The sequence below is a fragment of the Stegostoma tigrinum genome, chromosome 5 (genome assembly GCF_030684315.1).
Source record: "Stegostoma tigrinum isolate sSteTig4 chromosome 5, sSteTig4.hap1, whole genome shotgun sequence".
NCBI classification, from domain to species: domain Eukaryota; kingdom Metazoa; phylum Chordata; class Chondrichthyes; order Orectolobiformes; family Stegostomatidae; genus Stegostoma; species Stegostoma tigrinum.
Window position 1 is genome coordinate 101094513 of NC_081358.1, and position 72089 is coordinate 101166601.

Consider the following 72089-nt stretch of genomic DNA (forward strand, 5'->3'; position numbering starts at 1 on the left):
GCATTTCTTGCCCATCCCTAGTTGCCCTGAAGAAGGTGGTGGTGAGCTGCCTTCTTGAACTGCAGTCGTTGGTGTATAATTGTGGACACAGAGATGGCTTGAGGTGTGTATACTTCAATGCTAGGAGTATCAGGAATAAGGTGGGTGACCTTAGAGCATGGGTTGGCACTTGGAACTACGATGCTGTGGCCATTACAGAAACTTGGGTAACTCAGGGACAGGAATGGTTGTTGGGAGTTCCAGGATTTAGATGCTTTAAAAGAAATAGGGAAGGTGGAAAAAGAGGCAAGGGAGTGGCATTGCTAATCAGGGCCAGTATAGCAGCTACTGAAAGGCAGTTCGATAATGATATGTCTACAGAGTCAGTTTGGGTTGAGGTCCAGAACAAGAAAGGAGCAGTCACTTTGTTGGGTAACAAAGTGTGGAGTTGGATGAACACAGCAGGCCAAGCAGCATCTCAGGAGCACAAAAGCTGACGTTTCGGGCCTAGACCCTTCATTAGATAGGGCTCTCTGATGCAGGGTCTAGGCCCGAAATGTCAGCTTTTGTGCTCCTGAGATGCTGCTTGGCCTGCTGTGTTCATCCAACTCCACACTTTGTTATCTTGGATTCTCCAGCATCTGCAGTTCCCATTATCACAGTCACTTTGTTGGGGGTCTTTTACAGACCCCCTAATAGTTGCAGAGAAGTGGACGAGCAGATTGGGAGGCAGATACCAGAAAGGTGCAGAAGTCACAGGGTTGTAGTCATGGGTGACTTCAACTTTCCAAATATTGATTGGAAACATTTTAGTTGTAATAGTTTAGATGGAGTGGATTTTGTCCAGTGCATTCAAGAAGGATGCCTGACTCAGTATATGGATAAACAAACATGATGAGAGGCCACTTTTGGATTTGGTGCTTGGCAATGAACCAGGCCAAGCGTTAGACCTGTTGGTAGGAGAGCATTTTGGCAGTAGTGATCATAACTCTGTTACTTTTACGATAGTCGTGGAAAAGGATAGGTACATACAACAGGATAGGGTTTATAATTGGGGGAAAGGTAATTATAATTCTGTCAGGCAAGAACTGGGTAACATAAACTGGGAACAGATGCTGTCAGGGAAGAGCACTATTGAAATGTGGAGATTGTTTAAGATATGCATACTGTCTGTGCTTGATATGTTTGTCCCTAGCAGGCAGAGAAGATGCGGTTGAGGGAGGGAGTTATGGTTCTCGGGAGAGGTCGAACAACTGGTTAAGAGGAAGAAGGATGTTTACGTAAAGTTTAGGAAAAGAGGAATAGAAAAAGCTCTAGAGGGATACAAGTTATCCAGGAAGGAGCTGAAGAAAGGGCTTTGGAGAGCTATAAAGGGGCATGAGAAAACCTTGGCAGATAGGATCAAGCAAAACTCCAAGGTTTTTTACATGTACGTGAGGAGTAAAAGAATGACCAGAGAAATGTTAGAGCCGATCAAGGATTGTAAAGAGAATTTTTGCACTGCGCCTAAACAGATAGGAGAGGTCCTTAATGAATACTTTTCCTCAGGATTCACAACTGAGAGGGACCAAGCTGTAAAGGAGGACAGTGTGAAACAGGCTGGTAGGCTAGAGGAGGTTGAGGTTAGTAAGGAAGATGTACTAGGAATTTTGAGGAATTTGAAGATAGGTAAGTCCCCTGGGCCTGATAGGATTTATCCAAGGATTCTATGGGAAGCGAGGGAAGAGATCGCAGGGCCTTTGGCGATGACATTTTCGCCCTCACTGCCTACGGGTCTTGTGCCGGAAGATTGGAGAGAGAGGCAAGCATCATTCCCTTGTTCAAAAAAGGGAATAGGGACAAACCTGAAATTACAGGCCAGTTAGTCTTACGTCAGTGGTGGGAAAATTATTGGAAAGGGCTCTGAGAGATCAAATTTACGATCACTTGGAAAGGCACAGTTTGATTCATGATAGTCAGCATGGATTTGCGAGGGGTAGATCATGCCTCACAAACCTTATTGAATTCTTTGAAGAGGTTACCAAACACATGAATGAAGGTACAGCAGTGGATGTGGTATACATGGATTTAAGTAAGGAGTTTGATAAGCTTCCCCATAGTATGCTCATGCAGAAGGTAAGGAGGCATGAGATAGGGGGAAATGTGGCAGATTGGATTCAGAATTGGCTGACCCTTAGAAGACAAAGGGTGATAGTGGGCAGAAAGTATTCAACATGGTGCTCAGTTACAAGTGGTGTACCACTCTTCTATTTGTGATTTTTGTAAATGAGTGGAAGGGTGGATTAGTATGTTTGCGGGTGATATGAAGGTGGGTTGCATTGTGGACAGTGCGGAGAGCTGTTATAGGTTACATAGGGAATTTGATAGGATGCAGATCTGTGTTGAGAAGTAGCTAATGGAGTTTAACCGTGAAAACTGTGAGGTGATTCATTTTGGAACGACAAACTTGAAAGCAGAATACAGGGTTAATGTAAAGATTCTTGTCAGGGCGGAGGAGCAGAGGGATCTTGGGGTTCATGTCCACAGATCCCTGAAAGCTGCTACCCAAGTGGATAGAGTTGTTAAGAAGGCATATGGTGTGTTAGCTTTCATTAATAGAGGGATTGAGTTCAAGTGCCGTGAACTTATGATCCAGCTGTACAAAAGCCTGGTTCGGCCATATCTGGAGTAGTTGCTTCATTGCAGGAAAGATATGGAAGCGTTGGAAAAGGTGTAGAGGAGATTTACCAGGATGTTGCCTGGAATGGACGCAAGTTCTTACAGGGAAAGGTTGAGAGAGCTAGGGATTTTCTCTTTGGAATGACAAAGGATGAGAGGTGACTTGATAGATGTGTACAAAATTATCAGAGGTATACATAGAGTAGACAGCCAGAGACTTTTTCCAAGGGTGGAGGTAACTATTATGAGGGGACATAGTTTTAAAGTGAGTGGAGGTAGATATCGGGAAGACGTCAGAGGTAGGTTCTTTACTCAGAGAGTGGTAAGGGCGTGGAATGCATTGCCGGAGAGGGTAGTGGAGTCAGCCTCATTAGGGGCATTTAGGTAGCTATTAGATAGGTAGATGGATGATAGTTTAAGGTAAGCGTGGGGGTTAGATAGACCTTAGGTTTAGGGGAAAAGTTCAGCCCAACATTGTAGGCTGAAGGGCCTGTACTGTGTCGTACTGTTCTATGTTCAATGTTCCATGTTCAATGTTCTATGTTCTATGCTCTTCAAATGGCTATTACAATAAATAGCTGCTGCCTTTCAAATTTGGAAAAATCAATGTGTAGCTTCTGCTAGATTCTAGCTGCCATTTCCATGGCACCAATGAAGCCCTGTCTACAGCTTGAGATACTCAGCATTCTATTTCATTGTGTCTTCTATGTCCTTATCTAATCCTAACCGCCAAATATAGCTTCTCACTAGAATCTATCAAACTCTTCCCTCAGAGTTAATTATGAAGATCTCATAGCATCAGTGGTTTGTGCCTTTCTGGAATCACAGTTCTGGCCTCCCACATAACATAACGTTTATCAACAAACAACTCATATTTACAGATTTTAAAAAGAAAACGGTGAACTCAAAATCCAATATGTGCACCTTTCACCCATTTGCCATGACAACAATGTAGCCTCTGTGAATTGTTCTGCCGATGTCATCTGCTGTGAGTGGCAACTTACCTATGTGTGGAAACAAACATACATTTTCCCTGGTGCATTCTGTGTTGGATGGCTGCAGTAATCAAAACATTGCATTGAAATTTCAATGATATTTTGATCATCTGTACTTCATGTCACATTTACAAGCAGACAAATTCAAAGTAGGTTGCAGCTAAAATAGGCCCGAAGCTGGTGGATTCAAAAATAGCTGTAAGTGGCTCATGATCAGTTTTGATTGTTAAACTATCCGTTTATTAGTATTGATAACATCACCTTACCATATGGCAACTTATGATACTGAACAGACCTGTGCGTAGGTATTAATATTCAAATATGAATTTGACTCATCATCTCATTCAGTTTGCAGATAACATTTGTCAGATCTAATTTTGAAAAAATCTCCCTCCTGACAACATAGTGATTGATCCTTAATAGCAAGATGTGGAGCTGGATGAACACAGCAGGCCAAGCAGCATCAGAGGAGCAGGAAAGCTGACGTTTCAGGCCTAGACCCTTCTTCAGAAATGGGGGAGGGGAAGGGGGTTCAGAAATAAATAGGGAGAGAGGGGGAGGCAGATAGAAGATGGATAGAGGAGAAAATAGGTGGAGAGGAGACAGACAGGTCAAAGAAGCGGGGCTGGAGTCAGTAAAGGTGAGTGTAGCTGGGGAGATAGGGAGGGGATAGGTCAGTCCAGGGAGGACAGACAGGTCAAGGGGACGGGATGAGGCTAGTAGGTAGGAGATGGGGGTTGGGGCTTGAGGAGGGAGGAGGGGATAGGTGGAAGGACATGTTTATTTATCTTTTTATCTATCCAGGGAGGTCCGTGCTGTGTTCATCCAGCTCTACACCTTGTTATCTCAGATTCTCCAGTATCTGCAGTTCCTACTAACTCTGATTTATCCTCGATGTTTAGCAAGTTATCTGATGGCTTATATTATGGTTCCTGATTAACAATGGCTTTATAATTCCCACATAGCCTTATACTGAATTTGCCTTTTCATATTATCACTATGGGAGGAGCTCAATTACTGTATTCAATTTCTTTAATAATGATTTCCATTTCCACTCTTTTCACCTCTTGCTTTATTTTTTCCACTTTGATCAGAAACATAAACCATTTTCTTTCCACACGGCCTGATTAACAGCTAGATTTTCAGGAAAATCCATGATATTCTTAGCAGTGAAAGACAGCTGACAAGATGATCAGTAGAAAGGTGCTAACGAGTTTTGAGAAGATTTGTAGCTCAGGTTGAGGTTCTGGATGTGAGTTTGCTTGCTGAGCTGGAAGGTTCGTTTTCAGACGTTTCGTCACCATTCCAGGTAACATCATTAGTGAGCCTCCGACGAAGCGCTGGTGTTATGTCCCAATAAATAGAAAGCGGGACATAACACCAGCGCTTTATCAGAGGCTCACCGATGATGTTACCTAGAATGGTGACAAAAATTCTAAAAACGAACCTTCCAGCTCAGCGAGCAAACTCACATCCAGTAGAAAGGTGTAAATGTGAGGAAAACACCAAAAGAGTGAATCGGAAGCAAGTCAAGCATAGGGAAACATGTTGTAACTGGAAGAAGCTTCGCACATATGTTTTTTTTTCTGGAAAGTAGCACAAAAGCCTCTACAGATGCTTCCTGGAGAGATATCAGTTAATATTCTGACATATAGCTCTGCACCATAAAACATGTCATCAGCCTTCAGAGCCATTTTGCAGTGTTTCACATTATACCAACACACTGACTGATGAACAGACGCTGACGGACAAGCATCTTATTCAGATCTAGCAAACGACAAAATGAGGTGCAACTCCTCAAGTGCTGCAGGATGTTGTGCTGAAAGGATATCCTGAAGTGATGAAGGGCATCTACTGTTGTGAGAGAATACTGGGCATACAGAGATGCTATCTTGTCTAAAGGGACTGGATCAATTATCCCTAAGAAGATGGGAACAGTGATGTAGAGGTGCATCTCTGGAAACCCATAAGGAATAAAGTCCAATCTGAGGACGGTAAGAAAAGTGCTCTACTGGTCAGCAATGAGCAATGGGAATAAGTGCTACATCAGACTGTCAAGTGCTTGCAACAAATATCTAAGTTAAGCAAGTTAATGAACCATTCACATCTAAAACATTCCAGCCAGATCATGGATTAAGTTTAGAGAAGACCTATTCAATGAAACTGATTATCTTGCCATAATCAACTAACATTCAGACCACTGAAATTTAGACCAACTGTCGTTGCAGGCTTTGAGGGCCTGTTCCCGTGTTCTTATTTTCTTTGTTCTTTGACATCAATGACTGCTAGCAGAACAGCAAAAAAAATTTTTCAATCATTGTGACACTCCCAACATTGTGAAGGGCAACAATGAGTCTCGGTATCTTGCGTGAAGAATTTTGACTTTTTTCTGTGATAGTGAAATTCCCGACTCAATCCTACACCCCGTTTATGCAATGTAGTTTACCATAGTTATATGCACTCTAATGTCATGATATTTATTAAAGCTTTAGGTCATATGAGACACTGCCAACTGAAGGGCCAGACTGTCAACTGTGGAGCCAAAATGGCCCTTTAAGTTTGAGCGGACAGAACAGATCATCTCATTTTCAGACTTCCAGGCTATGCATGTGTCCAAGGCTGATGAACTGAAGATTCCTGTGCATGAGAAGAGATAAGGCAAATGAGCGGGCACAATGCTGGAGAGAAGGATTGCATAGAATCCCTACCAACATTGTGTCTTTTCAGAAATAAATTAGGCTCCTACAGAAGCAAATGAGAATTTGGATCTGTTTCCCAAGAGCTGAACAGAACATAGAGCTTAAAGGTAACTATTTTTAATAGGATAGATAAATAAATAGATAATGTTACACAGACTTCATGCTTAAGACACTTTTCTAATGATTTCTTTTCTGACAGATTGTCAGTGGTTTCTAGACAGTTCTCAGGCACCAAAATGAATGTGATGCATCTTTTTTCCATTCTGTTCATGGCTATCTGAACTCTTCAGGGGATACACATTGATGAAATGAATTAGCTTTCTGCCTGGCTACTTTCACAACTGATGTATGTTTGGCACTTTCACTGAAGGTAGTCTACTTTACGGGTGGCACAGTGGTTCAGTGGTTAGCACTGCAGCCTCACAGCACCAGGGACCTGGGCTCGAATCCAGCCTCAGGCGACTGTCTGTGTGGAGTTTGCACATTCTGTCCGTGTCTGCATGGGTTTCCCCGGGTGCTCTGGTTTCCTCCCACAGTCAAAAGATGTGCAGGCTAGGTGGATTGGCCGTGCTAAATTGCCCGTAATGTTCAGGGGTGTGTGGGTTCTAGGGGGATGGATCTAGGTGGGATGCTCCAAGGGGTGGTGTGGACTTGGTGGGCCGAAGGGCCTGTTTCCACACTGTAGGGAATCTAACAACGTGAGAAGGCACAACAGTAGACATAGAAACATATAGTGGAATGTTCCCCTCCTAAACAATGTTGGCTATTGTGAGTAATTTGAGAAAATCAGCTGAGATGTTGAGCCAGGCCAAAGCTATAACCAAAAAGGTGCATTTTCCGAATGAAGTCCCAGATATCATGATAAGATTCTCGCTACTGAACTTTGAGAGTCCAAATAATGGGGATTTTTGTTCTTTATCACCTAATTATTACCTAATTGTCCATTATTAATATGTAGGCACCCATTCTTCCACTCACTGGATGTAAACTTGATGCCAAGAATTTCTGAGATGGAGGTCTGAAGATACCCGACAGTCATGTGCCACCCACATAACTCGAAAGATGTTGTATGTGCTCTAAGCAAACAGCCATGTCTCAAGGTCAAAGTGGAGTAGTCATGGAGTATTCAGTCAAGTCCAGGGATACACCCTTAGGTTTTGGGATTCAGCAACATTAAGTCACGGATAGCCTCTGTTCTCAGACCAGTGACCTGGATATGGTCAGGTAGCCTGTTGGAGCCATCAGGATCTTAGGGTCTCTATCTCTTTAGTTCATGGAGGGTATGTCACGATCAGCCCTGTGGGTTCAGTGCAACCAGTCCAGGGGGATCAAAGCAACGCAGTTCAGAGCTGTACAGATATCAGTCAGATATTAAGCCTCTCAAAGGTCACTCATTGTTTGGGGCAGCTCAGTTAAGTCGCTCAAGGGAGTGGGCCATGATCATTCTGCAAGTCCCTCTGCTAAAGGCCCTTGGGTGGGGCTGGAGGCGTTGTTATCTGGACCAGTTGTGTGGGAGGGAGGCTGGAAAACTTAATCTTGGGGGAGGTGGGTGAGGGTGCAAACTAATACATAAGAGGGGAGGGTAAATCATGGAAGGTGAAAGGGCTAATGTGCGAGTGAGGATCGTCTAATGTAAGCAGCACCTTGGCATTCACGAGGGGATGGAAACAATGCACTACTCAATCCAACAGGTTTACTTGATATGCCTGGGGCTAGGGAGGTGTAAAGAGTGCAGGTAAAGGCTTAGATAGGCATGTATAGCGGGGATTTAGGGAAGTTTAAAGTCTATGAGGTTACGAGGAGGGCTAGCAGGAAGTGAATGTTTATGGTGAGGGGTTACAGAAATAAGGGGCTAATTCACTGTTGCCCTCTAGCATTCTGCAAATAACAAGTGTACAATGGAGATGACAATGGCTGCTATCTCAGCTGGAGATACTGGGATAATTGTTTCATCCTGAGAGAGAAGAGAACAGCTTGAGTTTCAAGTGATGTAAGACCCTTCATAGGGCAACATCATTACACAGATACCCACTGCCTGCCCCTGGTCCAGGAGCTATTCACAACACACTTTGTACTATGTAACATCATGTAGTGCTAAGGATGGGTGGGCTCTATACCTTCAAATTTGCAAAATGCTTGTAGCTATGCTAGACAAAACCTTGCACAGTAGCTTATGGTGAAAACATATGTTCACAAATATGCAGAGTTGTTTACATTGACTTATCACCCATGCCACCCATGTGCCCTCAGAAAGCCTTTTTCTTCCTTTTCCTCCCACTAAATCTCAGTGCAGTCCCAGGGTCCCCTGTACGGCGAAGGGATCCTTCCCTCCCATTTTCCTTAAAGGTTGAATCGGATAACCCAGGAGCTGTTTGCGCCAAGAGGGCCCAGTCATAATGAAAATAACATAGGTGAAACTGAGAGGGGTAGAGCCTGAGCCTTGGTGGGAAGTGGGTGCAGTAGTAATACTGAGATGGCAGAGAGTTGATTTAATTTGATTGGATTGGATTTGATTTGAGTTGGTTTATTGCAGTCCCATGTACCTATGTACAGTGGAATGCTTTATTCTGTGAGTAGTACAAGCAGCCTACAGCAAACAATGACATTCAGATCATAGGGTGCTTTGATTAAGTGACGCACACAGGTTACACTGCACAGCAAGTGCACAAAGCAAGATCAACAATAACAAGATCAACTTTATTTGAAGCTAGAGAGTCCATTCATCAGTCTAATAATGGCACAGAGGATGCCACTTACCCTAATGAAGTGGAATAGGTAACTGTTCTTTTTCTTACACTGATGAATGTTTCTCCAGATCATGGAGATCAAAGTGACTGGGTGGCAACTCTGGAACAGACTAGGAAGTTGTGGTGTCATGTTCTCCTCTGCCAGTCCTGGAGGAAGAGGACATCTGCAACATCTCACCCACCAGAACCACCAGCTCCTAGCCCACTCAGTGGAGTACTAACTTCGCCTTGCCTGGCATGTTTAGGGCTAATGTTTGCAACTACGTGGGCAGCTCTGTACTGTCAAAGTTTGACCAGGTACACAACAGCCTTTCATATGTGATCCTGATGGCAGGAATCCCTGGAATATCCCAGGAATGGCAAATAATTGTGGCTATGGCCAGTGAGAAAATCAGGCTAGTATTAGCCAAGAGGGGCACCATTGGGATGTGATATCTCGTTCATAAGGTGAGTTTGGGATGATTGCATGAGAAAATTCATTAAGCTGCAGTGAGAGAAACCATCCATAAAATACCATAAAACTGATAATTAGCTGTTTGATTTCAGGTAAGAGCCAGCCCATCAAAGTGGAAATTAGGAGCAGAAGTAGGCCATTCAACCCATTGATCCTTATCTGCTATTCACCACAATCATCTATCCTAACCCAATGCCCTCACCTTCTCACCATACCGCTTGACACTTTTGGTTTCTAGAAATCCATCTATTTCTTTCTTAAACATATTCAGTGACTTTGCCTGCACAGCCTTCTGTGCAAGAGAATTCACCACATTTACACCTCTAAGTGAAGGCATTTCTCCTCATCTCAGCCTGAAATGACTGACGCATGTCCTGAGAATGTGTCCACTTGTTCTGGTACCCCCAACCAGAGCAAATACCATCCTGCATCCAGTCTGACCACTCCTGTCAGAATTATATAATATTTAAACTCTAGTGAACACAGGCCCAGTCAAACCAATCTCTCCTCCTACGACAAAATTAGCATTTGAGGAATCAGTCTGGTGAACATTCATTGTACTTACCTTATGGCAGATATATCTGTACTTCAGTAAGGAGAGCAAAACAGTACATAATCCCTTGTGGCCTCACCAAGGCCCTGTAGAGTTGCAGTTAGACGTCCTTGTCTTGCACAGAAACCTTTTGCAGTGAAGGCCAACATATATCTACCTTCCTAACACTTTGCTGCACCTGCATACCAGTGTAGAAGGTCAATCAGATATCTTTGTACGTCAATCTTTCCCAATCTGTCACCATTTAAATAATACTCTGCTATTCTGTTCTTCCTGCCAAAACAGATACCTTCACAGTTATCCATCTTGTATACTGCATCTGCCATGTATTTGCCCACTCACCCTGAAACCAAACTATGTCCTTTTCACCGTTCACAATCCCACTTCATTTTGTGTTATCAGTCAATTTTGAAAAATGATACTAGAGTACTAATTTCAATAACCTCTTATATTGCATTTCATCAAGTGCTTTCTGAAAATCTAAATGGACCACATCTACTGGTTCTCCCTCATCTGTGCTACTAGTTACATCCTCAAAGAATCCATTTGTTGGGGATAAAAGGATGTGTATTGTCACAACTTTGATAATTGGGCTCACTGTCACAAATGATTTAATCAGTATGTTGCGTAATCCCTGGTTGAGGTCTTGGTGAGGGAAGTGAGGACAGTGAGTAAGGTGGACAGATGGGTTCAAGAGATTAGGGAAGTGACCATAGGGTGGGGAGCAGACAATGTCCAACGAGCCTAAGGGACCTCCAAAAGGAGGCCATCCACTACCTACCTAACATTATCCAGTAAATCTAAAGTTGCTGGGCTTCCTGAATGGCTTGGGCCTCCCCTGATACATGGAAAATAATGGCAGCTGTGAGGTGTAGCTCTAAAAACTTCAACACTTCACTCAAGAGCTTCACAGGATCCAAGGTAAGTGGACTAATCAATGCGTCCCATAACCCTCTTAAAATTACAGACAGCTTGGAATGGGTGGGTAGGAGTCAGAGAAACTAGCCGTGGAATTTATGTCTTCAAACCAGGGCAATGTAAGTTCCAGCCCAGTATTCCCAGACTATTATGAATAGACTTGAACAAAAAAACAGAAGTTGCTGGAAGCTCAGCGGGTCTGGCAGCATCTGTGAAGAAAAAAAAACCAGAGTTAACGTCTGGTGACCCTTCCTTGGAACAGATTAGATTGACATAGTCCTTCAATGGAGTTTGTAATCTCATAAATTAAAAGATAGAGATATTTTATTACATTAAAGGCATTATAAAAGTGATTATTCTTGTCCTTGAGGTGATAAGAAGTGGACAAGAAACCTGGGGAAAAATATTGGAAATCTGTCTTTGAAGCATTTGGTACCAATTCAGGACAGCACATCACCTGAGCATATTGTTATTATTATGGAAAGATTTGTGTTTGTGAATCCCAAATATTTTACAGGCAATAAAGTAATTTTTATAATAAAGTCTGTGATGTAATGAAGAGTTAAATGCAGCAGCTAATTTACACGCAGCAAGGCCCGACAACAGTGATATGATAATGGCCAAATAATCTGTCTGAATGATGTGGTTTGATTGATGAACATTGATCAGGATACCACTGAGTCACATTTCATACCTTCATAGAAAGGGACCAAGTAGTAGATCAGGAAGGAATTTAGAATATTATGGAATTAAATTGATAATCTGACTCAGATTTTTGATCTACAAAGGAATCAATGGTTATTGGTGAACATACAGTAGAATAGAATTAAGGCCACAATCAGATTATCTATGATCTTATTTTAATAGCTGAGCAAGCTCAAGGTACCAAATAAATTATCCTGCTTCTATTCATGCCTTTATAGACAGATTTCCCTTTCTTATGACCTCAAAGGTTGTACTTTTGTTTTAAAAGAAATCCTCTCAAACAGAATTCCTCACAGCACATTACCTAAATGCATGTTGTACAAAGAAATGATACAAAAATGAAGAGTTATGGATGCAAATCTACATATTTTGTAGCATTTCAGTCTCATTGCTTTCCAGTGCAGGTCTGCATGAAAAAATAATTTCTCTTCAGCGCATTAAGATTAAATTAATTTTTGAAGATGGACGTCAATATGGCTGAAATGTTTAACACTAAATTAACACAGAGTTTCTTGGTAATATTACTTCAAATGCATCAACTGAGAATTTTAAAAATTCAAACACTAACTTTCTCAATTGAAATATTCCCTAACACAGGAGCATGAACGAGCCTTTCAGCCCCTTAAGATTGTTCTGTCATATAAGCAAATGATGACTGATCCACACGTTCAATTTTTATATTCTAGCTCAATATCACTTGATACAGTTACCCAGTAAAAAATCTACTGATCTCAGTCTTGAAAGCTTCAGTTAACCAATATTAATAGCTTTAGCAGGAGAGACTTTGAGATTTCAACCATAAATGATTTCACTCCTCAATGGCCAAATCTGTGTATTAAGATTCTGTTCTGTTACTCTTGAGGGAACATTTTCTCTGATAGCCGCCCTATTGAATCTTTTACTTGTTCCAGAGAATTTCTATCGATCACCTGATAGCAAGGGAATGTAACAAACGTTTTGCTAAGATTTTGTTCTTATAACCATTTTTTCCTGTGTTGATAGCGTGTAATTTTATGTAAAGGCATGTCTTTGTGCACACTTTCCTCACAGACAATGTAATCTCGCTCCCTATTATAGTGGCCTGGATAAAGCATAGGCAACTAGTACCGTTATACTAACAGTGTAATCACAACTGAGACCTCGGGCCATTACTTTTCCCTTGATGTTGGCAATCCTCAACCTACCGCTGCCACATTAAACTACTATTATTCACCCTAGAACTATCCCCTTGACCATCCCAGCATCCCAGTTCATGGAAATTCTCACCTGTTACATTTGACCTGCCATCCATCATCTGTAACATTTCCTCTGTCATTCTTGGCCTATCCTCTGTTGCACTCTACTCTTAGGACCTCACCATGGATATTCTCCGTGAAACACTTGATCTTCCCATGATAATGTTTGAGTAAACATTGATACTCCTTGTATAGTTCAATTTATTCCCCCAGTTCCCCTCAGTCTGCCCGCTCTCTCCTTTGATTGACCAGGCTCCTTATCCCTTTGACAGCTGTCATCTGATGTCAACAACAATCAATAGCTTTCTGTCCTGGTTCAATACTGTTCCCAATGAATGAAAAACAGCCTTGATTCGGTCCAAATCTGCCAGGAAGAGTACATTGTCTGCTACATTCAATCTTTAATGAGTCATAAATCTGAAGATATATTTTTTATTTGCCAAGTGCTTAATTCCAAAGTTACCATTTAATCTGTTGAATTATTAAAAAGATGTTCCCACCTCATGTTCGGAAGCACAATCTGCCTTTAATCTGTCACTGACATAATTACTAATCTGCATCCCATTGTTGAGAAGCTGACATTTGCCTCCTGCTCAATTAAGTATCCCTGGCAGTCTTAGTTGCTGCTTGAAGCAACTTGATTTTTCCACCTATTAGTTCTCCTCTATCTTTCTACTCTCTTGCTGCTATATCAGGCTTTCTGCCCTCTGAGATACACTGACAACTTTTCTTTATACCTCTGGGTATTGTCCAAAAGTAAATTTATATACTCTTTGTGGCATTGCCTTCTTTTGTGCAACAGTCCCTAACAATCTCCTCACTGGGAATTAATCTTTGTAATCTTCTCCCTGTTTAATTCACTCCTCCCATTCCTGACCCTATAATTTCCCCCAGTGAATCACGTCTTGCTCTGTTCCCTTTGGCAGGATCTGCTTCTTTGAGCATTTCCACATCTCTTACCATTGTTTAAGATCTTTGTTACTTACTGTCCAGCCAAGTAACACAAACCATTTCACCAAGCTATCTTAGATAATGGGAACTGCAGATGCTGGAGAATTCCAAGATAATAAAATGTGAGGCTGGATGAACACAGCAGGCCAAGCAGCATCTCAGGAGCACAAAAGCTGAAGTTTCGGGCCTAGACCCTTCATCAGAGAGGGGGATGGGGAGAGGGAACTGGAATAAATAGGGAGAGAGGGGGAGAGATTCCCTGAGGTTGGTCCGGAGGGCAACTTCTTCAGGTTAGGCATCCCTGGAAGAGGCTTCGCAGTCAGGTTAAAATAGTATCAGAGATAATGGGAACTGCAGATGCTGGAGAATTCCAAGATAATAAAATGTGAGGCTGGATGAACACAGCAGGCCAAGCAGCAACTCAGGAGCACAAAAGCTGACGTTTCGGGCCTAGACCCTTCATCAGAGAGGGGGATGGGGAGAGGGAACTGGAATAAATAGGGAGAGAGGGGGAGAGATTCCCTGAGGTTGGTCCGGAGGGTAACTTCTTCAGGTTAGGCATCCCTGGAAGAGGCTTCGCAGTCAGGTTAAAATAGTATCAGAGATAATGGGAACTGCAGATGCTGGAGAATTCCAAGATAATAAAATGTGAGGCTGGATGCAGCCTCACATTTTATTATCTTGGAATTCTCCAGCATCTGCAGTTCCCATTATCTCTGATACTATTTTAACCTGACTGCGAAGCCTCTTCCAGGGATGCCTAACCTGAAGAAGTTACCCTCCTCCCTCCGGACCAACCTCAGGGAATCTCTCCCCCTCTCTCCCTATTTATTCCAGTTCCCTCTCCCCATCCCCCTCTCTGATGAAGGGTCTAGGCCCGAAACGTTAGCTTTTGTGCTCCTGAGATGCTGCTTGGCCTGCTGTGTTCATCCAGCCTCACATTTTATTATCTTGGAATTCTCCAGCATCTGCAGTTCCCATTATCTCTGATACTATTTTAACCTCACTGCGAAGCCTCTTCCAGGGATGCCTAACCTGAAGAAGTTACCCTCCTCCCTCCAGACCAACCTCAGGGAATCTCTCCCCCTCTCTCCCTATTTATTCCAGTTCCCTCTCCCCATCCCCCTCTCTGATGAAGGGTCTAGGCCCGAAACGTCAGCTTTTGTGCTCCTGAGATGCTGATAGGCCTGCTGTGTTCATCCAGCCTCACATTTTATTACCAAGCTATCTTCATTTCTTTCCCCCTCCAGGCTCTGCTATGAGCAGCTTCTCTTCCTTGGTGATTTTGACCATCATCTGATTTCAATACATTCTCTGCTAACTTATAGAGTCATAGACATTTATAGCACAGAAAAATGCCCTTGGCCCATGGCATCTGCACCAATCAAAACAACCAGCTAACTATTCTAATTCCAATTTCCAGCATTTGGCCCATTGACTTATATGCCTTGGCGTTGCAAGTGCATATCTAAATACTTTTAAATGTTACGCCATTTTCTGACTCTACCAACTTTACAGGCAGTAAGTTGTATATTACTACAACCCTCTGAGTGAAAAAGCTTTTCCTCACATTTCTTCTAAACTTTCTACCTCTTACCTTATGCCCTCTGGTGATTGATCCCTTCATCAAGGGGAAAAATCTCTATCTATGCCCCTCATAAATTTATACTCCCAATCATCTCCTCTCTCAATCTCTTCTGTTCTAAGGAAAACAACTCCAATCTAACCAATCTCTCTTTATAACAGAAACTTTCTAACCCAGGCAACATCCTGACAAATCTCCTCTGCATCCGCCCCAGTGCAATCATATCCCTAATGCAATATGGAGTCCAGAACTGCATACAACACTCCAGCTATGGCCTAACCAATGTTTCATACAGTTCCAGTATAACCTCCCGCAATTGAACGTTATCCCTCAGCTAATGAAAGCACTATTGAAGTTCTTGTCCTTGCCATCTCTGAAAGCCTCACTCCTTTTATTGTATTAATCTCATATAAGAATATGCCTGATCACATATGTCATTCGCAAACTACATTCCCCTTTCCACATTGAACCCTAATTCATCTGTGCATACCCCTGGAAGGCACTCACTTTCAATTAAGTTACCATTTCTCTTTCAAAATGCCATCTTTCTAGCCATTGGTCAGTTCACCCAATCATTTTAGCTGCTGCTAACCTGCTTAAACAGATTTTCACTTCATTCTTTGATACTGGAGCCCTATTAAAAACATTATTCTCTCTCAAGATGGCTGTTTACCCGATAGCAGTTGTCATTTCTGATCTGCGAAAGTCCCACTTCTGGCTTAATTGCACAAAGCAATATTATGTCCTGCTCTTCATGTCTGAAGCTAAAGGCCCAGTATCATTTTGGGCTGCAAATTTAGCCCTGACTTAATTTCACTACTATGAACTGTCTCCTTAGCCCCTCTCCCTAGCTCCTCCATCTGTACTTCAACAATAGGGATTTCATGGACTTCATTGTCACTAAGAAAACTAGCAAGCTTGCTGCATTCTATAATCTATATTCTCCCCTTGTCTCCTGCCTCTTTGACTGTCTCATCAAAAAACAGCTAATGACTAAATTTTATTCCTTGCTTCTCATCTTAAACAATATTGCTAATGGTTCCCTTTCCCCAGGTATTGAATTTATTACCACTCTCTTCAAATAAAAACCCTGCTCTTGAAAAATATCTCCCATTTCAATCTCCCTTTCTTCTCCAAATTTATTGGACATGTTGGTGCTTTTCAAATCTATGCTTAACTTTCCTGGGATTCCATGCTTGAATCAGCCCAATCTTGTTTCCATAAGACCATAAGACATAGAAGTGGAAGTAAGGCCATTCGGCCCATCAAGTCCACACCGCTATTTAAATCATGGCTGATGGGCATTTCAACACCACTTCCCTGCACTCTCTGCGTAGCCCTTGATTCCTTTTGAGATCAAGAATTTATTGATCTCTGCCTTGAAGGCATCCAACGTCCCGGCCTCCACTGGACTCTGTGGCAATGAATTCCACAAGCCCACCACTCTGTGGCTGAAGAAATGTCATCTCATTTCAGTTTTAAATTTACACCCTCTAATTTTAAGTCTGTGCCTACGGGTCCTAGTCTCCTCGCCTAACGGAAACAACTTCCTAGCGTCCACCCCTTCTAAACCATACATTATCTTGTAAGTTTCTATTAGATCTCCCCTCAACCTTCTAAACTCTAATGAGTACAATCCCAGGATCCTTAGCTGTTCATCATACATTAAGTCTACCAGTCCAGGGATCATCCATGTGAATCTCCGCTGGACACGCTCCACGGCTAGTATCTCCTTCCTGAGGTGTGGGGCCCAAAATTGGACAGTATATTCTAAATGGGGCCTAACTAGAGATTTATAAAGCCTCAGAAGCACATCGCTACTTTTATATTCCAACCCTCTTGAGATAAACAACAACATTACATTCACTTTCTTAATTACGGACTCTACCTGCAAGTTAACCTTTAGAGAATCCTGGACCAACACTCCCAGATCCCTTTGCACTTCTGATTTGCGGATTTTCTCACCGTTTAGAAAATAGTCCATGCCTGTATTCCTTTTTCCAAAGTGCAAAACCTTGCATTTGCTCACATTGAATTTCATCAGCCATTTCCTGGACCACTCTCCTAAACTGTCTAAATCTTTCTGCAGCTTCCCCACCTCCTCAGTACTACCTGCCTGTCCACCTATATTCGTATCATCGGCAAGCTTCGCCAGAATGCCCCTGGTCCCTTCATCCAGATCATTAATATACAAGGTGAACAGCTGTGGCCCCAACACTGAACCCTACGGGACGCCACTCGTCACCGGTTGCCATTCCGAAAATGAGCCTTTTATCCCAACTCTCTGCCTTCTGTCAGACAGCCAATCCTCAATCCAAGCCAGTAGCTCACCTCGAACACCATGGGCCCTCACCTTGCTCAGCAGCCTGCCGTGAGGCACTGTATCAAAGGCCTTTTGTAAGTCTAGATAGATAACATCTACTGGGTTTCCCTGGTCTAACATACTTGTTGCCTCTTCAAAGGATCCTAACAGGTTTGTTAGGCACGACCTCCCCTTACTAAAACCATGCTGACTTGTTTTAATCTGACCCTGCACTTCCAGGAATTTAGAAATCTCATCCTTGACAATGGATTCTAGAATTTTACCAACTACCGAGTTTAAGCTAATCGACCTATAATTTTCCATCTTTCGCCTTCATCCTTTCTTAAACAAGGGAGTTACAACAGCAATTTTCCAATCATCTGGGACTTTCCCTGACTCCAGTGATTTTTGAAAGATCATGACCAAAGCCTCCGCTATTTCCTCAGCCACCTCCCCCAGAACTCTAGGATGTAGCCCGTCGGGGCAAGGAGCTTTATCAATTTTTAGACCCTTTAGCTTTTCTAGCACTTTCTCTTTTGTAATGCGTACCGTACTCAACTCTGCCCCCTGGTTCTCCCTAATTGTTGGCATACTACTCATGTCTTCCGCTGTGAAGACTGACGCAAATTCCTTATTAAGTTCTTCAGCTATTTCCTTATCTCCCATCACTAGCCTTCCAGCATCAATTTGGAGCGGCCCAATATCTACTTTTGCCTCTCGTTTGTTTCTTATGTATTGAAAGAAGCTTTTACTATCATTTCTAATATTATTAGCTAGCCTACCTTCATATTTGATCTTCTCCTTCCTTATTGCTTCCATCCCTGAAGCATGTTATATTAAAGTCACAAATAATATCTCATGTAATAGTGATAAATTATCTTCGTTGGCTTTCTCAAACCATCTATACTTTTGACAGAGTTGACCACAATTCTCTTCTAATATCTCTCATCTGTCAGTCCTCCAGAGGATTATCCAATCAGACTACGTCAGTAGTTATATTCCATTCTGTTCCTTCTCATCTAACTTCAGTAATATAACTCTTTGTGCCCTTCCACATCATATGCTTATCTTTTAAATATTTTGATGCTATTCACTTCAACCGTGCTCCGTGATAGTGAGTTCGAAGTTTTCAAAATTCTCTGAGTAGAGTAATATCTTCTGAATGTCCTACTTGCTGGACTTCTTGGTGGTTATCACATATTGATGGCCTTTCATGATACACTTCCTCACAAATGGGGTGGTTGAGCTGATACTTCGAACATAGAACAGTACAACACAGCACGGCTCCTTCAGCCCATGATGTTGTGCCAACTTATTATACTGCTAAGATCAATCGACCCTGCATACCCTACATTTTACCATCCTCCATGTGACTATTCAAGAGTCCCTTAAAAGTCTCTAAAATATCTGACTCCACTACCACTGCCAGCAGTGCATTCCACACGCCCACCACTCTCTGTGTGAGGAACCTACCTCTGACATCTCCCCATACCTTCCTCCAATCACCTTAAAGTTGTGCCCCCTGGTAATATTAATTTCCGCCATGGGAAAAGATCTCTGACTATTCATTCTATCTATGCCCCCCATCATCTTGTAAACCTCTATCAAGTCACCTCTCATCCTTCTTCACTCAAATGCAAAAAGCCCTAGCTCCCTCAACCTTTCCTCATACGACCTGCCCTCCGGTCCAGGCAGCATCCCGGTAAATCTCCTCTGCACCCTCTCTAAAGCTTCCACATCTTTCCTATAGTGAGATGACCAAAACTGAACACAATATTCCAAGTGTGGTCTAATTAGAGTTTTATAGAACTGCAGCATAACCTCTCAGCTCTTAAACTTAATTCCCCTGTCAATGAAAGTCAATACACCATATGCCTTCTTTACAACTCTATCAACTTGTGTCGCAACTTTGAGGGATCTGTGGATGTGGACCCAAAATACCTCTGTTCCACCACATTGCCGAGAATCCTGTCATTAACCCTGTATTCTGCATTCAAATTTGACCTTCCAAAATGAATCACTTCACACTTTTCTGGGTGGAATTCCATCTGTCACTTCTCTGCCCAGCTCTGCCTCCTGTCAATGTCCTGTTGCAACCTACAACAGCCCTCCACACTGTCCACAATTCCACCAACCTTCATGTCATCAGCAAATTTACTAGCCTACTCTTGCACTTCCTCATCCAAGTCATTTATGAAGATCACAAGGAGCAGAGATCCCAGAACAGATCCCTGCGGAACACTACTGGTCAACGAACTCCAGGCTGAATACTTTTCATCGACCACTCCCCATCTTCTATTGTACAGCCAGTTTTGTATCCTGACAGCCTAATTTCCCTGAATCCCATGCCTCCTTATTTTCTGAATGAGCCTACCATGTAGAACCATATCAAATGCCTTGCTAAAACCCACATACGCCACATCCACCGCTCTACCTTCATCAATGTGTTTTGTCACAACCTCAAAGAATTCACTAAGGCTTGTGAGACATGACCTGTCCCTCACAAAGCCATGCTGACTATTTCTAATCATACTGTGCTTTTCCAAATAATCATAAGTACTATCTCTCAGAATCTTGTCCAATAATTTGCCCATCATTAAGACTGACTGGTCTGTAATTTCCAGGATTATCCCTATTCCCTTTCTTGAACAAGGGAATGACATTTGCCATCCTCCAGTCATCTGGTACTATCCTAGTGGACAGGGATGATGTAAAGATCTTCGCCAAAGGGGTAGCAATCTCACCCCTTGCTTCCTGTAGTAACCTTGGGTATATCCCGTCTGGCCCAGGGGAATTATCTATCTTCATGTTTTTCAAAATTTTTAGAACATCCTTCTTCTTAACATCAATCAGTTTGAGCATATCAACCTGTTTCATGCTGTCCTTACAAACATCAAGGTCTTTCTCACTTGTGAATACTGAAGCGATGTATTCATTAAGGACCTTCCCTACCTCCTCTGACTCTACACTTAAGTTCCCTCTACTGTTCCTGATTGGCCCAACCCTCACTCTTCCTCACTTAAGTATAGAAAGCTTTGTGGTTTTCCTTGATCTTACCCGCTGAGGTTTTCTTATACCCTCTTCTAGCTCTCCTAAGTCCATTCTTCAGTTCCTTCCTGGCTACCTTGTAGACCTCTAGAGTCCTGCCTGATCCTTGCTTCCTCAACCCTAAGCAAGCCTCCTTCTTCCCCTCGAATAGGTGTTCAACATGTCTTGCCATCCAAGGTTTCTTCACCTTACCATCCTTTCCTTGCCTCAGTGGGATAAACCTATCCAGTATCTGTAGTTACTGCTCCCTAAACAAGCTCCACATTTCTATTGTGCATTTCCCTGAGAACATCTGATCCCAGTTGGTGCTCTGTAGTTCTTGCCCAATAGCATTGTAATTCCCCCTCCCCCAGTGAAATACTTTCCCATACCGTCTGCTCCTATCCCTCTCCATGACTATAGTAAAGGTCAGGGTGTTGTGATCACTATGGTGCCAGATCTCCAAAAAGCTGGGAAATGGGACATGGGATTGTTCCTGAATCTACCTTGATGGGAAAGTAGTGAAAGCCATGATTTTTACATGGGTAAGGTTCTTCAATGACATAGAAACAGGCTCTCTACTCAAATAGAGCCAGTGGGGGAGGGGGGGGGGTCAAAATAGAAGTGAGTCAAGTGAAGAGAGTGCATAATCCCTACAGAAAATGAAACCCTTGTATGCACTTCCCATGGCTCACCACACAATCCATGGCAACTTATTTCCCTGTAACTATGTCATATACCCAAATGACAGGCCATATTACATAGCCTCCAATAGTCCCCCATGGCCCTTCACCAGACATGTATCTGTTTACTGCTAGCATTCCAACCCATATTCCCATACACCTCCTTTTGTGCTCCACTCTCTATGTCAACCCATCTAGTATACACCATGAGGAAACCTCAGGACCCATGCTGACATGAAGTAATGTGTCTATCGATAACAGCTTTAAAAAAAGTATTTTTTTTTTAAAAGTCACCATATTGACATTCCTTTGACTAACCTTAAATGAAAAAAAAGTTAGATAGTTAGTTGATCTTTTGGAACATCCCTTTTAATATGGTCTCTGGACATCTTTGTGGTGGAGTGGTTGTCAAATGCCCTTAGAAGGTTCTGAGGGATTAGGTAAACTTTAGAGAGTCAGGTTTCCTTTGAGATTGTTAACAAATACATGAATGCACCTAAGATGTGCATAGTCCATTGAAATTGTCAAAATGTCAAAGAGCTGTCAAAACTCTCAAAGAACTGTCAAAGACTATAAAATTCTCAAAGATGTCAGAGATATTGAAGGACTTCAAACCTTTAAAATTGTGCTCAGTGGTTAACACTGCTGCCTCACCATGCCAGGGACTTGGGTTCAATTCCACTCTTGGGCGACTGTCTGTGTGGGGTTTGCACATTCTCCCGGTGCCTGCATGGATTTCCTCTGGATGCTCCGCTTTCCTCTTACAGCCGGAAGGCGTGCAGGCTAGGTGGATTGGCTGTGCTAAATTACCCACAGTGTTCAGGGACGTGCAGAATAGGTGGGTTTAGGAGAATGGGTCTGGGTGGAATGCCATGAGAGTTGATGTAGACTTGTTTGGCCAAAGGACCTGTTTCCACTGCAAGTATTCTAGGTGATTCTATAAACTGTCAAATAAGTGTCAAAGTTGTCGAGTAATTTAGCTCTGCTAGGCTTGAAACCTTTTAAGAAGTCTGTGGAGTATTTAAGAAAAGCCTGTTGTTGCTACTGCTTTTCACCTATTGATATGAGCCTGGGTGTTCCCATCATAGGATTTGTGCTGAGCTACTGATCGTACTGCCTAAAATTATAATGGTATATCTGTTAAGTGAGCAGTTTAACAGAAAGGTCCATGTAGAATACAAAGCTTTGTTACCATTTGAGATTAGTCACTCAAGTAAGACTTTCACTGGACGTACATGGAACAGTGTAAGTTAGATGGGCTTGAGATCGGTATGACAGGTCGCCACAACATCGAGGGCCGAAGGGCCTGTACTGTGCTGTAATGTTCTATGTTCTATGTTCCATTTGTGTTCATATGCCCATCCAGTTTGTTTTGGAGTCATTGTTCATATCTGTTCTGGCCACTGTCATAGACAGGGAGTTCCAGGTCACTACCACTTGCTGTATAAAAATGTTTTTCCTCACATCCCCTTTGCATATCTTGTCCAAAGTCTTAAACCTATGTCCCCTGGCCCTGGTACCATCAACTAATAGGAATATCCTTATTTTTATCTGCCTTATCTTAACCAGTGATAATCTTTTGCATGTCTGTAAAATCTCATCTCAAACTCCTTTGCCTGAAAATGAACAAAAATAACTGCTCTGACCTAAGTTCTTCATTTAAAAATCTTGTTCCTGGAACCATTTGGGTGAATCTCCTCTCCAGGACCATCACATCCTTTCTGAAGCATGCTTATTACACATACCTATAATATTGTGGTACACTTGATGATAATATAACTGCTACCAGCAAAGCATCAAGAAGGCTGATCATGTTAAAACATAAATTTGATATCTATGATTTAAGTTCTGTCAAATTTGTTTTATAATTGCACTTAATGGCTACAGTTAAATGTGTGTGTTGCTTGTGACCTGATATTGTTAGAATAATTGTTGAACACAGCAATAATAATTTAATGGACATGCTTGTCTTACAATCAAGGTTAGCAAATTGATAAATTGACTGGCGATTAAGTCTTAGATTTTAACCTTGCTTGCCAAAAATGAACAGTGACGATATGCCATTAAAATGACAATTCAGGTGAATGGAGTGTTCATAAAAATTCATAAGTTTTCTTGTTTCCCTGTCATTTTTGCTCAACTCAAAACAGGCTCACGCTCAAAATCCTGCTCCTGCCCACTGTCGTTTCGCAGGAGACAGCTTTGCTCAATTTCAATGAAGCTGGGAGTAAATATGGCTCATATACAGCACTCTGCACTGGATTCCAAATGCCCAACTCCTTGCTTATCCTGAATCTGCCTTAATTTGAAATTGGGCCTTCTTTTTGGTGGCAGGCATGGAAGAAAGCGTAGATTTCTACCTGACATGAATAGTGAGTAAAAACTGAAAGAACTGTGTGCAACGAGTGTTGGCAATCTACCTCTTCTTGATGTAGAGGTTGCAGGCTGGAAGAAGATTTCAAGGTGAATTTGTGGAGTTAATATAGTCTGTAGATAACATATATGGTAGAATAATGCAGCTCCAGTCCACTAATGGGGAAAGGGTTGAATGTTGATTTCAGTAGCTAAGCACTGATTTAAAGGGCAGCTTTGTACTGCTGACATTAAGCTTTTTAATTGCTGCTGCAGGTACCCTAATCCAAGAAAGTATTGAATGTCAAAAGCCTTCCAGGTGGTTATTAGATTTGCAGGCATTTGGAGGTGAGGTGAGGGCTCAATCTGTTTCATATTCTTACAGTGCTTTTGCTGAAATTGCCGATTCCATAAAGACTGTTAATTCGTACCCTTAAGAAGATGATGAGGAGAAATTTGGAGATGGTGGTGCTATTGAAGTTCATAGGAAAGTGGTTGACTGTTTTCTTCTTGAAAATAGCAATTATCAATGCCTTCCTTATTAAAGGCATCTCAAATGTTGAGCTGACCATGATGGAGTGAAACAGATCCAATGCTGAACTCATGACAGTGAGAAGGTCACTGACACAGCAAACTAAGATGATCGATTCAGAAACACTGTTATGGAATTGCTGTAGTGATGGATACTATAATTGCAACACTAATGCATATATTAACTCTCCCAGTTGAAGTTAGTTATTTGATTCAATAGTTTTAATGAAATCACAATCTTGCTTCTTCACCTCCAGTCAGAATACTGTGGTGATGAATTTAACTGGTTGCAATCATTGTTCTTACTAGTGAAACTTTCAGAGTTAAGAGTAAAGAAGGCTTTCTGTGTGACAAAAAGAATAGTGTTATTGGCATTTTTTGGTCTTGCTTCTCGGTGAAATGGATATTCTATTTCAAGTTTGGGTGGGCTCAATTATTGAATGGGGAAGCTTCACATGCGAGTCAATGAGGTTCATTTTTTCTATTTGTTAAAGTGCTAAGCTGTGACTATTTCAATCTCACTCTGATGTGAGCCCAAATTTTAACAAGGACGGGTTATATGGCCAAAGAGTAGAGTTTCAGGTAGATGCCTAGTCATCCAGATATCCCCGCATATCACAGAGTCTTAACAGTCACAGGGTGTAAACCTGCAGCTGCCGGTAAACTTGTGCTGAGTGCACTTGAGGGTGGGAGGTTGTGGAGTGTATGCGTAGAAATGCTTTACCCGATCGTGGGAAAAAGTAATAGTCTGATCTACAACTCCTGGCAAGGACAGTATGATGTTGGATGGCCAGGTCAGCATGGTCCTATTCACGTACCATCTGATCTATAACCTCAGAGGCGTCCCTTCCCATCCGTCAATCCATCCTCTGGCCTATAGAGGTTGCTGAAAAGTTCTTTTCATCTCTAGAGGATGCTCCATGTACTGACAGATATGAATTTGGAATTGTGCAGGCTGGGATCAGGTTTCAGAATTTTAAAGTTATAACATCTAACCTCAAGGAACATGTGTTTATCAGTTAAAATTCATCCCTTGGAGTCTGAACCTCCTGAAACACATATAATATCTTATAATATTGGCATTAGGAGGTAGCATAAGGTATAAGGTCATGCTGGAAAATCAAAGGATATTATGGATTATTATTCAGAAAATTTCAGAGATATTTTAGATATCATGAAATTTCATAGATCTTTAGGTGTATTAAGGAAAAATTGACAAGAGTATCAAAGGGTATTAGAACATATTGGGCTTTTCTGAGTGTGGAATTGATATCATAGTGTATCAGAGGCTATAGTGTGTGGCTAATATTGTGAAGCATCACTGTTATTGAGAGGTGTCATGACATATAGTTACGACTGGAGACAATTGTCTTCGATGATCAGTTTGATCTCAAAGTTCATAGCTCTGATCTGTTTTGCTGCCCTTCAAAATTATATCGGCAGAAAATGCATTCATTATCATTTATAAATGATGTTATCTCTTGGGTGAGCTAATGCGCATACTTATCTTTTTAAACTCAGCTGCAACTGCTTATTATTTGGAATCAGGAGTGTCCTGGGTACAAATATTTCTTCTGTGATGAAATTCAGTAAGGTGGGGCAGCAGGGCCTTTGTTGGTTAGCTTGGTCGTCCGGTTTGTGATGCAGTGTGATGCCAGCAGAATGGATTCAATTCTGCACTGGCTGAGATTACCTTGAAGGATTTTTCTTCTTAACCTCTCCCTTCACCTGACCCTTAGGTTAACCCACCTCTCTGTAATGAGTGGGCAGCCCTATGATCTGGAGCACTATGACAAATTTATCTTTACCTTTCAATTTAGTAAGTCAATATCTTTACAAGATGGTTAAATTAATTAAAATATATTTCCGCAGGCATTTGGCTCAGTAACCAGAGGACACACAGTTAAGATAAACAGCAAAAGAATCAGGCAGGAGCTGTGAAGAATTATTTTAAGCAGTAATTTGTAACAATCTGAAATGCACTGCTTGATTGGGTGATGGAAACAAATTCAATAAAAAACTTTCACAAGGCATTTGCATGCATACCTGAACAGAAAATAAAGTAAACGTAATCTTTCAAAATAACTAACTAAAAAAGTTGGATATCAACCTATGCTTCCAAATAACCCTACATTTTTATAATCTAGTTAAGAATAAGGATCTTGTCATGGTACGTAACTTGCTCAACATAAAGTTGATTTTTTTTTCTTTAAATGTTATAGTTAATGCAAGCAATACTTTAATGACTGCAATGTTCCACTCACAGCCCCTAAATGGGTCTTAAGATTGATTAATTATAAAATAGAGAGTTCTTAACTATAAAAAGCATTTTAAAGCATGTTAATATTCCAAGGGTAAGCTAAACGAGCTGTCAGTTGTAAAAGATTCATAAGTGCTGGGCCTCAGTTAAGCGACCTTGTACAATCTGTAGACAAACTCCTATAGTTCGGAGCAGGAGAGAAATAAATCAAATCTTTTTGAAATGTAGGAAAGGGGTGGAATCAGTCAATACGATCAAGCTGCATTACCCTGCAAATTCCAACTTATAATGTTCAGGAGTCTTTAAGGAATTTCTGGGTTATTGGAGGGCTGATTGAATGAAATGAGGGGGAGATGACAGCTCATTGCTAAGAGATAAGGTAGGATGAGAGAGAAATGGAGAAAAAGACATATCCTTTATATGTTCAATCATTCTCTCTGTCTGAATACTGTCTTTTTTGCTTCTAGGCATGGCCACAGGGAGAAGTTTATTTTTAAAATGAGAAACTATAAAGACCCAATAAGAATGAGACCTTGTCAGAGAAGTACTCTTCTTAATAAATGTGTGCCATCTTCTGATGACTTGGGGAGTGAATAATATGATGTTAAATTTTACAGTTTAGAAATGTCTCAGGAACCACAGGGAGACAGTAACGTAATTACCTGAACATATGTTTCTGAACTGGTAAGCTGAAAGCCTAGTGTAATAGTTCAAAGTCTTGTGAATTTAAATTTCACCATGATTATTTGAAGAGTTGAATTTAGTTTCAAATATCTGGAAATAGAAAACCTGTGTCAATAAAAGTAAAATCTGAGCATGTTCTATGAAAGAAATAACAAGGTGTAGAGCTGGATGAACACAGCAGGCCAAGCAGCATCATAGGACCAGGAAAGTTGACATTTCAGGCCTAGACCCTTCTCTTGCTCCTATGAAGCTGCTTGGCCTGTTGTGTTCATCCAGCTCTACATCTTGTTATCTTGGATTCTCCAGTACCTGCAGTTCCTGCTATCACATATTCTATGAAAGTTAGGTGATTTTCCTCTGTCAAATTGTCGATGACTTGGTGATTGTTCACCATATCATCTGATAATTGAGCGTTCAATTCGTACTCTAATATTTGAACTTGCAATCTAGCTTAGACTTCATTGCATGAAATTTGCAGCATCAGAGATGCTGACTTTCAAATGTTTAATTTAAGAGTCTGACCATTGAGAGACAAAGAAATTGGATATAAAAGGCTTCATGGATTTAGAAAGTGCCGTAAAGTTTGCTACAGACCTCTGGCCAAGATTTACCCCTCAAACAACATGATTAAAAAATCCAATATGAAGTCATTACTGCATCATTGTTTATGGAGATGTACTGAATGCAACATGACTGATGAACTCCTCACCTTAGACTTGGCTTCTTAGGCGCTTTCTCAGAATTGAGAATGACTTGCTTCCACTCTGGTTTGATAAGGCCAATTCAGAATTTGTACATTCTGCCATATCGAAGGCAGGTAGTGTTTGAAGAATACAACAGGTGAGATGCTTGGAGTTTTGCATGATCTCCCTGATAGCTTGGCTTCATCTAAATCAAAACCAAAAGAACCGCGTTGCTGGAACTCACAAACAAAAACAGAAATTGCTGGGAAGGCTCAGCAGGTCTGCCAGCATCTGTGGAGAGAAATCAGAGGTAACATTTTGGATTCAGTGACCCTTCCTCAGAACTTTCTGAGGAAGGATCACTGAAACTGAAACATGAACTCTGACTTCTCTCCACAGATGCTGCCAAACCTGCTGAGACTTTTCAGCAATTTCTGTTTTTGCCCCTTGATTTCGCCTTTTGTGCTCCTGACAAATTCTCATAGCATGTTTGATACTTTCCCAAATAAACCTTTTGGTCAGTGAAAAGCAAGGGATTTCCATAAACTGGCAGGAATACTTGATCATGGGTGTTTTAAATGTGTTTTTCCTGTCATCCTGAAATTCTCCTGTTGCACCAAATTCTGAGTCAATCAGTTGCTTTGGAAATCTAGTGTAGGAATGAAATGACTAGCCGAGGGCAGTTTTGAATGAATATATTTCAGGACTACCTTGTTTTTGTAAAGTGTCCTGAAGGATATCTTGAAAGGAATATTGATATTGGGAATGAACGGTGGCTCAATGATTAGTACTGCCTCTCAGTGCCAGGGACCTGGGTTTGGTCCAGCCTCAAGCGACAGCCTGTGTGTGGAGTTTTCCTCCTGTCTGCACAGATTTCCTCTGGGTGCTCTGGTTTCCTCCCATAGTCCAAAGATACTCAGGTTAGGTGGATTGGCCATGCTTTAGTGCCCAGGTTTATGCAGGCTAGATGGATTAGCGATGGGAAGAGCAGCATTATAGAGTAGGGAGGTGGGTCTGAGTCCGGTGGCCTTCTGAGGATCTGTGTGCACTTCATGGTCCAAATAGCCTTCTTTCACATGTAGGGATTCTATAAAAAAATACAACTATAGAGACTTCATTTTCAGGGTAAAATTCTGGGTAAATATCAAGTTTGTTTGAAAGAGAGAGATTTATGTGCATTTTTGAAGGCAGGGAGAGGGTTTGAGTGATTTATATTGTGGTGTACTTGAGGGTGACAGGGATAATATGTAACAGGCATTTTCCTTGACTTTGGATGCAAACAGCAACATTCCAGATACATTGTCATTTCTGTGAGGTGATTGCGGAGATATGTGAGTGCTTTAATAAAGAAAGTGCCAGTGCTGAGTCTGCCTATCAAATATTCTTAATTTAATAACTTAATACTTAATATGTAGGAATTCATGAACTCTTCATATCTTACACCATATCTAGGCCAAAAGCCACTTAGATTTGAAATCATAACATGGTACGGCTAAAGCAGTGTGTGAACGAGGAAGTGATGGCCTAACGGTATTATTGCTGAACTGTTCGTCCAGATAATGTTCTGGAGACCCAGGTTCAAATACTGCCATGGCAGAATGTGGAATTTGAATTCAATAAAAGAGAAAACTGGAATTAAGAGTCTACCGCTTACGATGAATCCATTGCTGATTGTTGAAAAAACCCATCTGGATTCACTAATGTCCTTTACCTGGTCTGTCCTACATGTGACTCCAGACCCACAGCAATATGATTGACTCTTAACTGCCCTCTGGGCAATTAGGGATGGGCAATACATGCTGCCTGGCCAGTGACGCCCACATCTTGTGAATGAATAAAAAGGAAGACATTTATGGCAGTGTTTAAAAGTAGAATGAATCAGAGGCAAATAAAAATAATAATTCTTCCTTCATTCTTCTCTTCCTCCAATTGTCCCTCCTCCTTTCCTTCCTGAGAACTTCCAAGTTCTCAGTTTTGGCTCAGAAACATATTTGTGGAGGAGAAAATGATCTAAAATTGCAGATTGGATTTAATGAGAATGATTCACTTCTGTATCCACTCTTAAGAAAGGGTGAAGGCAAAATATTCACTGCTGGAATATGAAACAGTTAATACTTGTTTCTGAAACCTGCTTTAACTTTGCACAATGAATACCAGAGGTCGAATTCAGTCAATCTTGAATATGGATGCTGCACTTTAGATAAAAACTACTTACAGATAAAACACTTGAAACATTATTTTGCTTAACTGTATTACACACTATGTCTTCAATTATTAATTGGTCACTCATGTACCTGATCAATATTTCATGAACTGAATAATCAGAGCTTTTTACTTATTATTTTAACATGTGTACAATGTTTTGTCTGACTAACTTTTAATAGCGACTGTAGGAATATATTTGATGTTCTTTTCCCCTGGTTTATAGATATTTTAATCAACCTCTCCAGGCATGTTATGGAGCAGGCGGGACTTGAACACAGGCATTTAGGCTCAAAGATTTTATGTAATTGACTTGATTAACATCATGAATGGAAATGTCACCAGTCAACTTAGATGATCCAGAAAGACATGCTTGTTTCAAAGATCATCTTGAAACCGTCATTGAAAATCACTTAATAATTAAGACACACATAGATTGAAGTTGTGCATTACAATACCTGAAAAAGGCACACGGATATAAAATTTCTCTGGATGCAATTTTAGTAAGGATGCCTAAAGCACGTAGTTAGAATCATGAAAGAGCATCATTGTTCTGAAAGTTTGAGTCGTACAATGTCAATGCAAGTCATATTGCTCGTCTCACTGCCATGTATGCTAAATATTATCGTATTTTATATTAGAGTCATAGAGTCATTGAGGTCTACAGCCTGGAAACAAGCCCTTCAGCCCAACTTGCCCAATATATGCTGCCCAGATTTCACAGTTTAAACTAATTAGCCTGCATTTGGTCCATATCCCTCCATACCTGATACATCCAAGTACTTGTCTAAATGTTTCTTAAATGACAAAATTTTATTTGCTTCCAACACTACCTCCAGCAACCTGTTTCAGATACTCACCATCCTCTGTGTGAAAAAATTGCCAAGTATCACTGCAGTGTCACATCAACAATATGATCTATTGGATAGTTCCAGATTTCCACTGCTGATTGTTTCAAAAACTAGTTCTGCATGACTTAACTTGTGAATTGCTTGATTTAAAGATTATATATCCCCTAGTTCTGGACTGCCCAGCGCAGGGGAAATAGTTTTTTCTACATCTACCCTGTCAAATGCTTTTATTATTTTTACGCTTTCATTTGCTGAGCCCTCAAACTTCTATATTTGAGGAAATACAAAATCAGTTGATGAAATTTGTCATCATGGTCTAAGGCTTCAAGACCTAGAACCATTAAAATTTCTCTGTACTGCTTTTCCTCCATTACCTTTTCTACCACTCGAACCACCTTGGCAAAAGTTACCTCAAGTGTGTGTGTGTGTGTGTGTGTGTGTGTGTGTGTGTGTGTGTGTGTGTGTGATGGAGTCAGGCCCTCTAAGCCCGGAAGCAGAATGTAACAGATACAGTCAACCCTCCTGGGGACTCTCCCAAGGCACAAATCACACTGGCTATTCAAAGCTCACCCCACCCTACCTTCCAATTCATCCTAGATTCCTATAGCCCCAGCATTGGGCCTGGGAAAATCACTCCAAGCAGCCTAACCCTAAGGATAGTCCTGGAGGTGTTACAAGGTCAATAAATGCTGAGGCAGTTTGGTTAAAAGGCCTACTGTGGTAGTTTGGTTAAAAGATAGAATGATTTACTGGGCCTTTTCATGGAGTAGTGAAGAGTAAACCACATTCCTTACATCTAGAATCACAGATTGGATAAGGATGGCAGATTTCCTTCCCTCAACATCATTTGTCTCACTTTCAGCACAGTCCCATTATTGAATTAAATGGGTTTTTATAACATTTGATGATAATTGTCAAGACCATCATGTTGATATTTATGACAATCGACAATTGTTACATGGTTGCCATTGGATTAGTTTTTAATTCTAGCTATTTTATTGAATTTGAATGCCAACATCTGTCCTGGTGGGATTCAAACCCACATTACTTGCTATATTGTTATTTGAACATTAGTCTGATGACTATGGATTACTAGTTTAGTGACATTTCTTCAACAATTTCACCTACCCGATTTGGACTAAAAGCTGAGTTATCAGATATTTGAAGCTTGTTATAGATAATTTAACCATCATCATGATTGACACTTTTATTATAAAAGCTGTTTTATTTTTAGCAGCAAGTTTTTTTTCTTTCTCAGCAGTTCCTCATTTGCATGTCACTGTATAGGTCATGTGATAATGCATGTAATGCATCCTGGATGAACAGTCATCGAAAGGATATGATTTGGCATTGAATTGGCATGATGGAGTATGGGATATTGGGAGGAAGGAACATTAGAAATCATAGGTAAAATCTTTTGAACTCACTTTTCAAAAGGTTTCTGAATCCAGGCTAAAGCTTACAGCCTTAGAGAGGCTGTAAACAATAGAGAAAACTGGTCGACATCACAAAAATTGTACGGTCCTACAGATGCTCTGTACCTCCTGAAATTGATTAGGAGTGCAAAGTGCAGGTTCAGTGCTTTGCATCTTATCCTAAGCCAGTAATGCCACAAATCGAGGTGGAATTCCCAAACAGATCCCAACTGCCATACTGGAAATGACTCCTAACTGAGAGAGTCAGAGCCTATGTCTCAAATTGTCTGGAAAAAGATTGCAGATGCTGGGAATCAGAAATCAAAAAAGAAATTGTAGGAAAAGCTCAGCAAAAAGGGGTACTGGAGCCAGGCCTGCTGAGCTTTTCCTGCAATTGTTTTTGACTCAAATTATTCATACTTCCTCCCACATTCGCTTCTATTCAGTGCCCTGCTGAATAAGTCTGAAAGTTATGTGACAGTAATTTCAGGACCGTTTCCATTTTTATGTTGTTACTTTATTGACAAAAATGGTAACCCAGATTAATTGATGTCTCATTAAGATGGAAAACAGGAAGAAAATGTGTAACAGCATTGCACTGCTTAATTTCTATCATTTAATCTGCACTGAATAACCAAGTCTGTTATTGAAATTTCAGAGACATTGAGAAAAGTGGTTTGTAAGAGCCTTAAACTCACACGAAATCTGTCGGTCAGCTGACCCATGATAAAATGAGTAAGATGTGATGGAAGAAATAAATGATTTTAAACAATGCACAAATGTCTCCCCTGACCAGGAGCTATGACAGCCTTAAATCATAATACCAAAGTTACCAAGGGTCTAGTGCCAAAGGAAAGAGGAGGCAAAGATGATTCTGACATTAAGTCCCCCTGACACTGCAGCCAGCATTAATCGCCTCCCCACTCAGGAAGTACCTCATCAATATGTACATCAAGTCAACCAGATAGAAAATTAATAGCAGGCTAAGGGTCTACAGTGCTCTTAAGTGGATTGTCTGAAAGATTTACCACTTGAGGTAAGGAGAAAAGCATCCATTTTGTCCCCTCCCATTTCCTAAAAACCTATAATGTGTCTAAAACTGGAAGATTTCATGTCATATTCCTTTCAACAGAGGCAAAGTTGATCTGAAGTCTGCCACACTGGTGCAAAGCATTTGAAAACCAGCATGTCACAATGTTTTATAGATTGTTACTTAAAATGCTTTTATTTCAGGTCTCACTCAGTCCAGTGGCAGATACCTTGCCATTAAAATGACACTGAATGTATAAAAAAATCATGTTTTCCAGAAATCCGATGACCTATGCCTGTCAAAAACAGTCCAAGTGAATTTGATTAAAAGCTGAGCTAGCTCCAATTTCTGGTAAAAAAATAAGTTGGCGAATTTGCAAAGTGAAAGAACCAAACTGAACTTTGATTATTTTTATTTTGTTTTATATATTTTGCTAATGGCTTAAGACATTAAACAAACTGTTCAAGGTTCCCTTCAGTCCTCTCAAGTAACTATGCAAGTGGAAATATTGATTGCAAGGTAGGCTCAGATCTACAGCAAAGGTAAAAAAGATAAAAGAGGGCATTTTGGAAGATGTTGCATTTTGTCTGGTAAATGAAACTAGAACAAGTGGGCATAATCTTAACATTAAAGCCACGTCATTCGGGTGAAATCTGGAAACATTTCTTCACACAAAATGTAGCAGAAATCTGCCCAAGAAAGACTATGTGTACTCAGTTAACCAAAGCTTTCAGGACTAAGGTTGTTATTTTTGTTCGGTGAGGATATCAAAGAAATGGAATTAAGGTGAGCAAGCATATGATAGAGCTGGAGAAAGAAAAACTAGTGGGAATGTTGTTTCAGGAGCTAGTGCAGACGTGATGGGTCAAATGGCCTCCTTCAGTTCTGTGAAATTATATGACTGCGTAGGATGGAAGTACAGGTCAGCCATAAACCAGCTACAAGACAAAACAAATTGAAAGACCACTCTCATTTGTATGTCCGAATGTTTGGAAAGAAAAATAACAGGTAGGTGGGAAGAAAATTGCGTAAGAAACATATATAAGTCAGACCAAGACAAAGTTTCTGTTTATTTATTCATAGGACATGGGCTAGGTCAGCATGTATTGCCCATCCCTAATTACTGTTGGACTGAATGGCTGGCTAGACCATTTTAGAGTGCATTTGAAATTCAACAATTCAACAATTCAACAATACATTGTTGTGGGTGTGTGTGTAGACCAGAGCAGGGAAAAGTGGTTGATTTCCCTCCCTAAAGGGAGTTAATGAGTCAAATGAATTCTTTATGACTATCAACAGTTGCTGTCATTTATACTTTTTTTAAGTAAATATTTTCTCAATTCTCTTGAGTTTTGAATATTTTTGAATGAATTGTCGGAGCACATTGCCAACTGACTGCCCCTCAGACTCAGATTAGATGCAGATTAACACCAGAAATTTAGGCTCCAAAGTTGACCATTCAGCCCATCAAGTCTGCTCCACCATTCAATTAGATCATGATTGATCTGATTACTCCTAACTCCACTTTCCTACACTTTCTCTATAACTCTTTATTGCCTTAGCGATTTAAAAAATCCATGTGTCGTAGCCATGAATATTCTTAACCATCCAGCCTCAACAGCCTTCTTTGATAGAAAAATTCATTACCCTCTGAGAGAACATATTCTTCACCCCCTCTGTCCCAACTGGGCAACCCCTTACTCTGAGATTACATCTTCTGGTCATGGATTCTCTGACAAAAGGAATCAACATTTCCACATCTACCTTGTGAAATCCCTGAAGAATCATGTATGTTTCAATAAGGTCTCTACCCATTCTTCTAAACTTCATGGAGTACAGGGCCAATCTTGCTAACCTTTCCTTATATGACAATACTCCATAACCAGGATCAACCTAGTGAACTTTCTCTGGATTGCCTTAAATAAAGGGAACAAATCCTTTTCACAGTATTCCAGCTGTGGTCTGACTAGTGTGTGACATAATTTTAGCAAGACTTCCGTTTCTACTTTGAAATAAAGACCAAAATTCCACTTACCTTCCCTATTACCTGCTGAACCTGTATGCTGGCTTTTTAGTGATTTATGCACACGGAATGCCAACTCCATCTGTACAGTAGCTTTCTTCTGTCTTTCTCCAGTTAAATAATATTGTTACTCTATTATTCTGGCCAATGTGCATAACCTCACATTTTACCACCATACATTTCATCTGCCTAGTTTTTGCCCATTCACTTAAACTGTACCTCTCCGCCAACCTTTTGGTTCATACTCAGCACTTGCCTTCCCATCTATTTTTGTGATATCCAACAAAACTGTCCTGTTTTTGAAAATTTACAATCTGACAGCAGATTAAGATGCAGCAATGAAGTCAACAGCATATTTGTTGTATATAAGTCTCATTTCAGCCTACTGCACATTCATCTTTGTATTACATTTTCAGACATCAGTTTTCATCTGTCATGCATCTTTGTGTCGTTGTGTGGAAGGTCAACAGCCTTCCTTGTCTAATTTGATTGTATGAGGCAGAGCCAGGTGAAAGGGGTTACGAAGTGACATCAAGAACATGGAGAACTAAAGGGGGATCTGTAGGAGGAAATAGGTTGAGATCAGGAATATAGAGGAGTGAACTGGGAAGAACCTGGCATCCTGGGTGAGGTGGTCACAACAGTCAGTCAAGGTAAGGGAATGAGAAGGCATTGCATACTCACAGCAATGTAGTTCACTTTCAACCACTCTCTTAAATGGTCTAGCCAGCCATTCAGTCCAAGAGCAATTAGGAATGGCGAATAAATGCTGGTCTAGCCAGCAATTCCCGTATCCTATGAACAAATAAGTGAAAACTTCTCCCTGACCTGACTTACTCTTTCTACCTTTTCTCTTCCCACTTACCTGTAGTTTCTCTCTAAACATCAGGACATATGAATGAGAGTAGGCCTTTCATATCAAACACTTCTAAACAGAAAGAATCAAAGGTGAAAAAAAATGGCAGAAATTGCTTGCTCACTCCCTACTTATATAGAAGTTTGATTCAAGTCGAGTGAAATGATAACAAAAGGGGCCACCCTGCAGATGTAACATACAGCAGGTGTATGTAACCGACTGAGAATGACCTTCTATCTTCCAACAGGGTGTCGTCACATCCTCAAAAGTTTCCAGCCAATCTAATTGACAGCAGTGTAGTGGACCCTGATCTTAAATTCCTGGAGACTATGGGCAATTCCTAGAGAGTCAAAAAAAATGCAATGGCTGCCACTCTACACTTCAAACTTCCCCTGTAATGTCAGGCCTTTGCCTTTTTACAGCAACATGTGCTTTTCTGACTAGGTCAAGAATTCTCATTTGTATTGGATGGGAATTTCATTTCAATGTTTAGATATATTTCGAATACAAGGATCATCATGTTGAGGCTGCCCCACATTTTCCCTTAGTTTAGCATCACATCCAAAGCTTTTAAAACTAATCTTGTCTGATCAATTTCTGCTCTCACCAACTGTAAAATAAAACTGAAGCTGGAGAAGCTCAGCAGTCAAATAAATCTGGTTTTCAATCTGGATCTGCATTGCATTTGTACAGTGTAAAAAGCCCGATCTTAAATAGTTGACAGCTGTTAACACATTGCCACTCAGAGGGGATTTGTAACCTTTAGATATGATTGTACTCACTGAGGAGATTTAACCCCACTCATTGACAAATCGAACACAGTGCTATGTTAACAGATTGATTGAGAGGTGACGCAGAGTGACAAATATCCAACCATAACAAACACAATGACTAACTTGTACTTTAAACCAAATGGACAGTGAGCTAAAATATTGTCAACAGAGCAAACGACTTTCTTTAAAGATATAGAATGATGAAGATTTTATTTTATTTCTGTTGACTTCCATTATAATGAATATTGAGGGAGATGTAAAATGGACACACTATCACCTGTACTACACAATTGCTCAAAGTCAGAATCTATCTGAATGGATGAAAGGTACTTTAATCAAACTGATTGATGAATATTCAATCAGTAATGAGAATTTTAATTAATCTGAATGACAAATGATTTAACTGAACTGACAATGAATTTTCAAATAGACTGAATGAAACAAGCTGAGGAATGAGGTTATTAAATAGACTGATTGAGAGGTATTTAATCCGACAAAGTGACAACAGTTTCAAACAGAATGAGCGACAAATATTTTAAACAAATTGAAATGTTTTAAATAGGCTGCATGGCATCCTTTAAAGAGACTGAGTGGTGAATAACAAAATGAATGAACAACTACATTTCATGTGGTCTTACTAATGGATAATTTGAACACATTAAGTAACATAATTCTAAACAAAATGAAGAGTGAATCTTTTCAATAAACTGCATGTTACATATTATAAATGGGCTGAATGAGGGATATTTTAAATAGACCAATTACCAATTTGAAAAAATTGAGTCTTTGTCTTATGCATGACATCTTGTAACGTTCAAGCTGAGTCCAAGTTTGACAGCCAGGTCAGAGGATTATTTGTCATTTATTGGATTGACATGAATCCTGTGTCAATTTTTCATGGGTCATATTCATTCAAAATCTGATGAACAGTCTGATCCAGGTGACCACAGTCATGTGTTGTATTAAATCTGAAATTTTATTTGTGTTTGAAATGTGATATTCCTGCACGGAGATTATAGATCTTGTTGAGTTTAGATCATGGTTTTCAAGGGAGATTGAACCCCTAAGATCTCGCAGATTGCTGCGCTATGATGTCCATAGCTCGTTAAGGGAATGTATTTTAAATTGCTATCAATCACTATCATTGACTGAAAATGTGATGTAGTACTCCAATGAATTTGTACTCAGTTAACAGCAAAGGAGAATCCAAGATAATAAAATGTGAGGCTGGATGAACACAGCAGGCCAAGCAGCATCTCAGGAGCACAAAAGCTGACATTTCGGGCCTAGACCCTTCATCAGACCCTGCCTCTCTGATGAAGGGTCTGGGCCCGAAATGTCAGCTTTTGTGCTCCTGAGATGCTGCTTGGCCTGCTGTGTTCATCCAGCCTCACATTTTATTATCTTGGATTCTCCAGCATCTGCAGTTCCCATTATCTCTAACAGCAAAGGAGATATGTCTTTCCAACCTTCCAATGAAGGCTACATGTATGCTATCTTATCATAAGACCACAAGGCATAGGAACAGAAATTAAACCATTCTGTCCATTGAGTCTACTCCACCATTCAACCATGGCTGATAAGTTTCTCAATCCCATTTCCCTGCTTTCTTCATGTAACCTTTGATCCCATTGACAATGACTCTCAGATCCTGGAGTGTAGTCCATCTGGTCCAAGTAATTTAGCCACTTTCGACCTCTCAGTTTTTCTCACACCTTCTCCTTGATGATGGTCACCATACTCACCTCTGCCCCGACCCGGACTCTCTTGAATTTTTGGGATGGTACTTGTGTCTTCCACCATGAAGACTGACATAAAGTACTTGTTTAGTTCCTCTGCCATTTCTGTTTTCCCCATTACTACTTCTCAAATGTCATTTTCCAGTGACGCAATGTCCACTTTTACATCTCTTTTGCCTTTGTCGGTCTTTGTAAGCTTCCCAATCCTCTGGCTTCCCACTGCTCTTTGCTGCATTATATGCCTTCTTTTTTGCTTTTATGCTGTCCCTGACTTCCCTTGTCAGCCACGGTTGCCTCATCCTCCCTACGCCATGCTTCTTTTTCCTGAGGATGAATCTTTGCTGCGTCTGCTGAATTACTTGCAGAAACACCTGACATTGTTGTTCCACAGTGTTTCCTGCTAGGCTCCTGTCCCAGTCAATTTTGGTCAACTCCTCCCTCATGCCTCTGCAGTTATTTGTAATGAACTGTAATACTGTTACATTTGATTCCAGCTTCTCCCTCTCAATTTGCAGAGTAAATTTTATCCTATTATGGTCACTGCCTCCTAAGTGTTCCTTCACCTTAAGCTCCCTTATCAAATCTGCCTTATTGCACATCACTAAATCCAGAACTGCTTGTTCCCTGGGCTCCATCACAAACTACCCCAAAAAGACATCGCTTAGACATTCCACAAATTCCTTGTCTTGCAAACCACTCCACTTCATTTTCCCAGCCCAGCTGTGTACTAAAATCCTCCATCACCACTGTAACCTTGCCTTTCTTATATGCCTTTTCTATCTCCTAGTATATCTTGTGCCACACATCCTGACTACTTTTTGGAGGCCTGTACATAACTCCCATTATGTTTTTTTTACCTTTGCCATTCCTCAAGTCTACTCAAACAGATTCCACAGATTCGTCTGACCCTACATCGTTTCTTGCTAATGATTTAGTTTCATTCCTTACTAATAAGGTAACCCCACTCCCTCTGCCCACCTGCCTATGTTTTCGATAGGATGCATACCTTTGGACATTTAGACCCCAGTCCTGATCCCCTTGTAGCCATGTCTCCGTGATGCCCATCACATCATACTTGCCAGTTTTGATCTGCATCACAAACTCATTTACCTTATTTCGTATACTGCATGCATTCAGATACAACAACTTCAGTCCTGTATTTACCAAACCTCGTCTCATAATCGTCCCTTTATCCCATGTACTTGAAGTTCGATTCCTAACTATTTCCAAACACTCTATCCCATTTTATGCTCTGGAGTATTTATTAACCTCTCTTGAGTTCTTCTTTCATTTCATTTTTTTCATCCTTTCCCATGCAGTTGAGTCCACCCCAACAGATATTAACCTGCTGCTTTGTTTCCCACTGGCCATTATACTCCTTGGAGTTTTACCCTTTCCTTCGACCCCACTCTCTAACTTAAAGTCCTGTTGAACACCTCATTTACCCTTTTCGTTAGAATATTGCTCCCAGCTTGGTTCAGATGGAAACCGTCCCAATGGTACAGATCCCTTCTGTTCCAATACTGATGTCAGTGACCCATGAAAAGCAGCTCCTCTTTCCCATACACTCCTTTAGCCATGTGTTTTTTCCCTTATTCTCACATCCCTGTGCTAATTTGCACATAGCTCATGTAGTAGCCCAGAGATTATTACCTTTGAGGACCTGTTCTCTAGTTTAGTTCCTAGTTCCTAACAATCCCTAAACAGGTCCTCATTCCTATTCTTGCCTATGTTGTTTGTCCCGACATGGACCACAATGACTGGATCCTCCCCTCCCCCTCCAATATCCTTTCAAGCCGATCAGATATTCCTCACCCTGGCACTGGGCAGGCAATATACCATGCAGGAATCATGATCCTGCTTACAAAGGACCTATTCCTCTAATTATAGAATCCTCCACAACTACCACTTGTATTTCAAACCCCCGCTCCTTGAATAGCTTCCTATGCTGCAGTGCAGTGGTCAGCTGACTCATCCTCCCTACAGTCCTGTTCCTCAACATCACGGGGAGCAAGTACCTCGTATCTGTTGGATAAGCTCGAGAACTGAAACTCCTCTGTTCCTGAATACAGGATCCTTCTTACTGCCTCACTTGCAATCACACCCAACTGTCCCTGACCACTAATCGGATTTGACGTGCTTAATCTACTGAGTATGACTGCCTCCTGAAACAAAATGCCCAGGTAAGTCCTAGATGTGCCACTGTGTCCGAAGCTCAGACTTCAGCTCATCATCTCTGAGTTGGAGTTCCTCCAGAAGCCAACACTTGCTGCAGATGTGGTCCCTGCAGTTCACAATGGGATCAGCCAGCTCCCACATCATACAGCTACAGCACATCACCCGCTCAGCCATCTCGACTTAGTTAATTAATTTATTAGTTAGTTAATTATTTATCAAATAGTTTTGTGGGTTTTTTTTTCAAATTTAGGACAGTTTTCCTACTAGCCAATCAGGCCACAGCACTCCTTTGACATCACCTTTCCAGTTGGGCTTCAGTTACTATGTGTGGTCCTCCTTCTGACTGTGCTCCTTGGAAATAAGGCTGCGAATCCCCGAGATAAGTTAATTTTTATACTCACTGTACTCTGTGTGCTCCTCCTTCTGACTGTGCTCCCTGGAAATGAGGCCTTGAATCCCTGAGGTAACGATGAGTACATTTACAATGAATAGGATAACATTATGTGGTAATGGCATGAATTTTGAAAATCATACTGAGATGTATATATGTCTCAAAACCTTTCCACAGGCAGCAGAAGAACTAGTGCAAATTGGAAACAGCTATCAAGTGCTCACAGGGGGAGCATCATTTTGCAGCAGAAAAGGAATCCTATACATGGTATTTTTGTTCTGGAACATCCCAAATAGTTAAGCTAGCATCAGATATTGTGAGATTGTTCAAAATTGGGAGACTTTAAGTTGGGAAAACATTTCACTGCAGAGGAACAGACACAAATGTTATACTGCAATAGGTCTTCCCTTAATAAAAATTTTACGGAGGAGAAAATTAATTATTTCTTCAAACCATCACTTCATAAGGTCAGAGTGAGATTAAACACTGGAATTTGGACAAAGAATAAAGATTTATCAAGCAGTAGTTTTCCAACAACTCTTAATATCTTGAATAAGTCTTTAAATTGTCTTCCTTCCAGAGTTTAGCCTGAAAGTTTTCATACCAAAACCACTTCTTTGTTGGTGAAATTTAAAGTAACATCAGAAAGGCAGAAACAGCTCAACATTGTACAACATTGTGGTGAAGAAAAATATCCACAACTACGTGAGGCTGCATTCAGTTCAGGGACTGCAACTCAGGGGCCAAACAAATTTCTGAAGGGCTGGAAAAACAACTGGCTATGTGCTTCTGTTGCAGATAGAATTAGTAATCCTGAAAAAATCACAGGATTGCTGTGAAATTTACAGCATTAAATCGGAAGGCAACAGATCTCCAGTCCATGTTTACCTTGTGCAGAACGCACATGGAATATTGTTATAAAGATCTCAATATTGCCAAACCAGAAAAAACAAGTCATTTAGATTAAAATTCCTATAGTCAATGCAGTCTCCACAGACTGAACACTTCACGCCTGTCAGACAATGATTTTAAAAATCCAGATAAAATGTGATCTATTTTTAAAGATCAATGATGGAGGAGGCTCAACTTCTGAACACCTCTCCTTGAATTACTGTCTTTTAGTCAATTTCTGACACTGACCAGTGATCAATTAGCAAGTAGATGCTGAAACAAGGGCTGGGATTTTTACTTTACATCAGTGTTAGCCCAAACTCAAATTACATCTACCCCTGCAGAAGTGTTCTAAAAAATACTGTTTGGACAAACTCAAAGGTTACAGCAGGGAAGCTCCAGTACAAATATTAAACCATACTATTAAGTGTCTAGAGTTGCAGGTGATGCGTAATTTGCCCACTATTGTAAATATAGTGAATGCAAAGCAAATTTAATAAGCAGTGTGGGTGGTGCAACCTCTAATGTTGCATGATTTGACAAACTTCTGGGAGGATCAGGTACAGGTTATCTTTACTTAAGTGTATGCAAGGAAAGCCAGCCTTCTAAAAGATACAAGTGTTCATTTTTGATACAAAAACTTCTGTAGTCATGTACACATACCATTATTCAATCTAATGTGAAACAGATGTTGCTTATTCCTGTACATTCACACAATAAGCATTGTTCTTATACATTCAAAGGTTTCAATATCTTACTGACTGAGCAGTCTGGGCTACTTTCTTCTACCGATCACCTTCACTTCCTAACCTTGTACTTTGCCTTGGTAGCTTGATTGTTTGATTCCTCATTCTGTCTTGAATACATTTGTTAACCTTCTCTGCATCTGTTTTCTGCTTACATTTTATTTTACTGAAAAGATACTTTGAATTGTAACCATGCAATCTTTACACATGCACCCAGAAAATGCCCAGCTTTTAATGGTATATGCAAGGGATATGGCACTGGAAGTACCAGTAGAGAAAGCAAAGGCCAGAACATGTGGTTTGACTTCATGTGAAAGCACAAGCTGATGTCAGACAGGCACAGCATTCTAATCAACAAACGGCACATTGCAGACATGGTCAAAATAAGACCAATGAAGTGGCTGGCCAAGAATAACCATCAGATGATGAGGATACTCAGAGCTTGGATACACAGAGTGAGCAGACATTCAGCACAGTGAACACTAAAACTTATATTAGCACACTGACATCCACAGAAGCATTTTCCATCACCCAGGCTACATACCCCCAAAAGTAAGGACAACAGAAGATTGCATACAAATCACCTGTCCAAACATCTTTCCACTTCTAAACTGGAACACATGTTTCAATTCGCAAGTGATGGTTCAGCCAACCACTGACAAACTCGCCACATACAAGGACACAGATTCCACCCCTGAGATCCACAACGTTCAGCGTCACTACAACAACTCGTCACCCCAGTTGTTTTATGTTGTTCACACAACAAGTCCCAGTCATCACTCATCGATACACCAGGAGTACAAGATGCGTCATATATGGTTTATGGATTACTCAGAAAGATAAAGTCGCTATGTCCTACCAGACAGTAGGACTGATCTCTCTTTACAGAGAGCGAGAGCAAGAGAGAGAAAATGGATGGTGGTTTATCCTGAAGGCCTGCACATCTCAGTGAGGGGAAAGGTTGAGAAGGAATCCTTCATGGTAACCTCAACTTGAGTCCATGCTATTGGCATCACTATGCTTTGCAAACCAGGCAACCAAAAATCTGAGCTAACTGATACCCTGAATTATTCACTTTAAATACTGGACCAAAACTTTGAGGTCAACACCCAAATGATGGCACATAGAATCCAGCAGAAGCCAGCAGAATATGTTATAATCCTCTAGAGAAGGCTGTTAAAGGCAGGTAACTTCACAACCTTTACAAAAAAAGGTACTTCAGCGAGCACTTGAAATATCACAACATTTAAGGCTTTGGGCTATGTGCTAAAAGTGGGGCTAGTGTAGATTTAGCATAGTTTTGGTGGTACAGACTTGAGGGGGTCAATGGATCTCTATGTACTGTATGTTCTATGGTTCCCTGACGGTATGGAGTATAAATGCCAAATAGTAGAACAGTGTGACAAAATGCAGGATACACCACAAACAAACAAAACCCTAACAAATGTCCTGAAAACAACATCCAACCAAGATAACTGAGCCTGGATGAATAACCAAATTGCTGATTCTTTTCAGAGATGTGTTAAATGTATTACTTAGGTTTTAGATATATTTAGACACATTGAGGTATCATATTGGGGCCCAAATGATGTGTACTCTGGTGAGAAATCTGGAGAATCATTTGAGAGGTTAGACAAAGTCTTCCACGATATCAGAAGCAATTTGTTGCATTTTGAAACAGAGTTCAAGTCTTGGAGATGGCATTTTAAAAAACTGAAAGAATTGCGGATGCTGTAAATCAGGAACAAAAACAAAGTTGCTGAAAAAGCTCAGCAGGTCTGGCAGCATCTGTGAGGGAAAAAAAAACAGAGTTAACGTTTCGGGTCTGTTGACCCTTCCTCAGATGACATTCCCAGTCAACAGTAGTGAGATGCTCTAAAATGGAAAATATTGTTTGTTGTCAGTATCATTTACTGTAAATCTCATCTCATTAATATGCAGCTTCCTGTCCTACCACCCACAGCATAAAAGCTGAACATTGACAATTCCCAACATGAAACTCAAAATGAGTAACTTCAGCTCACTTAGAGATAGCAAGAACTGCCAATGCTGGAGCCAGGGATAATACAATGTGGAGCTGGAGGAGCACAGCAGGCCAGGCAACATCAGTGGAGCAGGAAAGTTGATATTTTGGTCGGGACCCTTCTTCCCGATAAGAAATGTCAACTTCCCTGCTACTGTGGTGCTGCCTGGGCTGCTATGTTCCTCCAGATCCACAGTGTGTTATTAACTTCAGCTCACTGCTTGCTCCTCAACATCTCAGGGCACACACCAGGTCACCAGCTGCATCCACCACATCTACAAACATTGACATCTGACATGTGCTAGCCTCTAAGAAAACTCATGCCACCGCTCCAAACCACTTACAGGACACTTTAAAACTGTGACCTGAGGCTCTCCAGCAGCTAATACTGAAAGGCTGCTGCATTTTAGTTGTGTAGGGCCAGGCAAACAGCTGTCTGAGGATATTTGGTGAATTTCTGCAGTGCATCATGTCGAAAGTACACACAGACTGGGCATCATCTCAGCACTTTTTGCTTACTCTCTTCGTGCTTACTCACGCTGAACCTGCCTGGATGCTTACAAGGTGTAGAGCTGGACGAACACAACAGGCCAAGCAGCATCAGAGGAGCAGGGAGGCTGACATTTCTTCAGGAAGGGTCTAGGCCCGAAACGTCAGCCTTCCTGCTCCTCTGATGCTCTTGGCCTGCTGTGCTCATCCAGCTCTACCTCTTGTTATCTCAGATTCTTCAGCATCTGCAGTTCCTGCTATCTCTGGATGCTTACAATATCACTTACAAAGGCCTTGCCTTGCCTTTTTGTGCATTGTCCTACCCAAGCTAAAGCTATCAAGCTCAGTGATAAATGATTCAGATTTCACCCCTGAGATATGTTACATTCTAGTGTCACTACAACCACTCATGCTGATCACTTTATTTTACTTCTATCTTGACTGGCTAATTAGTGCACACAAAACCAGGGCTACTTGTCATGGTTGTCAGCAGGTCTTATTGAAGTTTATTTTTAATTCATTCGTGGTAACTAGCCAATATTTATTGTCTTGGTGGCTCAGTGGTTAGCACTGCAGCCTCACAGCGCCAGGGACCCGGGTTCGATTCCAGCCTCAGGCGACTGTCTGTGTGGAGTTTGCACATTCTCCCCATGTCTGCATGGGTTTCCTCCGGGTGCTCCGGTTTCCGCCCACAGTCCAAAGATGTGCAGGCTAGGTGGATCGGCCATGCTAAATTGCCAGTAGTGTTCAGGGGTGTGTGGATTATAGGGGGATGGGTCTGGGTGGGATGTTTCAAGTGGCGGTGTGGACTTGTTGGGCCAAAGGGCCTGTTTCCACACTGTAGGGAATCTAATCTACTTGCCCTTGAGAAGGTGGTAATGAGTTGCTTTCTTGAACTGCTGCAGTCCATGTGCTGTAAGTTGACCCAAAATGCCCTTAGGGAGGGAATTCCAGGATTTTGACCCAGTGACAGAGAAGGAATGGCAATACGTTTCCAAGTCAGGATCGTGAGTGGCTTGGTGGGGAACTTGCAGCTGGTGCTGTTCCCATGTGGCTCTGCCCTTGTCCTTATGGGTTTGGAAGGTTCTGTCTGAGGATCTTTGGTGAATTTCCGCAGTGCATTTTGTAGATAGTACACACTGCTGCTACTGAGCGTTGGTGATGAAGAGAGTAGATGCTAGTGGATGCGGTGCCATTCAAACAAGTTGATTTGTGGTGAATAGTGCCAAGCTTCTTGAGCGTTGTTGGAGCTGCACCAATCCAGGCAGGTGAGGACTAGTCCATCACACTCCTGACTTGTGCCTTGTAAATGATGGACAGGTTTTGGCAGTCAGAAGATGAGTTATATGGTACAGTCTCTGACCTACCCATGTAGCCACTGTTTATGTGTCAGTTGATTTTTTAGTCAATGGTAGCTCCGTAGGATTCAGTGTTGGCATTACTGTTGAATGTCAAGGGCCGTTGGTTATTGGAGAAGGTCATTGCCTGGCATTTGTGCAGCATGATTGTTACTGGCTACTTGTCAAGCCAAAGAAGACAGCTTTAAATCAGGGGGTCCTGGTGCTGTAAGTCAATAATAGCCTTGGATGTAAGTTCAAATGTTTAGGCAGGATCAGAAATCTACTTCATCTGGAATAAGGCAAAGGGAAAGATAGAGTGATAAAGATGTGAGTGGCACAGCCATTAGTGCTGGTGCTGGTAGTGGCAGGGCCGGGAGGGATGTGGAAAATAGTGAGATGTTGGTAGCAATTTAGTAGGCAGTGCAATGTTTGCTTAGATTAGGATGGAGAGGGTTTGGGATGGGTGAGAGTGAGTGAGGGAAGGTATTGCCTGCTGCAGAAGGGGTACAACATGAGCATTGATGGGAGGTGGGTGCAGTAGCAGAAATGGAGCTAAAGTGAGGTAGCTGAGAGAAGATGGTGACACTTATCCTGGCCGAGTAGAGAGGGTCATTATAATAAAAACAAAATACTGATGTTGGGGATCTTAAACAAACACTAAAACTGTTAACGCAATGCAACAGGTCTGACAGCGTCTGTGGAGAGAGAAACAGAGTTAGCATTCCGCTAACTTTCAGTTTGCACTCTTCTTCAGATTGGAGTATGACTCTTCTCAGAACTGAGAAGGTCATTGATCCTGATCTGTTGGATATTCTTCCAAGTGACTGACACAGTTGGCAACTTCAGATGAGGCTGGCAGTGTCTGATGGTGTGGCGTCTTCTGTAAGCCTTGGGAGGAGAAGGACCTCACTGATCTGCATCACTTCATCCACCAAGACCTTCAGCAAAATGAGGCACCAATTTCTCCTTATCTGCCACACCTGGTGAAAATATCATGAAGCTGACAATGCTTCTCCAGGTATACAATGCCCATCTAAAGATAGCATGGGCACTAGGGATGCCAGCCTACTCTGCCAAATCCAATGGCAAATCCTCGCAGTATGGCAAATGGTAGAATTGAGGAGGCATTGGACAAGAGGTGCATGACAGGGGTACAGTAGGTAGTTAATGAGGCAAGTTAGAGATAATCATTCAAAGTTTGGAAAGCTTGGAATTTAGTAATATAAGAAACAGGAGCAAAGGTAAGCCAACCATCCCTTTACATTTTGCTCTTGCTGGCTCCACACTATGCCTGTCCTGGAAGGTGTTGTTGGGGCAGTGTAAGGAGAGGTTTATTTTCAGTTTAAGAGAGTAGAGCAAATATTACTTCTAGTTTTAAAAAGTAAATGATCATGTGAGAAAACCCCACTGGGCCTCATGGAGAGGAACACTCCTTGAAACAACGAATTTGCAAAATATTACAAGATTCAAGCCATCGTTTTCTTTAGTTTTCATGTAAGTAATTTGATTCTCAAAAGTTTAACTTCTACTTTTGAAAAAAGGGGAATGCGGTGATTTGATGTACATGTATCTCTAAAGGCACATATCTTTAAATCCTGTTAATCCCTGTCATTGACACAGAATGTTATGTAGTTGTCCACTGACTTGGGACTCTGTGGACACATGAAAATGTAGATGTGTTTTTTATACTTCCCAGTAAATCCTATATGTATATAATTTTCTCTTCAAATAAGGAAGGCATGTTACTATTTAACATTGCTGGCATATGATTGGAATGTTTAAGATGAAGAGAAGAATGTTGTACCAAATAGAAACCTAAACTGCATGGTTTGCACTTGACTGAATGGCTGACATATCTAGCTGAGGAGGCAACACAGGATTCATTTGCTGTCTTTCTCAAGTGGGATTGCTACTGGCAGTTCACGAATCATGATGCCTGCACATATGTAACAGCTCAGGCCAATGTTTAATCAATTGAGTTTGAGTATTTTAAATAGATTGAATGATTCAAATTAGAAGCAGACTGTTGGACTGAGTAAGCTGAGTCACAGGTATTTCACGCTGACTTTGGCAAATGTTTGAAATAACTGAGTGATGAGAATTTGACATGCAGAGAATTATAAGCAGAGAGCATAATGGGTATCCCAAACAGAATGAGACAAGTACCTTTAATCAAAATGATGAGTACTTTAAACAATGATGAGTATATTAAATAATATAGTTGACAAGTACATCAAGCAGACTGGCAAAACAATTAACTGAGATAAGGAACACTTTAAACTGACCGACATTTACCTTAAATCTGTTGATTGAGACATACGTGAAGCAAATTGAGTGATCAGTGTGATAAATAGGAAGACTCATCAAATAGAATGAGGGATAACATTTTAAGTACAGTCAAATATTTCTCATCCACATTGTTTCCCTTGGTTAGCTTCCAAAAGCTCAATGTCAGCTCCTAAACATATGTTGAAACATCAAGTTCTACCTCATCCCATTGTTCTCAACCCACTCACAGTCTTGGTGTTTTCCAAACCTGTCTGTCTGTCATTCATCCTGGGAAGGTATAGAGGAGACGTCAGAGGGAGGTTCTTCACCCAGAGAGTTGTGAGCGCATGGAATAGTTTGCCAGTGGAAGTCGTGGAAGCGGAGTCATTAGTGACATTTAAGCGACTGCTGGACATGCACATGGACAGCAGTGATTTGAGGGGAATGTAGGTTAGATTATTCTATTTTTGCATTAGGAATATTCCACGGCACAACATCGTGGGCCAAAGGGCCTGTACAAAAAAACTTTGTATCATCCACAAATTTGGTTATAGCACATTCACTTGCCCCAACCAAGGCATATATATAGTAAGTAACTGCGGCACCAGAATTGATGCCTATGGCAAATTACCTGTTGCAGGTTGTCATCTTGAAAATACACCACCCCCCCCCCCCATCCCAACTCAGTCTTTTTTTAGTTAGATAATCCTTTACCAATACTGATATACTGCATACAACACCATGGGTTCTCATTAAGTAGCCTATTGTGTGGTACCTTATCAAATGCTAATAACAGATGTTCAGTTGACAGGCCTTAGCTAGCGGTTTGTCTCTCTTTCCTTGTTTAAAATAAAGCTGTTATTCTGGCAGCTTTCCAGTTTTATGGGACTTTTCTAAAATCTAGGGATTCCTGGAAAATTATTTCCAGTAACTCTTAACTCTGTAGCTACATCTTTTAATATCCTAAGATGCATCTAAGTCCTCAGACCCATTAGTTCCCTAGCACTTGTTCTTTAGTGATAGTTATTATTTTTATTTCTTCTCCTCCTTTTGCTCCTTGATTATTGAGCAATTTTCAGATTCTGTTGGTGTCTTCTCCTGTGAAGACTGATGTTAAGTACTTCTTCAACTCCTCCACTATTGCAGGTTGACATCTTGAAAATACCCCGCCCCCATCCCAACTCAGTCTTTTTTTAGTTAGATAATCCTTTACCAATACTGATATACTGCATACAACACCATGGTTTCCCATTATTATTTCCCCACCCTCATTCTCTAAGGGGCCCATGTTCACGTTGGCTTTTGTCTTCTTTTTAATATGTTTAAAGACCCTCTTGATATCCACCTTGATGCTCCTTGCAGGTTTACCCTCAAATTATTTTCTCCCTTTATCTGGTTATCATTTGTTCAGTTTTAAAATTTACCCAATCCTTTGCTTTATCACTGATCTTTGCCACAATTTCTGCTTTTTCTTTCAATCTGCTACTGTCTTTAACTTACCTGATTAACCATAGTTAGCCTGTTCCTTTCCAGGAATCCTTCTTCCTCACTGGAATGCGTCTTTTCTTTGAGTCATGAACTATTATGTTAAAATCTTAACATTGTTCAGCCACCCTTTTGCTGCTAAATCCTCCTGCAGTCCAATCCAACCAACCCTGCCCTCAATCTCTTAGTAATTGTTCTCATTAAATTTTAATGCTATTGTTTCCAACCCAATAAAAATTGTAAGAACTGCAGATGTTGTGAATCAGGAACAAAAATAGGAAAAGCTCAGCGGGTCTAGTAGCATCTGTGAAGAAAAAAATCAGAGTTGGGTTTTAATTTAGCATTTAACTCATTGCCACGTCTCTTCTAGGCATTGCAAAACTTGATTTTTTTTCTTCACAGATGTTGCCCGACCTGCTGAGCTTTTCCAGCAACTTCTGTTTTTGTTTCCAACCAAAGTTCCTTCCTCTCAACCTGAATGCTAATTTCTACCACCTTATGGTCACTTTTTCTTAGAAAATCTTTTGTTCTGACATAATTTGTTAAACCTGCCTCATTTTATCCCTGATAACAAGGTGTGGAGCTGGATGGACACAGCAGGCCCAGCAGCATCTCAGGAGCACAAAAGCTGACGTTTCGGGCCTAGACCCTTCATCACAGACCCCTCTCTGAAGAAGGGTCTAGGCCCGAAACGTCAGCTTTTGTGCTCCTGAGATGCTGCTTGGCCTGCTGTGTTCATCCAGCTCCATACTTTGTTATCTTGGATTCTCCAGCATCTGCAGTTCCCATTATCACTGATATCATTTTACCCCTGGTTGGATCCACAGACATATTGTTCTCAGAAACTGTCCTGGATATGCTCCATAAATTATTCCTCGTGGCTTCGTCCGCCAGTCTGACTATCCTAATCTTCATGAAGACTACATCATGATTAATATACTCCTTACTGTAATTAATGTAATGAAAGATGAGAACCAACACATCCACAATGCTTCAGCCTCCTCTTTTAATACTCACCAGGTCTAGGAAATTTATCCATTTTAAATCCCATTAATTTAACTAGTACACTTTATTTTACTAATATTAACATTACACAATTTCTTGTTTGCACTGGTCTTTAGATCTCTATTTTACAAACAATTTCCTCGATAACGACAGGCTGAATATATGTTTAGTTTCTCTCGTTTTCATATTTTCAGTTATAAGTTTCTCCTCACTCTGTAGTTTGTTTTTGCAAATGTGTTCCCTTTTGCATTCTTACAGAAGATTTTCTTTTTTTTAAAATACCATGAGTTTACTCTCATTTTATTTTCCCTTTCTTAATCTGTTCTTTTAATTGTCCTTTGCAAAACTTGAAATGATCCCTATCCTCAGGCTTACCAGTTTGTTTTAACAATTTTATATAGACTTTTTATTCATGTGAGCTAATGCTCCTGTGTAAATCTTGGTTGGAAAATCTACCTGGCTGGAGTTTTGTGTCTTAAAGGAACATCATTTTGTTACATACCATTTATTAGTTATTTAAATGCTAGCCATTTCATGTCAAAACACCATACCTTCTAATGTTGTTTCTAATACACTATTACTAATTTTTCCTGTTATAGTTTCTATTGTTTAAATTTAAGATCCTAATTTCTGATTGAACTGCATCACTTTAAACTTAATGTAAAATGCTATCATATGTTGTTACTTTCTCAAAGAATCTATCAGATAGATTTCTAATTAACAATTTTGATAACAGGGTGGTGGGGATGGGGTGTAAAAGGCATTGAAATGTTTGATCAGCCTTGATTATTTTGAATGATTGGCATGCTTGATGGGCTGAATGGCCTCTGTATGTTTCTATGTTTAGAACATAGAACACAGAACATAGAAAAGTACAGCACAATACAGGCCCTTCGGCCCATGATGTTGTGCTGTGGAATAATCCTAATCCAAAAATAAAATAACCTAACCTACATTCCCCTCAATTCACTGCTGTCCATGTGCATGTCCAGCAGTCACTTAAATGTCACTGATGACTCCGCTTCCACGACTACCACTGGTAAACTATTCCATGCGCTCACAACTCTCTGGGTGAAGAACCTCCCTCTGAGGTTTAAAACAAGACATCATTGTGACATAGCTCCTTTTGCACAAACTCAGTAATTTTGGGCTCAATATATAATTCAATTAAATCTAAAGTGATAATGAGAACTAGCACGGAGTGTTGCAAGAACTAATTCACTAATGCCTTTTAAGGAAGGAATGCTGCAACCCTTTTCTGGTTTGGGCTACATTCCAGATGGTCAACAAAGTGGTTGACACTTCACTGCCCTTTGAAACAGTTTACCAAGCTCTTCAGTTCAAGTATAATTACAGATAAACAACAAAAGCTGGCTTGCCAGTGATGCCCATATTCTATTGTTATGGAGATTTGTGAACTTTTTGCTGAGTGGTCACGTGACTCAGCTTTTGGATGTAATAAAGCTAACGGATTTGAACACAGTAGGTTTGAGATAATTTGCCTCAGGAGCAAAAACTTTTAACCCACTCGTTTTCTTTGAGATTTCACCTATGAACATGTTTTAATTGAAACTCAATGGCTGCCATCATCACTGCAAGTGGACTGTTTGTAAAGGAAAATTTTGAATCTACATCATTGTTTCCAGGAGGAGAGAATTCACATCAGCAATAACTGATGCAGCAAACCCTTGAGCCAAGAGCTTCTGTGCAACATGAATTTGGTTACAGATTAGTCTTTGGGGCAATCTGTGAATTTTTTTTTCTGAATTTAACTTTCACTGGTCCAAATACTTTTAAGAAATCACTGTACAAGTTTTCTATTTTTTTTCCTAGATCTAATAATTACATGTATTATTTTTCAAGAAGGGCACACATATGTTGTACATTTGCCTACACTTGCATAATTTCAACTTTTTGTTAATAATATTTACATATTGGTTGAGTAGGTTTTGATTGAATAAATTATTCTTTATTCATTACTTAAGGAACTTGGTTGACCTTTTGTTGCTCGTGCTGAGTTATACAAATTCTAACATCCATATATTTTTTCAATTAATTAATGGATCTTGGATATCACTGGCTGGACCAACATTTCTCACTTGTCCCTAACTTCCATTAAGAAAGTGGTGGTGAGCTGCCTTCTTCAATACGATACGCAATATCTGCCTCTTTTTAAATTGAAACATTGTTGTGGCCAGTGGAGGAGTAACGCAAGGAAAGGCACCAGTTTACTTCCCACAAGTCAACATAATATCATGGTACAATAAAGAAAACTCTCGTTTGCACAGTTATGGTCATGGAGTGCACCAACTTTGCAGTAGAGAGTGGCGGGAGCCAGGCGGACGTGAGATCAGAGCAAACAGGCAGTTGGGAAGGTAAGTGAGTGCTACTTAAGTAGGTATGTTCTCGGCCCCAGGTCCTACATGGTAGGCTCTCCCTCCCACCCTCCTCCTCTAATCTAATTAAGAGTTCACAGACTCACAGCAAAAAACAAGGGTTGAGGGAAGTGCCTGGTGAGTAAAGTGTGAGTCTTTGGCTCAGGAGTTTTCGGCGAAGAGGCTCAGTGAGGAGATTATGCCACTGTTGAAGAGGGTGAAGACATGACTGCCAAGCTGATTCAGTGTGCTGCGTGCATGATGTGAGAGGTCAGGGACACTGATGATGTTTCTGGCACCTACAGCTGTGGAAAGTGTGTGCACATTCAGCTTCTGAAGGAGGTTGTTGCAGCCCTGAAGAAAGAATTAGATGACCTCAGGCTCATTTGAGAGAATGAGAATTTTCTGGACAGGACCTTCAGTGAGGTCGTTACACTGAGGATACCAGAAGATAGAAGGAGAATGTCGATAAGGAAGGAAGACATGAATGAAGTACAAGAGACCCTAGGGGAAGCACCTATTATAAACAGGTTGACTCTCTTGGAAACTGTCGAGACAGACGACACTGCCAGTCCGAGAGGCAGACAGGTCTGCGAGTCAAAAATTGGTGTCGAGGCAGAGCTGAGGAGGCAGACATCACGGAGAGCTGTGCTAATCGGGGATTCCATAATGAGAGGGACTGACAGGGGTTTCTGCGGCAACAGGTGGGATTTGAGGATGGTGTGTTGCCTTCCTGGTGCCAGGATCCAGGACGTCCTGATAGAGTGCGGGCAATGCTCAAGGACGAAAGTGAAGAGCCAGAGGTGGTGGTGCATGTCAGCACTAATGACGTCGGGAAGAAAAGGAGGGGCATTCTACAGAGGGACTTCAGAGAACTCGGAAGAAGGTTGAAAAGCAGGACTTCCAGAGTGGTTATCTCTGGTTTGCTTCCAGTTCCTTGAGCTGGAGAGGGCAGGAACAGGGAGATAATGGACTTGAACGTGTGGCTGAGGGACTGGTGCCAGAAGCAAGGGTTTAAATTCTTGGATCACTGGGGTATGTTTTGGGGTAAGGGTAAATTATACAAGAGGGACTGTTTGCATTTTAGTAGGTGGGGTACCAGCATTCTGGCAGGCAGGTTTGCCACTGCAACACAGGTGTGTTTAAACTAAGTAGTGGCGGGGAGGGGCAAGCTGGAAATTTAATAGTGAAATTAAAAGGAAAGTGAGAATAAGAGAAGTTAAGAAAGACAACAGAATCAAAAAAAGCAGAAAACTCAAGAAGGGATCGTACAGTAAGGGTGAGGGGAGAAACAAATTAAAAATATTATATATGAATGCACGAAGCATTAGAAATAAGGTGGATGAGCTTGAGGTTCAGTTAGAAATTGGCAAGTATGATGTTGTGGGGATAACTGAGACGTGGCTTCAAGTGGGCAGGGCCTGGGAATTGAATATTCAAAGGTATACGTGCTATCGAAAGGACAGACTGATGAGCAGGGGGCGTGGGATGGCCCTGTTGTTGAGGAATGATATCCAGTCCCTTGTGAGGAGGGACATAGAATCAGGAGATGTAGAGTCAGTATGGATACAACTGAGAAATTCTAAGGGTAGAAAGATCCTAATGGGAGTTATCTACAGGCCCCCAAACAGTAGTCAGGATGTAGGGTGAAGTTGAATCAAGAGTTGAAATTGGCCTGTCGCCAAGGTATCACTACAGTTGTTATGGGAGATTTCAACATGCAGGTAGACTGGGAGAATCAGGATGGTACTGGACCCCAAGAAAGGGAGTTTGTGGAGTGCCTCCAAGATGGATTCTTAGAACAGCTTGTACTGGAGCCTACCAAAGAGGAGGCAATTCTGGATCTGGTGTTGTGCAACGAAACAGATTTGATCAGGGACCTCAAAGTAAAGGAGCCATTAGGAGTTGGTGATCATAATATGATAAGTTTTAATCTGCAGTTTGAGAGGGAGAAGGGAGAATCGGAAGTGTCAGTATTGCAGTTGAATAAAGGGAACTATGGGCCTATGAGGGAGGAGCTGGCCAAAGTTCAATGGTACAATACCCTATCAGGGATGGCAGTGGAACAACAATGGCAGGTATTTCTGAATATAATGCAGAAGATGCAGAATAAATTCATTCCAAAGAGGAAAAAAGATCCTAAGGGGAGGCAGGGGCAGCCGTGGCTGACGAGGGAAGTTAAGGACTGTATAAAGATAAAAGAGAAATATAACATAGCAAAGATGTGTGGGAAGCCGGAGGACTGTGAAGCTTTTAAAGAGTAACAGAGGATAACTAAAAAGGCAATACACAGAGAAAAAATGAGCTATGAAGGAAAACTGGTCAAAAATATAAAGGAGGATAGTAAAAGCTTTTTTAGGTATGTAAAAAGAAAAAAAATGGTTAAGACTAAAATTGGGCCCTTGAAGTCAGAAACAGGTGAATTTATTATGGGGAACAAGGAAATGGCAGAAGAGTTGAATAGGTACTTTGGATCTGTCTTCACTAGGGAAGACACAGGCAATCTCCTAGATGCAACAGTGGCTGAAGGACCTAGGGTAATGGACGAACTGAAGGGAATTTATGTTAGACAGGAAATGGTGTTGGATAGACTGTTAGGTCTGAAGGCTGATAAGTCCCCGGGACCTGATGGTCTGCATCCCAGGGTACTTAAGGAGGTGGCTCAACAAATCGTGGATGCATTGGTAATCATTTTCCAAGGTTCTATAGATTCAGCATCAGTTCCTGCGGACCGGAGGGTGGCTAATGTTGTCTCACTTTTCAAGAAAGAAGGGAGAGAGAAAACAGGGAATTATAGACCAGTTAGCCTGACGTCAGTGGTGGGAAAGATGCTGGAGTCAACTATAAAAGATGAAATTACAACTCATTTGGATAGCAGTGACAGGATAGGTCAGAGTCAGCATGGATTTATGAAGGGGGAATTGTGCTTGACTAATCTTCTGGAATTTTTTGAGGATGTATCTATGAAGATGGACAAGGCAGACCCAGTGGATGCAGTGTACCTGGACTTTCAGAAAGCCTTTGATAAAGTCCCGCATAAGAGATTGGTGAACAAAATTAGGGCACATGGTATTGGGGAGAAAATACTGACTTGGATTGAAAATTGGCTTGCTGACAGGAAGCAAAGTGTAGTGATAAAAGGGTCCCTTTCAGAATGGCAGGCGGTGACCAGTGGGGTACCACAAGGTTCGGTGCTGGGACCGCAGCTGTTTACAATATACATTAATGATATCGATGAAGGCATTAAAAGTAATATTAGTAAATTTGCTGATGACACAAAGCTGGCTGGCAGTGTGAAATGTGAGGAAGATGTTATGAGAATACAGGGTGGCTTAGACAGGCTAGGTGAGTGGACAGATACATGGCAGATGCAGTTTAATGTGGATAAATGTGTGGTTATCCACTCTGGTGGCAAGAACAGGAAGGCAGATTACTATCTCAATGGAGTCACGTTAGGTAAAGGGGATGTACAATGTGATCTAGGTGTTCTCGTACATCAGTCAATGAAAGCAAGCATGCAGGTACAGCAGGCAGTGAAGAAAGCTAATAGCATGCTGGCCTTCATCACAAGAGGAATTGAGCATAGGAGCAAAGAGGTCCTTCTGCAGCTGTACAGGGCCCTGGTGAGACCGCACCTGGAGTATTGTGTGCAGTTTTGGTCTCCAAATTTGAGGAAGGACGTTCTTGCTATTTAGAGAGTGCAGTGTAGCTTCATGAGGTCAATTCCCAAAATGGCAGGACTATCATATGTTGAAAGATTGGAGTGACTGGGCTTGTATACACTTGAGTTTAGAAGGATGAGAGGGGATCTGATTGAGACATATAAGATTATTAAGGGATTGGACACTCTGGAGGCAGGAAGCCTGTGTCTGCTGATGGGTGAGTCCAGAACCAGAGGACACAGTTTAAAAATAAGGGGTAGGCCATTTAGAACAGTTGAGGAAAAACTTCTTCACCCAGAGAGTGGTGGATTGTATGTAATACTCTGCCCCAGAAGGCAGTGGAGGCCAACTCTCTGGGTACTTTCAAGAAAGAGATGGATAGAACTCTTACAGATAGTGGAATCAAGAGTTATGGGGATAAGGCAGGAACAAGATACAGATTGTGGATGATCAGCCATGATCATAATGAATGGTGGTGCTGGCTCGAAGGGCCAAATGGCCTACTCCAGCACCTATTGTCTATTGTCTGTTGTCATTCCTTCCTGGTAAGCAGAGTTTGTTCACCTCAAATGTTAAAGAGCTATGTGCCTAAGGAAATAACCAAGACCGTTCTGTATCTTCTAGAAGGATTACAATAAGCACAGTCAATAAGGCAATTGACAGTAGAGAAAAGCTATTTACATGTCACCAGTGCCATGTTTATTCTAAAAAAAGATCTTACTTGCGGTGCTGATAGAAGACCATGAACTGTTGAGTATATTTACTCAGAAGGTGTTAGTAAATTGATACGTAGGTTAATGATGCATGTTTAATTAGCAGTTACACCCTTCCCAGTGTTCTACAGAGGGGAAGTGAAGAAGTTGCATGCTCCTTAGTATTAGTCGAACTAATGGATATTGGAAAACATGGAATTTTATTGATAATGCTGATTTTGCAATGTAACAATTGATGGCCACATTGTCAAAAGGATAATTCAGCTCACCATGTGTCATTATCAGAGTTCTCTGCTCTACGATGCATCACTAAGAAGGCGATGACGTGGAGGAAAGTAACTGAGCTGGTATATCAAATTATAGGGGTATGAACATACATGAGAATACAAATGCTGGAATCTCATGAAGAACTCATTTCTATGAATAGGAAGTCCAGGAAAACAGCCCATAACATTAAAATTAGAGCTTGTTACTTTAAATGCTGATGTTGGGTGGCATTTTGACAGAAAGAACTACACGAGTCTGCATCTACACAGCCATGCTGTATCCTGTGCATTCTGCCATTTCTGGAGATCATGTGGACTGGCTTATGTAAAGCTAGGGAAACCAGTTTGGATTGGAACATCCACTCAGCACTTCTGGCTGGTCAGGATTGAAAATATTTCAGCCTCCTCCTTTGTAATGGTGTTCTGGGCTCCCCCCATCATTGAGGTCATGCGCGTTAGTGGAAGTCAGTTGTTGTTCGCTGTCATCCTGTGAGTGAGCCTAGTAAATTTGTAATTTTACTGTGCTTTCCTCAGATGCTGATTTGAATGGTGCTTCTAATTTCATGTTGCTAGCCCCTCAGTTAAGTGACCAGTAGGGCTTAGGTATGTGGTCATGACTTTTAGGATTGCAGTGGTGCCAAGTGGAGCACTCTTTTTCAAGAACAAATATTAAAACATCAAAATTACTTGTTGCCATCTGTTAGTTTAGTTACTTCCATGGTAGGTTCCTGCAGGAGGACTTAATTTATCAGAGGGACTCAATGACAGGTGTCTGGCCCCTCATTAACAAAGAGTATGTTTAAATCCTGAAAATTGGTCAAAAAATTTTTTTGCAACATTGTTACAATAATGATAAGTTTCTATCTTTTATGTTGATTTAGCCTGGGACCGTTTTGACGCTGGAGCTGAAGCACATTTTTAGACAGAGCAGAGGCAGCTCCTCGTGCCTGCCTTCATTGTCTGATATTTCTTCCATAGCAGAATCCAGATGTCAGCAGTGAGCATTATCTTCAGGATACCCATAAGGTATTCCCATTGTCTTGTATCTTTCTAGAAAACAACTTAGACACAAGAAGTCCCTTTGTACTTGCTTTCTGCAAATCTCCAGAAAAGAGACAGGTTCATCATAGTAATTGTAGGAAATGGGACCCCTTCCCACCCCACTACAATTTTGCACTAATGCACATTCATGTCCTAATTGATGCTTCATCTTGTTTTTATGTCTCTTCATTGATCTATTTGTAAATAGCATTTGGAGTTTATGAGCTCCGCAGAGAACGGTAGATTAAGTCTGGTCACATCCCCTGATGGAGACTTTCTCCTGCCAAGGAGCAATTACTGCCTCAGCGCGAGGCTGTTCGCATATAGTGCTGTTGGGTAGCAGCATCAACAGCTGATCAGCCCAAGCACTAACCTCACTATGAGTGAAAAGCACCAGCAGGGCTTACTCTGACGTTGACGGCTTGGACAGTGCATTGCATTACTGTAACTTCTATCTTATCCATTCCCTTTTCTTTTTTATTATGAATGGGATAGATAAGATAGAAGCAGGGAGGTCGTTTCCACTGGCAGGGGAACAGTGCCAAAATAAGGGGGACCAGATTTAGGACTTGAGTTGGGTTGAGGCGGAACTTCTTCACCCAAGTCGTTGTGAATCTGTGGAATTCCCCGCCCAGTGACGCAGTTGAGGTTACCTTGCTGTATGCTTTTAAGGCAAAGATTGATAGATTTTTGAATGATATTATGACCTTCAATGCAATATCAATCTGTGTAACTTACAGGAAAATTGACAATGCTCCTTATATATCTCTCACAGTTTGTTTTGCTCTTAGATAAAGGTTTCTAGTTTGAATAACAGATATGGGGATGACAGATATAGCTTATAATACCAGATGTGTGACATTCAGTGTGATGCCTACATAAATACAAATATTGAAACTGTTATCGCTACACAAAATCGAAATCATAAAGTTTAATGTTATTGTGTATATTCTTAGCTTAGAATTTTACACTCTCTTGGTTGGAAGTTTGGAGGGGACAGTAAAATTGAGTGCAATGCCATGTGTGTTATACTTGACACTGACTCCTTTACTCCAACTGCAGTTGTACAAGTGGCATGGAAGGAGCCAGGTTATGATCCTTTGCTGTCTCAATACATGTCTCACTGAACATACAGGTTAAGAAATTGGAAACAACTGCATTAATATTTTGGGCCCTACAGGAATCGTAGGAGTTCCAAAACGGTGCATCCTGTATATGTGTATTCTTTTCAATTGAAGCATGCTGGATGTCCCATAGACACGGATGTCAACAAACAGTGAGGTATTGCAAAAGTGCACAGAACAAGAAACTCATAATGCCATTGAATGTACAATGTTGATTTGATGCCAACACCACCAATTTGAAGATCATTGCTTTACCTAATACGCTGTCTTTAAGAACACAGTTGAACATGAAATCAGCAGCAGGGAAGGGTGCCTGACAGCACTGTTTAGGAGGACCATCAATTACTTAAGGGTTAGACACTGGTTGTTTTCTTGTAGGTGTTGCTATAATTCTGAAAATTTATATGTTTTCCATTATTGCTTCAGTTGCCTGAAGTCCACAGATGGTAGATGCAGAGGATAATTTGCTGACTTCAAGGTTTCTGCAGAAAACAATTGCTCTCAGAAAAAGGGAAGGGCAGAGGGGAAGCCTGTAATGGAATTTCTATAAGAGGCCATATCTGTTCAGGGTGTTGAGGAAGCAGTTCCTAACCTACCTCCTTGCTCTTAGACAACCCCTCAGAATCGACAATAACTTGCTTACATTTGGGGTTAATGGATAGTGAGATGTATGTCCAATGTAAGCTGGCAGGCTGTGCTATAAGCAGCCGCTTAAGGAGTGGCGCCAATATATTGTTTGTGTGCTCTGTCTGTACCTTGACTTTGGTTCTGTGTGTTCCTGATGAAGTTTCCAGATATGATTGGTATCTTCCCAAATGTACATTCTCTGCTTTGGTCAGTTTCAAGCCAGGGACTCACATCCTGTTGGTTTGCAAGGGATGTTTGTACTCTTCAGTGGTGTTTTGAGAACAACTTTAAAGTGCTTCCAATGTCCTTGTCTGAATATCCTGCTGCAATTCAGTACTGAGTAGAAACAGTGCTTTAGGATTCTGGTGTCAAGCAAATAAACAATATTTAGGGACATCATGTTGAGGCTATACAGGGCATTGGTTATGCCACTTAAGAATACTGCGATCAGTTCTGTTCTCTCTACTATAGGAAAGATGTTGTTAAACTTGAAGGGTTCAGAAAAGATTTACAAAGATGTTGTTGGGATTGGAGTGATTTGAGCTCCAGAGAGAACCTGAATAGGCTGGGGCTTTTCACCCTGGAGTGTCAGAGGCTGAGGGGTGACTTTATAGAGCTCTATAAAATCATGAGGGGCATGGATAGGGTGAATAGCCAAGGATTTTTCTCAGGATAAGGGAGTCCAAAATTAGAGGACATTGTTTTAAGGTGACAGTAGAAAGATTTAAAAGGGACCTGATGGGTAAATGTTTCACGCAGTGGTGTGCGTATGGAACAAAATGCCAGAGGAAGTGATGGAGGCGGGTACATTTGCAATATTTAAAAGGTATATAGATGATTTTATGAATAGGAAGGGTTTAGATGGATATGGGAGAAATGCTGGACTAGATCAGTTTAGGATAGCTGGTCAGCATGGACAAGTTGGACTGAAAGGTCTGTTTCGTGCTGTTTATCTCTATGTATTGCCATATAGTTTGGGGTGATTCGCATCTTGATGCTGGTTTAGCTGGCTTGGGGGAGGATGCAGCGGATGAACCATACTTCCTGCAGGCAGATTTAGGGACTTTGTGAAGGCACTGCTGATGATTCTTCGCAAGGGCTTTGAAGTGCCCACTGTAGGTCATCCGAATCTTGAAAGCGTGGGCAGCACAGTGGTAGTGCTGGGGAGCATTTTAGACATAGTGAAAACAGTACTGTATGTTTGAGGTTTGTTATGAAAAAGGAAAAAGATGATCTGCAAAAAAGGGGTTTTGGATTGGGAAAGACGAATATTATTAAAATAAGGTAGGACTTGGCCAAAGTAGACTGAGTACAGCTACCTTTTGGTAAATGCACAGAAAAATGGGGATTTTCAAAACAGAATTGGGAAGACTACAGGCCCAACACATTCTCTTTACGGTGAAATTAGGAATAAGAATCCCAGACAACCATGGATGTCTAGAAAAATCCAGAACTAGATAAGAAGGAAAAGATAAATTTTTAACAGGTACAAAAGGAGCAAATCAAAGTGTAGTATAGAAAGTTATGGGAAGAATTTAGAAAAGCAAATAGGAGAGCAAAGCTGTGTACGAGAAAATACCAGTAGGCAAGATTAGAGAGAATTCCAAGATATTCTATAACTATACCAAGGGGAAGAAATTGTAACAGAGATAGTAGGAACTGCCGATGATGGAGAATCTGAGATAACAAGGTGTAGAGCTGGATGAACACAGCAGGCCAAGCAGCATCATAGGAGCAGGAAGGCTGATGTTTTGTGTTGAAACCCTTCTTCTGCAGAAGGGTCTCAACCCGAAATGTCAGCTTTCCTGCTCCTCTGATGCTGCTTGGCCTGCTGTGTTCATCCAGCTCTACACCTTGTTATCTCAAAGGGAAGACGATTGTGAGAGGAAGAATAGGGACCAAGGGAGCAATTCAAACATGGAGTTTGAGAACATTGGTAGCGTGTTAAATGAGGTGCTTCACATCTGTCTTCAAGTTGGAGGAAGAGGATGTCGATGTAGAATTTGGGAAGAAGGAATGTGAGGTTTTTAGCGGTTTAACAATAGGAGTAACGAGATATTGAAGACTTCAGTAGACTTAAAAGTGTAAAAATCAATAAGTCTGAATGGGTTCTGTCCTAGGTTACAATGGGAAATGAGAGTGGAAAACGCAGACACTCTGGCCTTAATTTTTAATTCCATTCTGGCCCATAGGGAAGGTGCCAGAGGACTGGAAAAGAGCTCATATAGTTTCACTTTTCAGGAAAGGTGGTAGAGATAAACCGGGGAATCACAGACCAGTGAGTGTCACATGAGTGGTAGAGAGAGTGGTCATGGAGAAAATTCTGAAGAAGAGAATTAATCTCCCCTTGGAGAGCCAAGTTTTGATTAGGGATAGTCAACATGGCTTTTTCAGAGAGAGTGCATACCTAACAAATTTGATTGAATTTTTCAAGAAGGTGATCAGATGTATAAATGGGGTAGTGCAGTTGATGTATTTTATATAGATTTCAGCAAAGTCTTTGATAACGTCATGGAATCCAGCCCTTCATTGTTAGTAATATATCAGGGGGCAATTAGTGAACCACCAGGTAGTGGTGTTGCTGAGGTACTATGAGGAAATATTGCAGCTAACTCACAAAATTGCAATGGCTGGATTGATGGTATACACAAAACCCAAGCCTTCATGAGCCAGCATTTTTACCAGTAAATGTACCACAAGGATATAATAAGGTTTATACAACATGCCACACCTTCCAGGATGTGGAATAAAGCCTGCAACTATCATTTATTTTTTGTGCTGCTAACAGATCAACTACAGAAAAAAAGCAAAGGTGGTGCTGGACTGAGAAATGCAAACTCCTTTTGAAAATCTGAAGGCCATTTTAACAAGTGATCCTGTGTTTGCAGCACCAAGCAAGCATTTAATGTAGTCCTTGATGCCAGTAACATCAGAGACTGTTTTCCACCATGAAGATTACATAATAGAGACAACAATCAGGACACTTCTCCAAATTACCAAGTAAACATCAAACAGTACTGACAGCGAGAGAAACCCTTATTTATTATTGAATCTTCTTGTGCTTAGTAATTAATAAACTCACTCTTGTTAATTCAATAAAGCCTGGTCAAATTGCCTCCTTTTAAAACATAAGCTCATATGGATGAGGTTCATGATAAAAAGGCATCCAGAAAGTAATGAATTCATTTTAAACTAACCTTGTTATGACAAACTAAGGGGGCCACTTCATCCTTTCTCACCCAGGACCTTAATGATTTGATGCATCAATCTGGAACTGTAAGAACTTGAGGAATTGTGCCTAATGCCCATGCGTAACATCTAGCAGTTGGCCCTCCAAAGAAAGCTAACAACATTTACTTTTCCTTTAGCAAAGACCATTGGAGGAGTTTTGCAGCTCTGCTATGAATACACTCTTTCCCAAGATACCATTGAGTGCACACATGACAATCTGCAAGTATCATGTGCCATGTTACCTATGTCTCAACTTCCAACTGCTACATGGCCACAGAAAGCAAATCTTGCCAAATATCCTACAAGCAGCCTTGGTAACTTCATTCTGCAGCAATCCACTGTGCCAACTGCACTTCAGTAACCATAACAAACCAATTGGGCAATAGCATGTTATCTTTCAGCAATTAGCTCATGAAATTTGCATGCAGAATGCATTTTAAAAAATGTCGTGCTACAACATCAAATGTAATACAGCAAACAATTGGGATCTTGAAACAAATCTTCTGCCACCTGGACCACTCTAGTTGCACCCTTCAGTACTTGGCACAGCAGATGTTAAGAAGCATCATTTTCTGCTGTGTGCTGCACTGTTTCATCATTCTAATGGCTCAGTCCCTGCCATCAATGATACTGCAAACAGTTGATGTATGGGGATATCAAGAATGGAGGAAAAGGGGAGAAGATCTGATGTAGCCCTTTAATTGGACTATCCTTGAAGAAAAGTGGACCAATGGCTATTTCTTGTAGCTAATGACTTTGTTCCCCTCCCTATAAGTTGCTGTTGAGAACTAAGTTCTGTGTGAGAAAACCTGCAGTCAGTTGACCTTCTCGATCCGCTGCAAACTAAGGTCCTGAAATGTAAATGAACAATTAAGAGCCTCACCACCCACCAGTCCAATTAATTGTGTTCTGATATCCCTACTGGTAAGATAACATCTTCTGCTCTGCCACAATCTCCAGTACAAATCAGAAAATGTGAAGTCTTCTGTCTCCCGCATTATGCTCACTCTAGCTCACGTTATTCCCACTCTTTCCCCTATTGTATCAATCTTTAATGTTTACCAGGTCAGAATCACTTCCTACATAACCCCCAGCACCTACTCTAACCACCCCTTTGAGAGGTGCAAGCAAAAGTTTTAAAGCTTGGCTTTAACCATTGTTGGCTGCTCATGATATTTGTCCTCCTACTTATAGAACATAGAACATAGAACATTACAGCACAGTACAGGCCCTTCGGCCCTCGATGTTGTGCCAACCTGTCATACCAATCTCAAGCCCATCTAACTTACACTATGACGACTTAAATGTACCTAAAGTTGGCGAATCTACTACCGTTGCAGGCAAAGCCTTCCATTCCCTTACTACTCTCTGAGTAAAGAAACTACCTCTGACATCTGTCCTATATCTTTCACCCCTCAATTTAAAGCTATGCCCCCTCGTGCTCACCGTCACCATCCTAGGAAAAAGGCTCTCCCCATCCACCCTATCTAACCCTATGTTTACAATTGATCAGCAACTTTGTTTACTGAAATGAGTAGGTGGCAGACTGCATTACAATTAATGAATGGGCATTCGTCATAAATTTCAGTACATGCACCTATTTTCAGGGCTATAGAATTTAACCCCAACAGGTGACAGAAATATAACACCAATGTAATCACGTGAGCCAGTCTGAAGTTCTCGCATAAAATATATAGTTTTTCATTTTTCATTATCTGGATTTTCTTAATAGCACTAAGCTGCCCAAATATTTTCGGAATTATTTTGAATAGTTGCCAATAAATGAATAGGTGTTACAACGGATATATGGCAGAGTGATGCGTTCTATATCAGGTCAGATTCAAGAAAATGTGGATTAATGGTCAGTAAATGCACTCTGCATTAAATAACTCTGTCTTGCCCTGCCTGCCAAACCCTCTCATCATTTAGATATTAACAATCTAAGGGATTATTGAACAATGAAGCATTGTAAACATCTCCATCACTGTTTCAATAAACTTTGCTGAAATCTGAAATCACAATAAGTTATTAGAAGAATAATCCACTTCCCATCAGTCCACCAAAATCAGTACTCATGGGAGTGGCCCTCAGTTGTCACTTTGACAGGCTTTTCCCTCAGTCTAATTCTCAAGGGGTTAATTTTGATCTGTGAGACTGAAACAGCAGCAAGTTTCACACATTACAGGCATGCATTTTTAGGATGGGTAAAGGCAGCATCATTAATATTGGGAGGATGTATGAGGGCAAAGTCAGTCCTTGGCATTTGTAAAAGTGAAATGTAAATGACAATTTCTTGCTGTTTGAAATATATGGGATATGAAGGCACAACAAACCAGGGAGCACTTAAAATTGGAGACATTAAGGTGGACAGAATTAAATGAGTGCTAATATCTTGAAGAGTGTGAGGCTGGAAGAAATTACAGAGATAGAAAGAAGCAATTAAGATCATGGAGGGATTTGAAAACAGGGAGGAGAATTTTAAAATCCGCCTAATTTGAAGGATGAGTCTTCATCAAGATCATATTCCTTTAGTACTACACCGAATTTACACTTGCAATGGCACTTGAAGACATGCCTGCTGACCATGAGGTGAAAGAGCTTCCTGAATGCCACTCTTTCTCTGTTCCCTCATTGCAAAGCTAAAGGGGCAGAAATTAATACATTTAGCAAGGGTGAAATGGACACATTTAGGCCAAACTTCAGGAACAATTGCATCGCGTTCTAAGGGTACTGAAGGAAAAAAACACTATAAATCTATGTGGCTAATTTATCGAGCTGTTCTGCTGGTCACCAAAAAAAAAATGCCTATTACAAAAGTACATTACAAATGTAAACCCTCAGCCAATGTTTGGTTGTGATAAGTGGATCAGGGAAGGGCCCAGCTTTGAAATGCACCACTCAGCATGGACTTCAGCAGGCTGTGCTGGTGGTCTGACAGGCATCAGCAGGGGCACTTGACAGAGTGGCTTTGGCTGAGACATAGCTGTTGTTATCTTGAGAGAGGGCAGGACATCTGCCTCCAGTCATCTTAGCAGCTTGCTGGGCTTGATGTGGAACCTAGAAGTCTCTTTGAATACTATTTGTCACAGTCATTATTTTAGCTGAGGTCTGATTGTCCATTGTAGCAGTCAGGCATTAGGTGGATGTTGCTGCACAGTGATTCCAAGCTGCGTCAAGCTTCCACAAGTGTATTGTTGGATTTGCCCACACATTCCAAAGTAGAGAAGATGAACTCTAAGCCCAGCACAAAGCCCTATGCCACATTGATGCCAGACTCTTTCATATTGCATGCAGATTTTTGTGCAGACTCCCTTATCCATCCAGCATTCTGGTAAGTAGAACATAGACCGTAGAACAGTACAGCCCACGATGCTGTGCTGAATTTTTACCCTAAACCTAAGGTCTATCTAACATTCACCACTACCTTTTCCTATCATCCATATGCATATCTAAAAGCCGCTTAAATGCCCCTAATGAGGCCGACTCCACTATCCTCTCCGGCAATGCATTCCCGCTCCGACCACTCTCTGAGTAAAGAACCTACCTCTGATGGCTCTCTGATATCTAGCTCCTTTCACTTTAAAACTATGTCCCCTCATAAAAGCTACCTCCACCCTAGGAAAAAGACCCATCAAGCTGTATAATTCCAGTTTTTGGGTTCCTGTTTGGAGTCCACTGTGGTAGAACTCGGCAATCATTCCTTCCGGAAATGTAGCAGACACACATTTCTTTCTCCCTACCATAGCTGCAGCGACACTGAGTCCAGTGTCTCATCACATACAAACTCCATTGCTTTGCTGTCTTCTAAATTGCACTCACCCTCAGTTTCTGAGCAGCGGCTGCAACTGTGATGCTGAGTGACGAGGTACTTCTATTTTTAGTATCTTCCTATCCTTCCATCATTGTCTGAAGCTTCAGGGTATCTGAAATTAAGGGTGAGCAATGACTGGAACACAGAAAGCAGAAAAAAAATGATTCATTTTCAGTTTGTAGGATAGAAAAGGTTAGGGATATTGGAGAAATGGGATGTGTTTAACATGAAAAGATCATTATCCTTATTTATTTGGCCAAAGCTGAGTTTATTTGCTACCTCAATTCCCAGCCTTGTCCATCTGCCTTGGCATCATTTCCTATACCTTACAGCAGGACACTAATGGCAAGTATTTAAAATGGCCCTGTTTAAACACAACTTGCTTCTTCTTTAGTCACCAAATGCAATGACTGCTTCAAATTTTTCACACACTGTTCCCCGTCCCAAAAAATTGAATGTCAGGATGTTATTTGACTGTGGAAGATATTGCAGTCAGGCCTGCCTCATCCAGAAATTATTATGTAACCTCCAGGAGGAGGAACACTTCTCAATGTTAACTTGAATGGGGGGAGAACAGCTCTATGGTCTGGTAAGATAATGGTGACTTTACCCTTTTGTTCTCCCTGGATGTAACTGGAGCTTGACTGTAGGCAGTAAGATGTAGCAATCGAGTCCCTGGTCAGGTAGTGGGCATGAAGATGGAGACCTTAGTCCCTCCCGGAGACGTAAAGACTTTAAGGAGAACAGCTTCGCTACCAGCAGAACTCAATCCCTAGTGCAATTAATACCAGTGGCTCAGCTTCCAGAACTTGATTATAACTGCAAAAGAAGTTTAATTACCCCATTAGAAATTCAAGGTAAGAGTGTTATTTACTCTTTCTTTACCCTTATTTGCAAACTTTGAAGCCTCACTACGAGCAATACAACCCTCGCACTCTTCTTACATTTTCTGCAATCAGTAGATTCATACCCTGCTCCTCCTGCTCAATGCACTGCTGAAACATTTGTTTCCACATATTCCATATCTTTCTTACAACATATAAATGATTCCACCATTATAGACACCTTTCCTAATATCTCACAAGAATGCCAATAGCACACTCCCTTCTTTAATGCAGGAGAAAGCTGAGCAACAGTTACTACAGGAGACTGCAACCAGATGAAAATTAGGTTTAGCTGCATTTTCTTCCTCATTGTAGAAGGACATCCTGGCCATACAGGCAGGGGCCAGTCATGGTCAGGGAAACACATATATGGTTACTTCATAACTTAGTTGTAAGCCCCTTAACCTCTATTTTTCTTGCAGTTTCTGCTGGACAAGCTGTTGTTTCTTTTACGAGCCACTTCTTTTGGTTCTCATTTAATAACTAACCCTTTCCTCTCTTTCTTCTCAGGTGCTAAAATGCCAAGGCCCGTGTTCGATCTCAGTCACAGAACTCCAACTTTTATGATATGTCCTTGAGACTGCCTTGAGCAAGTGGCAGCTCAGAGATTGAATATAAGCTAGAGAAGAGGTCTTCGCATAATGAAATATCAGACACATTTTCAGAAACTAGAGGAGTAAGCACCAACTCAGTAGAAGTTGAGTTTACATATCCAATGACCCAGGTAGGACTTCAGATTGAGACCTCAAAGACCTAGGCTTGCATGGAAGATTGATGGATGTGTACCAAGGAATGCTGGCATCAGGATTAATGACTGTGCATGGAATAATTTCCTCGCAGGGAGATTTGCTAGTACTGTTAGTTGTGTTCAAACTAACATGTTGGGGGGATGAATATCTGAGGGTTAACCCAAAGTTGGTAATATCAAAACAATTTTTGGAAGATTAGGAAAACACTGAATATGCTTCAAAACAAATGGTATCAAAAAGTCAAAGTTAAGGGCACTCTCTCTAAAAGCCCATAGCAGTTGCACAAAAGTAGATCACCTGAAGGTACTAACAGAAATACATAGGTTTGAATCAATTGCTGTGACAGAAACATGATTATATGGTGACTAGGACTGGGAGCTGAATATTCACTAAGTGTGGCCCATAGGAAGGACAGACAAGAAAGAAGAGGAGATAACAAAGTGTGGAGCTGGACGAATACAGCAGGCCAAGCAGCATCTCAGGAGCACAAAAGCTGATGTTTCAGGTATAGACCCTTCATCAGAAAAGGGGATGGGGAGAGGATTCTGAAATAAATGGGGAGAGAGGGGGAGGCAAACCAAAGATGGATAGAGGAGCCCCTGAGCTTGGCCTTGAGGGAGGAGGGTAACTTCTTCAGATTAGGCATCCTGGAAGAGGCTTCGCAGTGAGGTTAAAATTGTGTCAGTGATAATGGGAACTGCAGATGCTGGAATCTTGAGAAGCCTCTTCCAGGGATGCCTAACCTGAAGAAGTCACCCTCCTCTCTCCAGACCAACCTCAGGGAATCTCTCTCCCACTGCAACTCTCTTGTAATCTCCATCTTCAGTCCGCCTCCCCCTCTCTCCCTATTTATTCCAGAACCCTCTCCCCATCCCCCTCTCTGATGATGGGTCTAGGCCCGAAACGTCAGCTTTTGTGATCCTGAGATGCTGCTTGTCCTGCTGTGTTCATCCAGCTTCACACTTTGTTATCTTGGATTCCATTTCCTTTGTTTTATTCAGAGACCTGCGTGCAGCAGTGCAGGACAGGACAAGGTTGAAGTAAGTAAAACAGAAGGTGATACTCATCTGAAATAGTAGTGAAGAGTTACTATTTCAAAAACCTGAAAATGGGAAAGAAGGGAAAACTTAGAAGTAAATTTCCCACACTTTGGAAGGGCACAGTTATAATGAAATTCAGTTGGAAATAACACATCCTTCAACAACAAGGAAGTGGAGCAGCATACTCCTGCTGCTATGCACATGTTGCAGATGGTGGAAGGGTCAGAAAACAGGATAGGTAACTAAGAGAGAGCGTCTTCTTATGCTGAGAAAACAACCCAGCAAGTAATTAATTGAGTATCTGTGGTGGTTTATTTTTATCGTAATTTATCTTCAATTAGTTGTCCAGAGTCAAAGTAAGGGAACATTTACTCAACGTAAGGCACTGAATGCCAATTTTTGAAAAGTGAGTGGACTGGCTACAATAACGACATGAACAACTAGCATAAAATCAGTTTATTTTGAGATATGGAACTTTGCACTCATCAAAGTGCAGGCTATGGGCAGAAGTAAAATGAATACAGTATTAAATAACAGGAAATTGAAAAATTTGTCAGATCTGACAGCATTTGTAAGAGGAAATAATGAGTCCATGTTTCAAGTGTAACTACACTCAGAAAGGAGGAGCATAGCTCTAGGTTCAGCTGTGGCTCAGTAATTACATCCTTGCCTTTGAGTTATTGGTTCAAGTCTAATTTTAAACAAACTTGGGGCAGGATTTCCACTTTGACTGGCACTGCCAAAATCAAGGTCAAATGCATAACTCAAACTAACACCTTATCAAAAACAGCTGCCTAATTGCCTGGATTAGGCAGTTAGCAGCCATAAGGTGTACTCATTGTCCAGTTAAGGACAGTGGG